At 37.7% G+C, this 72,089-nt stretch overlaps 2 protein-coding genes across 5 annotated transcripts; both read right to left on the reverse strand.

Annotated features, from left to right (window-relative positions):
- Nucleotides 1–38,541: 38,541 nt before the first annotated feature.
- LOC105061051 (triacylglycerol lipase 2-like) lies at nt 38,542–41,469 on the reverse strand. The gene is made up of 9 exons (XM_019845951.3): nt 40,912–41,469; nt 40,632–40,745; nt 40,394–40,534; nt 40,177–40,290; nt 39,896–40,039; nt 39,768–39,808; nt 39,273–39,352; nt 39,070–39,165; nt 38,542–38,948 (listed from the first exon to the last, which is right to left on the reverse strand). Exons 1-9 carry the CDS (start codon nt 41,137–41,139, stop codon nt 38,629–38,631), a joined length of 1,278 nt encoding a protein of 425 aa, XP_019701510.1. The 5' UTR covers nt 41,140–41,469; the 3' UTR covers nt 38,542–38,628.
- Nucleotides 41,470–43,433: 1,964 nt separating this feature from the next.
- On the reverse strand, nt 43,434–58,668 carry LOC109504843 (uncharacterized). Of its 4 annotated transcripts, XR_012134394.1 has the most exons (7): nt 58,357–58,668; nt 57,756–57,828; nt 45,146–45,210; nt 44,724–44,827; nt 44,250–44,372; nt 43,961–44,117; nt 43,434–43,800 (listed from the first exon to the last, which is right to left on the reverse strand). XR_012134394.1 is itself a non-coding variant. In XM_073243671.1 (6 exons), exons 1-6 carry the CDS (start codon nt 58,525–58,527, stop codon nt 43,746–43,748), a joined length of 591 nt encoding a protein of 196 aa, XP_073099772.1. In that variant the 5' UTR covers nt 58,528–58,668; the 3' UTR covers nt 43,434–43,745. The 4 variants fall into 4 exon arrangements, 3 of the variants coding, with proteins under 3 accessions (XP_073099772.1, XP_073099774.1, XP_019701506.1); XM_073243671.1 differs by lacking the exon at nt 43,961–44,117; XM_073243673.1 differs by lacking the exon at nt 43,434–43,800 and having other exon boundaries at nt 43,835–44,117.
- Nucleotides 58,669–72,089: the final 13,421 nt, after the last annotated feature.

Genomic DNA, 72,089 nt, shown 5'->3' on the forward strand with positions numbered 1-72,089 from the left:
TTTTTTTTGAAAAATAAGGTTATTGTTGTTATTACTTATTAGGAGTATTTGAGAAAGATAGCATTTAACTCATTTCCAATAATTTTTTTTATAAAAGAAGATATTAACTGAGTTATTAATAAATAACTTGGATTTTTTCAGAAAAAATTGCATCTCACGTAAAGCATGGGGTTATAAGCTAGTATGTATATTAAAATAGAAGCTTCCATGATGGTAGAACCTCCATTTGACATGTGTATTTATCTCGACCTCCTCTTTGATACAGACACTGTAGTGAATAGTAATCCTTGTCTCGCTCCCATACTCCCACCAAATCCATCTCAGAGCCACCTCTTGGTCGTGGAACACCTTTCTTTCCTCTCGTTTCCTCCCCCCCTCCACCACTACCTCCATCTCCCACCGCACCATCTCCTCTACCTCTTCCTGAAGGATTCCTCCCTTGCCCCACCATTTCTCTTCAACCCCACTGCCATCGCTTGGGCGCCGCTTCCCCCACTCCCCTACAGTCTCCATCTTTACGGCCTCTCTAACTTCATCCCCATTTTTCTCAGCCCCCACCTCTACATCCTTATTAGCTCCCACTTCAATACCCACTCCTTTCATCTTGGCATCCCCATCGCCTTGGCCACCGCCCACCACCTTGACCTTACCACCTCACCCTCTCTCCTTGCTTGGCACAACTTTCCTGACATGCTCTATCCCTGAGGTAGCTTTACGTACTCCCCCATCCTTGATGGCGATGACGACGGCGGCGACATCATCGTCGCCGATGGTGGATCCCTCCACTCCATGCTCCCCTCCAAGGGCAGTCGGATGAGCTTTGTTGAGTGGTACGATGTTGACTTCGATGAGTGAAAGATGGGGGAAGGGCTACCAAGGTATCGGGCCAAGTGCATAGGGTTCTTGCTATGGTGGGGGGATGAGGAGGAGTTTTAAGTGATTGGAGGATACCGAGATTATCGGGCGATGTCAGAGGTGGCTCCAATTGACATTTATTATAGGGACGTTGTGGTGCTTGGGATGAGGAGCGGGAAGTGGAGGGAGGTTGGGGAGATATAGGAGGAAGGGGAGAGAAGGAAGCTTAGGTCGATTGTGATCCTTGGTGGAGAGGATGAGCAAGCACCAGTGATTTTCATGCTCAATAAAAATGATATTTTGAGGAAATTTCTTTGTAAATAAAAAATAAAAATGGGACCTAGGTGCCTCAAGTTTTTTTGGGTATGTTTTCAAGAAATAGAAATCAAATTGTTTCTCTTTGCTTCAAAAGGATTTCTATTGTTTCTCTTTTTTTTGTTGAAGTGAAGATTGCATTTGACCTTTTGTTTCCGAAAAGTCTTTCAAAATAGTATATTTATTTATCAGAAAAGAGGCACATCTTAAATGCTAAAAAATAATTTTAACTAATATCAATTTAAATATTTTTGTATTAATGATAGCTTAAATATTATTTTATTAATGTCTATTCTGTTCATGCATTATTTGTTTGGTTAGCCCAACTATCTCTCCTAATCCTTGTTGGAATTCAAGGTTTGGGGCATGCATGTGTGTTTCAAAATTTTATTTTCTAAATATCACAGTAAAATATAAGATTAAAATATTTTTAATCTGAATCATGCATGCATAAAAATATAAAATCATAAGGATCAAGTTCATGTGCTGAAATTATCATATGCTGAAATTCAGATTGTGATTAATTCACATATCTGTTTCGCAATCTTTTTCTTCGAATCTGAATCTGAAAGAGAAGAGATTTTCTTCTAGCCGTACAAATATCCGACCTCTATAGGTATCCACTCAGGATCAGTCTAAAATAATCCTCTAGAATTTAATTTTTTTTTTCTAAAAAAATTCAGCCGACTGAATTTGAACGAAGCTTGGATTGCGATCAACAATTGATCTCTTTCCTTGATCTTCTTCTTCTCCTCTTCTCTAGCCTTTCTTCTTGTTTTTTGCTACTACCACACACCAGAAAACAGCAACAAGAGGATGCCCAACTAGTCTTTAGTGTGAGGAAGAAGGGACGCCCAAGATGGGGCGTGTGGACGCCCAAGGGAGAAGAAGAGAAAGGGAGAGGAAGAGAGGGCGTGGGGAATCCTTTTTGGCATGAGGGGATACTAGTTTGGATGCTCTAGAGTCTTTAGAGAAGGTTCCTTTAAATAGGCATGAGGATTGAATTCTATTCAATCTCATAATACAAGTCCTACTTGCATTAGGTTTTCTAATAACTTAAATTATTTAACTTACATTAGGAGTCCTATTAGGTGTCAATTCTTGGAGCCCTTACACCCAATTAAACACACACTCTTTTGCACCCAAAGAATGCCCCACATCAGATTAATAAGCCCTCTAATCATGAGACACGCCCAACTTGATCAAATCAAGGTGTCATCCCATAATAACTATCAAAAAAAATTAATTAGAAACTTGCACCCTAATTTAATTGATCCAAAATCTTAGACACCCAATAATTGGAGTCTCATAAATCTAATTCATGTAGGTTATTAGCAGGTAATTAAGTTAGAATTATCTTATCAAATAAGAGATTTTAACTGAAAGAGAAATTGGATCCAACCATGTGCTAGCAAGGTTACCATGAACCCAATCGGATTTCTCTAAACCCAATTGATACTTCATAAGCTCAATTGCTAATTTCAAGCTTAATCTCTTTATTGTGTGACCCCATAGATTTAATTCTATCTGGTAGTGAGATATACAATGATCTCTATCAAAGTATCATTGAAACTCTTTTCAATATGTCGGAATAATTTCACCAACTCATTAAGGATTGTCGATCCAGAACAATCTTAGTGAGCTCTCACAATCCACCAGTGACACCTAGCAGTATGTAATGGCAATCTAGTAGAACTGAAATGAACCTCTAGATGTAGTTAACATGTGATTTAGTCCCTCTATCATGAGTCTCGACTAGATGGCAGATCATAGATAAATCATCAAACATCAACATTAGTCATATAATAGATTCGATCAGCTCAAATTCAGTCATATTTTTCTCAAGATATCCATTCAAAAAAGCAGTTTTCATATCCATCTACTAGATTTTATAATCATAGTAAGCTGCAACTGCAAGCAGAGTGTGGATGGATTTTAGCATGGCTATGGACGAGAAGATTTTCTGATAGTCAATGCCCTCGTACTGATTATAACCTTTAGCCACAAGCCTAGCTTTATAGATCTCTATCTTATCATCGGCATCTATCTTTTTTTTGTAAATCTATTTACACCCAATGGATACGATACCCTCAGATGGATCCACTAAGGTCCAGACTTGAATCGAGTGCATCGAGTCAATTTCTGACTTCATCGTATCTAACTATTTTTTAGAATCGATGTCAGACATAGCCTCATCAAAGATATTAGAATCATCACCATAATCCTTATCTCTCATAAGAAATATTTCTTTTACTTCCTCCATAAGCATACCTATGTACCTTTTAGGAGGTCGGGAGACCTTGCTAGATCTACGAGGTGGTTGAGGAACATCTACTACTGGCTCATGGATAACGAATTTCTGAGGATCTATAGCTGTTGGCTATTCAAAGACCTTCTCTTCGAGCTTAACTAATCTCCCACTGTCACTATCCTGGATAAACTATTTTTCTAAAAATATGATGTTTCAACTCACAATCACATTATGATCTTATGAAAAGTAGTAGTATCCCATAAATTTTTTAAGATACCCTATAAAGCGAGCTATAATAGATCTATCCTCCAATTTATCTGCATCTATCTCTTGACATAGGCCAGACATCTCCAAATTTTAAGATAACCTAGACTCGGCTTCTTACCGAACCATATCTCATATGGTATGGTAAGAACAGACTTTGATGGAATCCTATTCAATAAGTGAATAGTGGTTAACAAGACATGTCCCCAAAGATAAAAGGATAGATCAGTGAAGCTCATCATGGTCTGACCATATTCAATAGCATCCTGTTCCTCCTTTCGGATACCTCATTGAGCTGAGGTGTTCCAGGAGACGTCTATTGAGAGACTATGCCGTTGTCTTTAAGATATCTCAAAAATTTTTGACTAAGGTATTCACCTTCTCAATCAGATCAAAGAACCTTAACGGGTTTGTCTGTTTATTTTTCTACTTCATGTCTGAATTCTTTGAACTTTTCAAAGACCTTAAATTTGTATTTCATCAGATATACATATCTATACCTAGATAGATCATCAATAAAGGTAATGAAGCAGGTATAACCACTCCTGACCTACACATCAAATAGCCCATACACATTGGTGTGTATCAGAATGAGTAACTCATGGCCCTCTCCCCATGTCCTACAAAAGGTAACTTAGCCATTTTTTCTCAAAGACAGGATTTTCAAGCTAGAGATGACTCTGGGTTAAGAGAAGCTGGAGTCGAGAGAGTCGCGGTCGCCGTCGGGACCTGCAAAAGAAGTCTAAACCAGAGGTGGGGTTGCTCCGGCAAGATCCTCCGACGCTCAAGTCAGTTCTCTGCCTCAACAAGAATGGAGTGCTTGAACGAAAATTTTAGCAGAGTTTTTAGGTAAAAACGAGAGCTTATAGAATAACGTATCTGGGGTTCCCCTTTTATAGATGGAGGGGGCAACAAATTGATAGCGATGCCTGTAACGGTCTGGTAGTGGACCGCCCAGAGTCAGGAGGAATTTATTCTGGAGGGTAGTGGAGTGGGATCGTGGCTATCGCCGTGGCTCGCCACGTGGAATCAGTTACGGGGAGTGGAGCGGTATCCTCTGTCGTGACTCGTCAGAGAGTGGTGGAATCGTACAGGATCCACCGCAGGGAGTGGAGCAGAATCGTGACCGTTAATACGGCCTGTCAGGGAGTGATGGAGCTGCGTAGGGTCCGCTGCAGGGAGTGGAGCAGTGTTGTCCGTTACTGTGGCCCGTCAGGGGGTCCAGACTTGTCGATCGAAGTTCGGTTGGAGTCGGTAGTGAGGTCTGGTACCCGTAGGAGTTTGGGCGAGGTCTTCCCGCAGTCGGAATAGAAGATGGAGTCTGACTTCCGTAGGAGTCCGGACGAAGTCTACTTGCAGTTGGGGTCGTGGGCGGAGTCCGGCTCCCGTAGGAGTCCGGACGAAGTCTGTCTGCAGCCGTTGGAGTCGAGGATGGAGCCCGGCTCTCGTAGGAATCCGGGCGGAGTCTTCCTGCAATTAAAATCAAAGACGAAGTCCGACTCCCGTAGGAGTCCGGACAAAGCTTACTAGCAGTTGAAGTGGAGGACGGAGCCCGGCTCCCGTAGGAGTCCGAGCGGAGTCTACTTGCGGTCGAAGTCGTGGGCGGAGTCTGGTTTCCGTAGGAGTCCGGACGAAGTCTGTCTGCAGCCGTTGAAGTCGAGGACGGAGCCCGGCTCCCGTAGGAATCCGGGCGGAGTCTTCCTGCAATTAAAATCAAATGCGAAGTCTGGCTCCCGTAGGAGTCCAGACAAGGCTTACTAGCAGTTGAAGTGGAGGACGGAGCCCGGCTCCCGTAGGAGTCCGGGCGGAGTCTACTTGCGGTCGAAGTCGTGGGCGGAGTCCGGCTCCCGTAGGAGTCCGGACGAAGTCTGTCTGTAGCCGTTGGAGTCGAGGACGGAGCCCGACTCCCGTAGGAATCCGGGTGGAGTCTTCCTGCAATTAAAATCAAAGGTGAAGTCCGGCTCCCGTAGGAGTCCGGACAAGGCTTACTAGCAGTTGATGTTGGGGACGGAGCCCGGCTCCCGTAGGAGTCCGGGCGGAGTGATGGGAGTTCACCAACGACAGTCGAAAGTCGGAAGAGACTTGCAAGGGTCAATCCTGCCAAGAACTTCGATCGAGGATATTTTATGCCCAACACCAGTCTCCCCACTTCCGAGTTTGAATTTCGAATGAAGGAAGTACAGAGAGGTTGTCGCAGCCGAAGTTTCCCCCCTGACGTCCCGACGCAACCACCCTCGGATATGTCGGCATTTAATGCGCGCATGCCAGAGCTCTTTTTCCGATAAGGGCGATCCGAAGAGTCTTTTCGGAACTCCCACCGAGATGTGATCCCAAGCGTCACGCCGTGAAAATTTGCGAACAGTCAATCCTCGATAGCGGCGAGTGGGACACGCGGGACACGTGGTAAGCACCGGTTGGTCTAGGGACACCCGCCACCATAATTGCGCTAAGATCCGCTGCCTATTTAAACCCCCTACCCTTCCTTCGGGGCTTTACTCTGCCTAAAAGACGGCACCTTTCTTTCGTCTGAGAGCCTAGCTACTCAGCCACTCCCTCAGTGCCCCTGCCAACTCTGAGCGTCCTCCGCGTTGGTCTTTGCCGTCTCTCTGCCATCCTCAGCCCCCCGATTCCTCTCTAAGGGGTTTCCCCGCCAGGTCCTCCACCCCAGAGGCCATCCACAAGAGGATGCCAAGGGCTTGGAGGAAGGCAAGGAGGAGAATAGCGGTCTGTGAGTTCTCCGGTCATCGAGCGGCCGCTGAAGGTCCCCGTCGCTTCAAAGGGGGTTTGAGAAAGAATTCCTTCAACAACAGGGGTTTAATAACGGAGATCGTCGGTAAAGGCGTTCTGCCTGAGAATTTTAGAGTAGCAAGACGGGGTGACACCGGTCAGGAGGGCAGAGCTGTCGTCGCAAGCTGTGGCGGGATCCTTGATGTCGTCGGGGCCGAGGGATCAGAAGCGGTCGGCGTCGACGGTGGGGCAATAAAACTTGTTGCGGGGACGGTGGAAGTAGCGCATGCCGACCTTGCCGGAACACTTTGGACGACGGTTGTCACGGAGCATTTGGTGATAGCGCATATCTCTGACGCCGCCACTGCCTCCGGGGTGACTCCGGTTCTTCTTGAAACAGGTTTTCGTCGCCGCTGCCGTTGCCCTGACTGCCCCCTGGAATCTATCCCATCCTTTTCTCCCTGGGGTTGGGATTTCGGAGGTGGAGCGAAACAAGGCGGGGCGAGAGCCGATAGGTCTGCCACACGCACTGGAAAACGTGGCTGGGAAGGACAGAAACGGGAAGAAAAGTTTGCAGCTTGAAGCGGCCTCCGGTGTATCCTTTCCAAGCCGTGTCTCGAGCCTTGTAATAATGTATTCTTTTCTGGCCCTTCGGGTCTTGTAACGTACATCTTGTTAGTTGAAAAATGAGAAGGAGATTTTGTTACCTTGTGAATTGTTGTCTGCCAAACTTTCTTTCTTTTCTCATCTTTTCTTCTTCTTTCTTCTCCCCTTTTCTTTTTTTTTTTTTGACGTTGTCCTTAGGTCACCGGTGGCTCTTTTATTCGTGTTGAATTATCGTTTGCCGAGCTCCTTTTCGATTTTTGCGTCGCTCGAAGATACTCGGTTGCCATCATATCGACCCATCCTTTCCGCCAGTGGCCGCAGACTCACCTGGGGGCCATTCGGACTTGGTGTCCCCCCTCAGGGCTTGAGCTCGGAGGTCTGAGCTTCTGTCACCCCGAGGAAGTTGTCCTACCTTGAATTTGCGTAGAAAGCTTTCTTGAAAGCTGGGATTCCTGATGAGGGCCCCAATCCTTGCTGTGACAGGGTTCTCCGCACCTTGGACGCTGTTTGTTTTCCAATCGTCGCTGATGTGGCCCATCGCCTTCCTTTTTCTTTTTTGTCTGAAATTTTTTCTCTACTCTCAGTGAGGCTACGGGAGTTCGGTTCCCGTAGGCGAAGTCGGGGCGAAGTTCGGCTCCCGTGGGAGTCCGGACGAAGATTACCAGCAGTTGAAGTTGGTGACGAAGTCCGGCTCCCGTAGGGGTCTGGGCGGAGCGGAGTCCTCCCTGTGATTGGAGTTGCGGACGGAGCCCGGCTCCCGTAGGAGTCTGGGCGGAGTCTTCCTGCAATTAAAGTAAGGTGCGAAGTCTGGCTCCCGTAGGAGTCCGGACGGGGTTTATCATCAGTCGAAGTTGGCGATGGAGCCCGGCTCCCGTAGGAGTCCGGGCGGAACTTACCATCGATTGAAGTTGGTGATGGAGCCCGGCTCCCGTAGGAGTTCGGGCGGAGTCCTCCTTACGGTAGAAGTCGCGGACGGAGCCCAGCTCCTGTAGGAGTCCGGGCCTTCGATTTTGCTCAAGCTAGGGTGAGGTTTTCCTCCTGTCCTTAGTAGGACTGTGGGGGCGCATATGGGCATTGCAGGGCCTCTCCCCCCATCCGGTCTAAATGGAACCGGGCCTTCGACTTTGCTCAAGTTAGGGTGAGATTTTCCTCCTGTCCTTAACAGGGCTGTGGGGGCGCATATGGGCGTTGCAGGGCCTCTCCCCCCATCCGGTCTAAATGAAATCGGGCCTTTGACTTTGCTCAAGTTAGGGCGAGGTTTTCCTCCTGTCCCTAACAGGACGGTGGGGGCGTATATGGGCGTTGCAGGGCCTCTCCCCCCATCCGGTCTAAATGGAACCAGACCTTTGACTTTGCTCAAGTTAGGGCGAGGTTTTCCTCCTGTCCCTAACAGGGCTGTGGGGGCACATATGGGCGTTGCAGGGCCTCTCCCTCCATCCGGTCTAAATGAAATCGGGCCTTCGATTTTGTCGAGACGAGGTTTCCCTTTCGTTTCTGATACAGTTTGTTTGAATTGTCCAAAGACATACGGTATGCAACTTTCAATTAAAATGAAGTTATTGGTAGTACATCCGTAAGTTTTTCGAGCTCCATGATCGCGGGAGGTCGGCTCCTCCGAGTTCCTTAAGATAATAAGCTCCGGACCGGACTACTTCTTTGACTTCATATGGTCCTTCCCAGTTTGGGGCGAGTTTCCCCCGATCCTGAGGTTGCGAGACAGCGGCTCGTCGAAGCACTAGATCTCTTGCTCTAAAGATTTTGTTCTTGACCCGGGTGTTGTAATATCGAGCGACTTTCTGTCTGTAGGCTGCCATCCGAACCTGAGCTATCTCCCGCCTTTCTTCCAGTAGGTCGAGATTGGCTCTAAGACTTTGCGAATTTTGATGTTCGTCGAATGCCACGACTCGTACCGACGGGAGTTTAAGCTCAATTGGGATGATGGCTTCCGTACCGAAGGCTAAAGCAAAGAGGGTCTCCCCCGTAGATAGCCTCTGAGTAGTTCGATACGCCCACAACACATGATAAAGTTCGTCCGTCCAAGTTTTCTTTGCTTTTTCGAGCCTTGTCTTAATCCCCTGCAAAAGGGTTCGATTAGTCACCTCAGCTTCGCCATTTGCCTGGGGATGGGCTGCTGATGTGAAGTTGTGGGAGATATTTAGATCTTCACAGAATTCGACGAATTTTGCTCCTGCGAATTGCCATCTATTATCAGTGATTAGGGTTCTAGGCAGACCGAACCTACACACGATCGACTTCCAGACGAAATCTTGCACTTTTGTTTCTGTGATTTTTGCTAGTGGTTCGGCTTCAACCCATTTGGTGAAGTAGTCGATCGCTACAAGGAGGAACTTCCTTTACCCAGACGCCATGGGAAAGGGACCGAGAATGTCCATCCCCCATTGTGCAAAAGGCCATGGGGCACTCAAGGGTGTGAGCTCGGTGGCGGGCTGTCTCTGGACGTTGGCGTATCTCTGGCATCGATCATACTTTTTGACATATTCAATCGAATCATGATGCATTGTTGGCCAGTAATATCCCTGGCGGAGCAACTTGTGGGATAAAGATTTAGCCCCCAAATGGTTTCCGAAAATTCTTTTATGTACTTCCCACAAGGCGTAGTCAGCTTCCGAGGGCCGGAGACATTTTAAGAGGGACAAGGAGTATGATCTCTTGTACAACTTGCCCTCATAAAGGATGTACCGAGATGCCTGATTTTGGAGCTTCCAATCTTCTTTCGCATCCTGGGGGAGAACTCCATCTCTGAGATAGATTATCAGTGGGTCGACCCAGCTGGGCTCGTGGTCAATCTCCATCACGGGCCGCGATTCTTCTGTACTCGGGTGCTTTAGAACTTCAAAGAGAACGCCTTTGGGCAATTCGGCCGGAGCCGACGTCGCCAGCTTGGAGAGAAGGTCAGCCCTGGTATTTTCCAACCTTGGAATCTGTATAATGTTGAAGCTGCTAAAGGCGGGAGTGAGCTCCTTTACCTTCTCAAGGTATTTGGCCATACTGTCCTCCCGCGCTTCGTAACTCCTGCTGACTTGTCCCACCACTAGTTGAGAGTCACTGTGCACCTGGAGCTGACCTATTCCCAGCTCTTTGGCGATCCTTAGTCCTGCGATCAGAGCTTCGTATTCTGCTCTATTGTTTGTTGTGGGAAACTCGAAACGCAGAGCATATTCCGTGATGACTCCCTCCGGACTGACCAAGATCAGGCCTGCACCTGCGCCCGACATGTTGGAAGATCCGTCCACATAGAGGACCCAAAAGCGATCAGAGGGATCGACCTCTTCTTCGGGGGAGTTCGGTTGGGACTTCAGGTCGTCAACTTTGCTTTGTTCAGGTTCAGCCTCCTCTGGGATGGTACACTCTACTATGAAATCTGCCAGTATTTGGGCCTTCACCGCTGGCCTGGGTCGATAGTTGATGTCGAATTTCGTGAGCTTGATCGCCCATTTTGCCATCCTCCCGGAGGTGTCCGTCTGGTGCAAAACCGTCTTGATCGGTTGATTGGTGAGTAGCGTCACGATGTGCCCTTAAAGTAGGGTCGGAGCCTTCGAGCTGCAATCAATAAGGCGTAAGTCAGTTTTTTTAATTTGGTGTACTTGGTCTCGCGTCCCTCAACGTGCGGCTAACGTAGTAGATTGGCCGTTGGACTTTCGCTTCTTCTTTGACAAGAACGGCCGCGAGGGCCATGGGAGAGACCGCCAGGTATAAAAATAGCTCCTCCCCAGGCTCAGGCTTTGCTAACAGCGGGGGTGAGCCAAGGTAGCTCCTCAATTCTTCGAATGCCTATTGGCACTCGGAGGTCCAACAAAAGTTCTTCGGCTGCTTGAGGGTTTGAAAGAAGGGCAAGCACCGTTCAGCCGACCTTGCGATGAAGCGATTAAGGGCCGCTATCCTCCCCGTGAGGTGCTGAACCTCTTTTATCGACTTTGGGGCGGCCATCTCCTGGATGGCACAAATTTTCTCTGGATTGGTCTCGATCCCGCGCCCTGATACCATGAAGCCCAGAAACTTTTCTGAGGTTACTCCGAAAGCGTATTTAGTTGGGTTCAGCTTCATTCTATATTTTCGGAGAGCGTCGAAGGTCTCCTCGAGGTCGGCGACATGATCTCTGGAAGACTTGCTTTTTACGAGCATATCGTCCACGTAGACCTCCATGTTACGGCCGATCTGCTCCTTGAAGATTTTGTTCACCAACCGTTGGTAGGTTGCGCTCGCATTCTTGAGGCCGAAAGGCATGACCCTGTAACAGTAAAAGCCACGATTAGTAATGAAGGCTGTCTTTTCTTCATCTTCCGATGCCATTCTAATTTGATTATAGCCGGAGAATGCATCCATGAAGGTGAGGAGCTCGTGGTCCGAGGTCGCATCCACCATTTGATCGATTCTGGGAAGAGGGTAGCTGTCCTTCGGACAGGCCTTATTCAGCTTTTTGAAGTCTATGCACATCCTCCACTTGCCATTTGCTTTTTTGACCAGGACAACGTTGGAAATCCAATCGGGATAATTGACTTCCTTAATGAATCCGGCTTTAAGGAGCTTATCCACTTCCTCAGCTATCGCCTTCTGCCTCTCCGGAGCGTGACTCCGAATTTTTTTTTCGTCGGTCGATGCTTTGGATCGACGGTGAGATGATGCTTCATGACCTCCGTGTCAATCCCCGGCATGTCTGCTGGAACCCAAGCGAAAACGTCCGCATTTCTTCGTAGAAAATCAATGAGATGCGTCCGCACCTCTTCTCCTAGGTTGGAGCCGATCATCGCTACATGCTCCGCGTTCCCATCATTCAAAGGGATTGGTACCAGATCTTCGATTGGGGTGCCCCTTTCTTCGGCAAGGTCATCGCGAGCATCCAGTCCATCGACGGGACAAGGGTCAGATTGATCGCTTCTTTGCAAGGTTATATTGTAGCAGTGTCTGGCCAGGGCTTGGTCTCTCCGGACCTCTCTGATCCCCTGGTTGGTGGGGAACTTCAACTTCAAATAGTAGGTCGATACGACGGCTCGGAGAGCGTTGAGGCTGGGTCGGCCGAGGATTGCATTGTAGGCTGATGGCGCCTTCACCACCAAGAAATTCACCAGGGCCCTGGATTGTCTTGGATATTGACCTGCGGCCACAGTCAAAGTTATTATTCCTTCCGTCGGAACGGCGTCGCCGGTAAACCCTACCAAAGGGGAGCAAATCGGCCTCAGATGGCTGTCAAGGGTGGACATTCTTGAAAAGGCGTCGTAGAACAAGATGTCGGCTGAACTTCCATTGTCGACAAGAACGCGACGGACGTCGTAATTTGCTACATTCAAGGAAACTACGACCACGCCGTTATGAGGGAATTGGACTCCCTGAGTGTCTTCTTCGGTAAAGGTTATGGGCTCTTCAGTCTTTTGCCGCTTAGGGGATACAGCCGGTATGTTGGTCGTTTTCTGTCGGGATCCTCCCGAGATGGTGTTGGCGGAATCCGTCGGAGGCCGATCGCCCGGCCACTCCATGCCGGCGACCATAGCCAGAGGATGCGAGGCCTGGGAAACCAGAGGCGAGATCGGGGTCCGAGATATGGCTGCGGAGGCCGTGGGTAGCTGCGCGGATGCTTCGCGAGAAGGCATCAGGCGAGGATCCAGTGGGGGAAGGAGGAGTGGGTGCCAGAGAAGATGACCGGAGGCGGCTCCGTTGAGCGCTCCTTTAAGAACAAGGATACTGCGAAGACACAGCCCCTTCCTCTAACGCCAATCCTGTTGGTGCAAAAATTCGCTTGCACCGGAGAAGCTGGAGTCGAGGGAGTCGCGGTCGCCGTCGGGACCTGCAAAAGAAGTCTAAACCGGAGGAGGGTCTTGCCGGAGCAACCCCACCTCCGGTTTAGACTTCTTTTGCAGGTCCCGACGGCGATCGCGACTCCCTCGACTCCAGCTTCTCCGGCGCAAGCAGATTTTTGCACCAATAGGTGTGTACCAGAATGAGTAACTCATTGCCCTCTCCCCATGTCCTACAAAAGGTAACTTAGCCATTTTTTTTCAAAGACGGGATTTTCAAGCTAGAGATGACTCTGGGTTAAGAGAGCCAAGAATCCCATCCTTTTTTAATTTATTTATCCTGTCCTCTCCAATATGGCTTAGTCTATGGTGCCACAAGTACTTCTGATTAATTTCATCTTTGGGCCTCTTTTGGCCTACGACACTCACTATTTGCTCGTTTAAGTTCACATTTGCATCAACATGTAAGTGATAAAAACTGTTAATCAAAAGATCTTGTGCACCAATTTATTTTGTAAATAAATGGAATAAACATCTTTATTAAAATTAATTTCAAAACCTTTCTGTGCTAGCACAGACACGAAAATCAAATTCTGACTAGCTACAGGGACATAATAACAATCTTTTAAATCTAATTTAATATCAGATGATAATCGAAGAGGATAAGTGCCAACGGCCTCTGTAGCAACCTTTGCTCTATTGCTGACCCGATGGATCATGTCATCTTCCCTCAACCTCTTATTTTCTATCAGATCCTGCATTGAGGTACATATATAAGCACTTGAGTCAGAGTCTAATATCCAACTAGAAGTAGAAGAAACTGCAAGGTTAGATTCAATTATGAGTATACCTTCGAAAGGTTTATCATCTTTTTTGATCTTTAGGTTCTCTAGATATTTTGGACAGTTTCTCCTCCAGTGGCCTTCAGCATGACAGTGAAAATATTTTTTCTTTGCTTCGATCTTGCTAGAAACTTTCTTCTTTGGCCTATTCTTCTTTTTCTGCTTCTTAGCAGATTTTGCCTTTTTCTTTCCAGTAGACTTTCTCTTGGAAGAAGTCCACTCCACAGCGAGAATGGCATCCCTTGAACTCTCCAAGATTTCCTCCGTAGTGACCAACATGTTGACCAATTAGAGTATAATGCAATCGAGCTTGTTCATATGAAAATTTATAATAAATTGACTATATGAACTTATAAGAAATTGAAGGATCAGATCCATCTGTAATTTTTTTATATTTCTAGTCCGAGCTTCCCAAGCTTCTCAATGTCCTTGATCACTATCATATAGTGCTCATGGACTGACTGTCCTTCGTGCATCTTCAAATTGAAAAGTCTTTTGGACACCTCGAAGCGTGCTATGCGGCTCTGCTCACCATACAACTCTTGTAGGTGAGTGATCATAGCCCTAGCAATAGACATATACTCATACTGTCTTTGTAACTCGTTTGACATAGACGCCAGCATATAACACTTAACCCGACTGTCTTAATCCGTCCACTTCTCAAAAGTAATCCTTTGCTTAGCAGTAGGATGATTTGGTAGTACTATGGGTTCCTGATCGAGTACATGACCTAATTTTTTAGATGTCAGGACAATCCTGAGATTTTTGAGCTAATCTTTGTAATTGGTACCGGTCAAATGATTGGTTTCAAGGATGCGGACTTAAGGGTTCGAGGTTGATATTGTTTAACTGCGAGAGTAGAGATTCAAGTTAGACTTTTGTACTTAATAGTTATATTTGCTTTTAGGAACTTTAAGATACAAATAATAACTCCCACTAATTTATCAGATCCCTCCACTCTTCGAGAAGAAAATAGAAATCCTAATGCAATAAAAGATTCCTAGTGGGTGCTACAATTCCACCGAGGACATGCACCTCACCTAATAGTTATTGGTAACATGCACACCGATGCATAGGCAACTCTTTATCCAGATGCTTCTCTAAGCATGTTGCAGTGACTTGGTCTCTAAGTCATGTAGACTCACCTAACAGTTATTGCCCATACTTCTTATTTAAGCTCGACCCACCATTCACAAGCAGGTGCAAGGCTGTCATTGGATCTCTCATCTAATAGTTATTGGGCCCAACCCCATCCTTATCCTGGAGCAACTTTTTGCTAATAGAGTGATTGCGTGTTCCCGATACAACAGAACTATTGTGACCAGCCGAGAACAATCAACATCGGTAGCACGCCCGCACATCTATAATGGTGGAAGACCTATGGACTTAATATTTGTGGGGAGGTTTAGGTTTAAATCTCATCTAATCAGTCATCATATGACCGATCTAATTGGCATGGGCTAAATCAAACTGCTAAGAAACCCAATTTAAGACCCAATCTTTCAAATTGGTTAGATAAGTGGAGATCAGTGGGGATCCCCCAGTTGCTTTTCTTAGACACCAATAAAGTGATCAGATAAGCAAACGGAACCAATTAAATAACTACATCTCATTCATTTACCTTAAACACTAATAGGTCAATTGGTCCAAACAGGTTAACTCTTGCGAATCAAATTCAAATCATCAAGCCAAATTAGGTTCTTAGGTTAATCGATTCTATATATGAGACTCAATCAATTTGATCAACAACAATTGCATGATCATGAAACTTAATTGACCTGATCTTAATCAACACTTGATTTGGTACGATCAATTATTTAATCAAATTAGACCCATATAACTCAAATCAAAAATCTTAAATGCAATCCTATTATATGACCTAATTTATGATTTTTTCATGACCAAAATCCTCATGCACAAACACAAATTTTGGATTCTAAAATCAAAATTTTAGATCTAAATTTTTTACATGAAAGTAAATTTTAAATCATTAAAATAATTTTCAAATTTAACATACAAACATATATCATATATATGTATATAAAATTTAGATCTAAATCAAATTCAGATCTACTATACGATATCATATATCTTATATACTAATCATAGATCATATCAAAAGTAAATTTATGATCTAAATATGCAATCATATATCATATATATAAATTAAAATTCAGATCATATAATATTTCAGATTTTATATATGCATCTATAATATTACAATAAAATAGATTATTAGTGATGAAATTTTTCATCGTTAATAATCTATTTTCATCATTAATAGTTATTAGCGATGAAATTTTTGTCGCTAATATTTTGTGCAAATCATCGCATCGTTAATAATATTTTATAATAAAAAAAAAATTATAACAAATAATCGATTATTTACGATAAAAAAAATTTACTAATAGTTATTAATGATAAAATTTTTATTGTTAATATTTTATCATAAATAATCATATTATTGATAATATTTTATAATAAAAAAAATTTCATCACGAATAATCAATTTTTTATGATGAAAAATTTTCATCGTTAAAAAAATTTATTTTTTTGAAAACTATTTACGATGAAAAATTTTAGTCATAAAAAAAAATATTTATGATAAAATTTAACATCATTGATAAATAATAGATTAATAGTGATAAAAATATTTTTTTTATTATTAATTTAATTAAAAATTTTTACAAGAATCAAAATTTTAAAACTTTTAGCCATGAAAAATTTTCATCACAAATATGATTTTTTGTAATGAAAATATTTCATTGCTAATTTACAAAAATATTAGCAATGCAAATTTTTCATCACAAATATAATTATTAGCAACAAAAAAATTTTATCACTATTAATTTAATAATATTTTTTTTTGAAAATTAAATTTAAATAATATTAGTGACGTAAAGCTTACGTCATACATACAGTAATTTTTGATGTAAATTTTTATCACTAATAAATATCAATTATTTTTGATGAAAATATTTTTATCTCTATTAATTTTATATAAAATTTTAATATTTTTAAATTTATTAAACATTTTATTTACCACCAATTTTTTATCATAGTAAAATATTTTTAGCGATCAATATTTCATCAGAAAAAATTTTATCGCTAATAATTTATACATATTTTTTTAAAAAATAATTTATGAATATATATTTTTAATTTATATTTATAATATTTTTTATAAATATAAAATATAAAATATAAAATATAAAATTTATATAATAAATTTATAAATAAATTTTATTATTTTATTATATTAAATTAAAATTATAAGAAATTTAAAATAAAAATAAAAAATTATATAAAAAGGCTGTCAAGTGTCTGCATCTATAGAAGCAGAATAAGCTGGGGAAGGAGAGCGCTCGAAAGAGATTGGACCGGCCTACTGCTGCCTCATCAGCTGTGTCGTTCACTCCATCTGTGCTATCCACTCCATCATCTGAATTTGGATCCGTCGATGCATGCAGCCAACTCATGAGCTCACTGTCGATCCTCAATAGTCTGCCTATGCACCTCCGTCAGCCGAGCATCACAGGTAGCATGGATGTCAATCCTAGACGAGCATGAGGATGAGGGAGTAGTGATCCGATACCCTAGACTCTTAACATAATAAAATCTCGTACCAAGCATCTGATCATAGATCTCATCATCTGTGGGTGCGGTCGAGCCCTCAGGGGTAGGTTGGGATCTCATATCTATCATACGGTTCTGAAAATTAAAGTTATAGCTATTTTAATTTTATAATAAAAATCAGACTGTAAATTAAAAAAATAATTAAAAAAATTTACAAAGAGCTCCTGGCTCCCCATCATCCACTCCTCTGACCGTCGCTGATGGGTCCGTTGGTAAATATCGATTCTACCAGGAAGCTCGTCACTCTTAGTATCTCTCTGTAATTTAAAAATAATTAATTAAAAAAAAAATTAAATAGTTAGAAAATTATATACTAATTAAAAATTACTTACCATTTGCTTCATATGACGAGCGAACGATCTTGAACCCTCACAATGCGGTACGATCTGTCTCGTCCGATTCATGATATTTTGGATACATCTTTTCTGTACAGTTACCAGTCAAATTAGTAGATAACAAATTTAATTTAAGAATAAATGATTCAATCATTAAACTCTAAAAAAAAGTTTGGATGTGTAATCTGATATACCGGATCCCAGCATATGACAATCCAATCATCCATAGTAATACTGTCATAGGATCGCTGCCACGCTATCTCCTCCCCATGATCCTGCATTATATGGTACCAATGCTGATGGATGTGGTGGCGATAATCCTTGAAACGTAAAGATAAATGAGCATCCACGGCTCGCCGCACATGATCCTCCTCAAAATCAATAATATAAAAAAAACTCTGTCAATAACAAATATTAGAAGAATATCATACTAATTAAATATTCATAGTATAATTTATTTTATCTATAAGTGGATGTAGAAAATCTCTCTCTGAGCCGGTACAACATGATGCCAATCAAAAAATATCACAGGGGCATAGCTGCGGTATATAATGCCCAGCTCGATCTGCCACGGCTCGTACTATCTCCTAATGGGCCTAGTATAGTCGGATGGTATCTCGATACGAAGATGCTATCCCGGATGCTCGCATCTCCAACGCTCTAGAGCGTGGTTCTTCGATGGACCTCATCTTCGCCTCACTATCGGTGGAGACTAACCTGAAAAAATAATAAATAAATCATTAATATGATAGCTATCCAAATAAAAAAAATAAATTTTATTATGTAAAAAAAATAATAATACCACTCGGATCCACTTCACTCGAACTTATCTCACTGGGATCTACCAGTGCAGGACCCTCTAATGACAGAACTGGTGCGGGAGTAGAAATCGGTGAAGGCACCTCGGCCTCTGAGGTAAACAGCAAATGCAAACGTCATCGTCTATTTTCTGATGCCATACCTACAATTCTTGACATATAAATGAATATAATATTAAATAATAATAATAAAAACTATAAGTAGTTGAGCATGCAATAAATATAAAATAAATTTATACAATAAATATAAAATAAACTGTAAGCAGTTAAGCATGCAAAATAATATTAATGCAAAATAATCACACGAAACCTAATCTCGAGGACTCGATGATTTTTTATTTTTTTTAAAATATTTTTATCTAAATTTTATTTTATAATTTTTTATTTTTTAAAATTTTTGTTACCTAAAAATATTTTTTTTCTAAATAATTTTTTTTCTAAATGAGCTTCGGACTCGGCCTCCCATGGCCCCTACTCCCACGATGCTGGCGTCGTCACACACCCCGTGCCGCCCGGACTCGGCCCTCGCGACCCCCGCTCCCATGGCACCGGTGCTGGTGCCGTCACACACCCCATACTGCTCAGAGTAGACCTCCCACAGCCCCCGCTCCCATGGTGCCGGCACTGTCATAGACTCTGCGCCGTCTGGATCAGATCCCGATCTGGATCCCAATCCGAATTGAGATCTCGATCCGGATCTCGATCTCGATCCAATTCGGATTGTGATTCAGATTTTATTTTTATTAATCAAATAATAAAATATTTGATTAATATTTTATTCTTTTATTTTTTTTTCTTTCTTTTTCCCCCTCCTCTTTCTCTTTCCTTCCTCCCCGTCGTCACCCACCCCTCCCCAGCCGACCCCCTCTCCGTTTCACCGTCGGCCATCGGTCGCCCCCTCCCTGGCACCGTCTCTCCCGACCGACCCCCTCCACGGCCCGATGGCGCCGACGGCCACCGACGGCCCCCTCCCCACCCCCGTCTCGCCCCCGGCCACCCATGGACCCCATCCCATCCCCATTTCGCTCCCGACTGCCGGCCGCCACCTCGCCAGCCCCCAACCCCCTCCTCAACCTCGTGGCACCGCCAGTCGGGTCTCTGCCCCCCAACCCTAGCCTCGTGGCACCACCGGCCGCCCCCTCCCCTCCCCGCCCTCGTCTCGCCCCCGGTCGCCCCCCAACCACCTCCCTGTTGGCCGACCCACTCCTCAGCCTCGTGGCATCACCGCCACCCCAACCCCCTCCGTCCTCCGGTGGCCCGATCAACACAAAAAGAAAGAGGTTCGAAGAGCCTTACCTCTGACAGACGGCGACGGCAACGACGATGGTGGTGCGGATGATGGACGGCGAAGGCGACTGGCTCGCCGGTGGGAAGAGAGGGGGGAGAGCACGGAGAGGGAGAGGGAAGAGGGAGAGAGGAGAGGGGAGATGGAAGAGTTCAGGGAGAGCATAGAGAGAGAGAGGGGAGAGGGGAAGAAGAGAGGAGAGAGGGGAGAGAGGAGGAGGGGAAGTGGGTTTAAAGTGATGGGACGTTGAGTTGATGGAAACTATTAGCAACAAAAATTTTTATCGCTAATATAATTATTAGCGATGAAATTTTTTTCATCGTCAATAATTCTCGTCAAAAAAAAAAATTTTGAAAAAAAAAAAATTTCTCCAAAAAAAATTATTTACGACGAAAATATGATTTTCGTCGCTAATAATTTCCACCAAAAAATAAAATCTTCACTAAAAATTTTTTTCTCTAAAAATTATTAGAGATGGAATTTTCATCGTTAATAACTTTATTAGCAATAAAAAAATTATATTTGTCACCAATATTTTTTTACCAAAAAAATACCCACAATAAAAATTAAAAAAAACTATTGACGATGAAAAGTATTTTCATCGTTAATAAATTTATTAACAACAAAAATTTTATTTTTATTGCTAATAATTCAAAAAAAAATTCACTAAAAAAATTTTCTCTCTTAAAAAAATTTATTAAAAAATTATTGACGATGAAAGATTTCATCGTTAATAATCTTATTAGCAACGTAAATTTAAATTTCATCAAAAATAATTTTTATAAAAAAAATATTTTTTTACTAAAGTATCTTCTTAGAAATATTCATGAATTCTAGCAGCCTTACGATATGTTCATACCAATCAGGATTTATGAAGATTGCAGATCTGTGCAAAAGAATGAGATGAATACAAGACAACAATGATATGGATCAATTTGATTCTCCTTGATCATAAAAATAAGGCAAGTCCTTTGATATTCTACTCCAATCAAATATAATTTATAATTAAAAAATTTAACTAATTAGATTTATTTTTTTGGTGACAATACTGTCACGAGTTGATCGAAAGATTTGAATGGACACTCGAACTCAAATTTAATCTACGAGCAGCTAAGACCCTTGAGATCCAATACAAAAAGAAGATCTTTAGATGATCTGTTGGCCTTAGTTTCTATATAGAGTCTCATCTTTTTGATGGAGGATCAACATCAATTGGTGGTTCCATGGATCAGACTGCTGTGATGCATCATTTGCCACAGATTGAGGACAGTATTCAAGAAGTTATATTTTTTTCTTAAAGATATTATAGGATTTTATTGTCACAAAGTATTATTGGCCAAATTTTTTTGAGATAGTTTAGAAGTAAATAACATAATTTAGTCCATCGAATAGTTCATAAAGTTTTACTCTTTATACAGTTGAAAGTTGATATTTTTTCTGAATCAAATTCTTTGTGTTTAATTTTCTGAGGCAGTTTGCTCTTGGATCTTAAAGATGGTTGATTCGGTTGTAGGTGAAAAATTTTGTTGCACCATCCAACAAAGTCTGGATACTGAGAAAATGATTCTTTTTCAGTATCAGAAGTCATTTTTTTAAAGTTTTGATTTTTAAATTATTAGCGATGAAATTATTTCATCATAAATAATGGAGTATTTACGATGAAAATTATTTTTTATCATAAATAGAATTATTTATGATAAAAAATTAATTTTTATCATAAATACTAAGTTATTTATGATGTAAAATTTTTATCATAAATAATCTATAATTTTTATATTTTTAATTTTTTTTTAAAATATTGATGATGAAAATATTTTCAACGTAAATAATAGACTATTTACGATAGAAATTTTTTTTTATCACTAATAATCTATAATTTTTAAATTTTTAAAATTTTTTATTTTTTTTAAATATTAGCGATAAAAATTTTTCATCATAAATAATAGAGTATTTATGAAGGAAAAATATTTTTACCACAAATAGCAAATTATTTATGATGTAATATATTTATTATAAATAATCTATAATTTTTTAATTTTTTTAAATATTAGGGATGAAAATTTTTTTATCATAAATAACTAGTATTTGCGATGAAAACCTCTTTTCATCGCAAATACTAAATTATTTATGATGAAATATTTTTATCACAAATACTTTATAATTTTTATAGTTTTCAAATTTTTTTTTTGAAAATATTGATGATAAAAAGATTTTTATCTCAAATAATTGAATATTTATGATGAAAAAAAAAATTTCATCATAAATAATCTATAATTTTTGAATTTTTAAATTTTTTTTATTTTTTTAAATATTAGCGATGAAAATTTTTCATCGTAAATAATTGAGTATTTATGATAGAAAAAAAATTTATCATAAATATCCAATTATTTTTGATAAAATATTTTCATCCCAAATAATCTGTAATTTTTAAATTTTTAAATTTTTTTTATTTTTTTCAAATATTAATGATAAAATTTTTTTATCATAAATAACTGATATTTATGATGAAAAATTATTTCATCATAAATACTAAATTATTTATAACATAATATTTTCATCATAAATAATTTGTAATTTTTAAATTTTTTAAATTTTTTATTTTTTTCAAATATTAGGGATAAAATTTTTCATCGTAACTGATAGAGTATTTATGATGAAAAGTTATTTTTATCATAAATAATCAATTATTTATGATGTAATATTTTTATCATAAATAATCTATAATTTTTAAATTTTTTTTAAATATTGGTGATGAAAATTTTTCATCGTAAACAACTTGTAGTTGTGATAAAAAAAATATTTCATCATAAATACTAAATTATTTATGATATAATATTTTTATAATAAATAATGAATATCTATGATAAAAAAATAACTTTTTATCGTAAATAATCTATAATTTTTGAATTTTTATAATTTTTTTATTTTTTTTAAATAATAGTGATGAAAATTTTTTATCATAAATAATTGAGTATTTATGATGGAAACATATTTTTATCATAAATATCCAATTATTTTTGATAAAATATTTTTATCATAAATCATCTATAATTTTTAAATTTTTAAATTTTTTTCAAATATTAGTGATAAAAATTTTTCATCGTAAATAACTGGTATTTATGATAAAAAAATTATTTCATCATAAATACTAAATTATTTATGACATAATATTTTTATCATAAATAATCTATAATTTTTAAATTTTTAAAATTTTTTATTTTTTTAAAATATTAGTGATAAAAAGTTTTCATCGTAACTAATATAGTATTTATGATAGATAGTTATTTTCATTATAAATAATCAATTATTTATGATATAATATTTTTATCATAAATAATCTATAATTTTTTAATTTTTAAGATTTTTTATTTTTTTTAAATGTTAGAGACAAAATTTTTTATCGTAAATAATTGATATTTGTGATGAAAAAATTATTTCATTATAAATATTAAATTATTTATAATATAATATTTTTATCATAAATAATCTATAAGTTTTGATTTTTTAATTTTTTTTATTTTTTTAAATATTAGCGATAAAAATTTTTCATCTTAAATAATTGAGTATTTGTAATGAAAAGAGCTTTCTATCATAAGTACTCAATTATTTATGATGAAAAATTTTCATCATAAATAATCTATAATTTTTTAATTTTTTTAAATATTTATGATAAAATATTTTATTAAAAATAATATTATTTCTGATGAAAAAATATTTTCTATCGTAAATGCTTAAATTATTTACAACAAAAATATTTTTATTGTTAATATTTGAAAATTTAAAATTAAAATAAATATTTTATTATTTATGATGAAAATTATCATTATAAATAATAATTATTTATGATGAAATTTCTTTTCTATCGCTAATATAAAAATATTGGTGATGAAAAATTATTTTAATCATAAATATTTTATTATTTATGATAAATTTTATTTTTTATCATAAATACTTATTATTTACGATGAAAATATTTTCATCGTAAATAATTTCATCATAAAAACTCTCTTTTCTTGTAGTGTATGTATCATATAAATCTGAACTAGAACTCTTTCTAGATCAAAATTCAGATTTATACATATTTTCACATATCAAATATATGTTCTAGAATCAAATTCAAAATTAAATTTTAGATTCTAAAATTTATCTATGCATCTCATGTATCAATAAAAGATCAGATTTTAAATTTTTTTTCAAAATATGTATGACAATTTCAGCAATATGAAACCCATGGCTCTGATACCACTGTTGGAATTTGAAATTTAGGGCATGCATGTATGTTTCAAAACTTTATTTTTTAAACATCACAGTAGAATATAAGATTAAAATATTTTTAATCTGAATTATACATGCATAAAAATATAAAATCACAAGAATCTAGTTCATGTGCTAAAATTGACATATGTTGAAATTTAAATTGTGATCAATTCATATACCTGTTTGGCAATCCTTTTCTTCGAATCTAAATCTGAAAGAGAAGAGGTTTTTTTCTAGCCACACAAGTATCCAATCTCTATGGGTATCCACTCAAAATCAGCTTGGAACAGTCCTCTAGAATTTGAATTTTCTTTTCTAAGAAAATTCAGCATGCTGAATCTGAATGAAGTCTGGATCGCGATCAATATTTGATCTTTTTTTTTTTTGATCTTCTTCTTCTCCTCTTCTCTAACCTTTTTTCTTGCTTTGTGCTGCCACCACACATCAGGAAACAGCAGCAAGAGGATGCCCAACTAGTCCTTGGCGTGAGGAAGAAGGGATGCCCACGATGGGGCATGTGGATTCCCAAGGAAGAAGAAGAGAAAAGGAGAGGAAGAGAGGGCATGGGGAATCTTTTTAGGTGTGAGGGACTGCTGATTTGGATGCTCTAGGAACTTTAGGGGAAGTCCCTTTAAATAGGCATGAGAATTGAATCCTATTCAATCTCATAATATAAGTCCTACTTGCATTAGGTTTCTGTTGCCCAACTATGCAACCCAAGAGGGGGGGTGAATTGGGTTTCTAAAAATTTTAAACTTAACTTATGTCTTTTGAAAAATGTTTAATAATAGCTAAATAAATAGGGAGAGTATAGTTGATTTAAGGCTAATGATTAAAAGCAAGAATGCAAGAGAATAAAGAAGTTCTAAAGAAGAGTAATTAGGCACAACACAAACAAAAGGATTTATAGTAGTTCGGTGCCAATCTTGCACCTACATCTACTCCCCAAGCTCTTACTTGAGAATTCCAATCCACTAATTTGTATTCAATCTGAATACACTCGTCGAAAACTCCGACTCTAGCTATCCCAAGCTAGTCCACTTATTTTTCGAGTACAAGCCAACTCAATACACTCCGATTCAAGGTTCGGATCAACCTTCCCTTGTTTTGAAACCCTTCCAAAATAAAAATAACTTAAATAGAGTATAACAATCAATAGCTCAGAAAATATAAAAGAAGCTCCTTTAATGAGCGAATGAGACTTTAAATACACTTTACTCAAAGAGAAGAAGGCTCTTTTTGATTTCCTCAAGGTGGTTGGAGATTTGAATGTGCACTTGAGGAGTTGGTGAGCTTGAATTAAAGGCTTCTTGAATGCTTTGAGTGAGCTCTTGCTTAGGGCTAAAAAGTTTGCTTGAAATCTTCTTTTAAAAAATCTCTCTTCTTGTTGAATCCCACCTTTTAGTCCCTTTTATATCTTTAAGGAATGGTGGAGAGCAATCTGGGCTGAAAAAGAGCCGTTAGACCACATTAAATGAGCATTAAAAATATTTAAAATGAGTTAAAAACTAGCCATTGTGGAACTTTTTCATCACAGGGGTCGACTCATGGGTCGACTCATGCTCATGGGTCGACTCATGGGTCGACCTCTGTGGAAAAATAACAGAAAACCAACAGAAAACCAAGGTTCTGTAAATTTAGCCTAAAAACAGCAGAGGTCGACTCATGGGTCGACTCATGCCTGAGGGTCGATCCATGGGGTCGACTCACAGGCTGTGCCAAGACTGTGCCAGCCAAAAATTCTGCGTGCCAATCAGCTCATTGTGCCATGAGTCGACTCATGGGTCGACTCAAATTTTCAAATATGGATATCTTTCAAAATACATGTCCAAAAATAATAAAATTTTCACCAATGGATCACAAATCTTTTGTTCTATCACTTGATGCTTTCAAATCAGAGTTTGATAAAATTACGATTTTGCTCATGATAAGCAATAAGTCTTTTTCAAGCGAAAATCATTAGTACCCCTTCAAATACTTTGTAATCATCAAAATCAATCCAAGGAGCAACAATCTCTCCCTTTTTGATGATGACAAAATACTTGAGCAAAAGTATATATATGAAACATTGAGCATGAATTTCAAAGGAATGAAATGCATCATAGGTAGTTTGAAGATAAATAAAAAATTTGCTACCAAATTGAAAATTACTTATAAGTGCATTTGCTTGAAAAGAAGATTAATTCTTTGACACGTGATACATGTGCCCATTTGCTTGTGTTGCTCATTTGCCTAACAATTTGCTTATTGCTTAATTAATTTAAAAATTTACTCATTTGATTATGTGATTTTGGTATCAGAGCAGAATTTTTGTTATCAGAGCAAAGCAAAATTTGCCTAAGAATTTGTAAATTTGCTCTTTGCTCATTTAAAAATTTAAATTTTGGTATCAGAGCATGCCTAAGAATTTAAAAATCTAAGAATTTGAAAATCTGCTCATTTGCTTAACATTTTGCTCAATTTGCTTTTGATTCTTTTATCAATTTGCTTTTGATTCGTTAATTTCTTCCCCTTTTTGACAGCATCAACAAAAATTGTTTACTCCCTCTTTTTGTGAATAAATTTTCTCTATTTCTTTCTTTTGATGGAATTAATTTTACTAATGTTACTTTTGTTTACTCTCCTTTTTACTAATGTTACTTCTTTAGCTTCTTTCTTTATTGCTTGTTTCTTAGTTGCGAATTGTTTTACTCCCCCTGAATACAGCAAACATAAAAGATATACCAGATATCATGGATAGCATATTGCAATTCATAGTATTTTAAGCATGCACATAATTGAAAGTAACTCAATTTGAAGGTCATTCATGGAAGGTCAAAGAGTATATATATATAATCAAAAAGTGACTGATACCACATAGTTGTTCTAATACAAATATCAAAATACAACGGTCAATCAGTCAACATCATTACATGGCCCAAAAGATAGATCCTAAAAAGAAACTAAAGACAAGACTAACTACAAGGATCTAGTAGAGCTCATGACTGGATGGATCAGAGTCAGATGAATCGGAGATGGGGTGAGGAGATGAAGGATCACGACCAAGGGCTCGACCTCTACCCCGTCTGCCTCTGCCACGAGTGGAGGTGCCGGCATGAGTGGGCGGGCGAGATGATCCTGAAGGCTGAGAAGCAACAGACTGAACTGCAAGAGAGAGAGTCTGATGGTGTCTAGAAGGTTCAGAGCTCTCGAAACAGACTGTAGCAGTACAGTGAACTGGATGGATGCATGCTCACTAGAGCCCCTGATCTCTTTCCTCAGAAAATCAAATCCACTCTCTAATACTCCTCTAAGTCTGGCTGCCTCCATAGATAGGTCTGAGACCTCAGTGGTGCACTCCTGTGGCTGTGGATGTGCCAGAGCTAACACTTACCCCTGCAAGTCAAGTACTCTCCCAGTCAGTCTCAATATATAACCCTCAAGCTGCTGAATGCGAACTGACTGATCTGAAATCATCTGGAAGACAGTGAAGATGTGAGGGATCAAGGTCTGATCAGATGCATCATGTGATGTGGATCCCTGTGCAAAAGCTGAAGTGCCCCACTGTCGAGAAAGTAAGGAAGCTACATGCTGAGAGATCATCTCAATCTGGTCATCAGCCAATCTGATCTCTGAGGGAAGTGCTCTGCTGTCTGACTGCTGGACTGGAGTGTCCCTCCTAGTAGACTCTGATGGTCCAGCCTCGGGATCAGAAACAAACTGAATGTCTGGAGATGCTGTCCTGATATCATGGAGAGGTGATGAAGGACCTTCTTCCTCAATTCTGTCCTCAGCTCTCTCTTCTACACCTTTAGTCCAACCACCATCAGTCCTAGTAAATCCCATACGGTGCAAAGTATGTTGGTTGATGGTGTCAGAGTGAGAAAGTCTAGCTGCTGCCTTCCCCTCAAAACTAACTCCAAACCTCCTGAATACCAAAGTGAGGGCCATACCGAAAGGCAGATGTGCCTTGGATCTATTCAGGGTTTCCCTCATAGCTTCTATCATTAATGCTGGGAGGTTTAGGGGGGTTTGGGTAATCACATGAAACATGATGCAGATGTCTCAGCCTGAAAGGAGGTCATGTCTACCACTTCTAGGGAAGAAAAGCTTTGTTACCAATTGATGTAGTATCCTCATCTCAATGGACAGGATCTTGGCTTCTAGTTTGTTTAGGCTTCCCGAGTAGGTTCCTCCTAAAATCACATTAATTCCTTCTTCCTTGACTGGGAGTTTCATGTTTGAGTATCCCTCACAGGGCAAATGAAGAATCTCTCCCAAAAGTACAGGATCTAAACAGATATCTATACCCTTAACAGTGGATGTTACTGTTCCATTGCCATAGCTCAAGTTCAGATAAAATTTCCTAACCAAATCCACATAGATAACTTCTTTAAGTGAGCAGTAAAATCTCCAATCTTGATCTTTGATTTTTGAACCAATGGAGAACTCCTCTTTTTTAAAAAATCTGAAATCTACATTTTTCCCAAGTTCTACCTTTCTAACAGATAAGGAAAATTTACTGGGCTTAATGGAGACCGAGAAGAACCTGGGGCAGATGTCGAAACAGAGATGGAAGCTGATGAGGTCTGTGAAGCCTGTCTCTTCCTGTGCATGCCCTCTTCCAACTCACGGACCGACTTCCTTCTTTATGGGAGCTTCATTTTTGGAGCCATTTCCACCACAAGAGCAAGCAAGGGTCTTAGGAGGTCAAATGAGTGAAGAGATAGAGGGATTTTAGGAGAAGATAGGAATCTTTGGAGGAGTGAAACCCCAATTTGGAAGAGAAGGGTGGAAGCTAGGGCACGCTCCAACCGCTCCAAATAAGGGATGAGATAGGGAAGAACTCGATTCCTAAGGGTCGATTTGAGGTGTAAGGGGTGATGGGAGAAGAGTCTAGAGGGAAGGCTTGGGTTTGGAGAAGAAGAGGAGGGAACCTATGGCTTGGAGGGAGGAAGAAGACGGTGGAATGGGTCGGCTCAAAGGATGGGTTTTCAACAAAAAGAAAGAGCCCGTGGGATTTTAGCCAAAACTGCAAGTTTGCCATTGGGTCAACCCTAGGGGGTCGACTCATGGTTCACAAAAATTCAGAAAAATTGATGAACAATTTTTGAAAAATTTGAAACTCTGGGAAAAGGATATTTGCTTGATGATCAATTATGAGAATGATAATTTTGAGCTTTTAAGTCCAAGAGAAATGATGAGAATTGAGTTCAAAGAGTTTTTGATATTGATTCTTTGGAATCAGAGAGATATTTAAGTAGATGGATCAAAGATTCCTAGTTCTCTCCTAATTTCACAAAATCTATCTTCACTTAGGGCCTTTGTAAAGATGTCGGCTAATTATTTTTCAGTACAAACATAGTCAAGAATTATGTCTTTATTTTGAACATGTTCTCTTATAAAATGATGCATGATTTCAATATGTTTAGACCTAAAATGCTGGATTGGATTTTTAGTAAGATTTATGGCACTAGTGTTATCACACCTTATGGGAGTTTCATTAAGTTTGATACCAAAATCTTTGAGTTGTTGCTTAATCCATAAGATTTGAGTACAACAACTTTCGGCTGCAATGTATTCGGCCTCGGTCGTAGACAGTGCTACCAAATTTTATTTCTTGCTAAACCAGGAGATTAGGTTAACTCCAAAAAATTGACAAGTTTCACTAGTGCTTTTTCTATCTAATCTACATCTAGCAAAATCAGCATCTGAATATCCTATTAAATCAATTAATGAGTCCTTAGAGTACCATAATCCTAGAGTTTGAGTACCATTCAAATATCTAAGGATTCTTTTAACAGCATTCAAGTGAGATTCTTTAGGATTAGATTGAAATCGAGCACAAAGACAGACACTAAACATGATATCAGGTCTATTTGCAGTTAAATATAGTAGAGAGCCAATCATACCTCTATAATATTTTAAGTCTACACTTTTACCTTCTTCATCCTTGTCAAGCTTACATGAAGGGCTCATGGGTGTGCCAATTGCTTTGGAGTTTTTCATTCCAAATCTTTTGAGTAATTCTCTTGTGTACTTGCTTTGGGTGATGGAGATTCCTTCCTTTGTTTGTTTGATTTGGAGTTTGAGGAAGAATGTAAGTTCTCCCATCATGCTCATCTCGAACTCCCCCTGCATGAGCTTTGCAAAATCTTGACAAAGAGATTCATTAGTAGACCCAAAAATAATGTCATCAACATATATTTGTATAACTAATATATCATTTTGATTTCTTTTAATGAAAAGGGTTGTGTCTACATTACCTCTTGAAAAATCATTATTTAGTAAGAATTTGTTTAGCCTTTCATACCAAGCCCTGGGTGCTTGTTTCAAACCACATAGAGCTTTATTTAATTTAAAAATATGATTAAGAAAAGCATGATTTTCAAAATCTGGGGGTTGTTCTACATAGACTTCTTCAACAATATATCCATTCAAAAAGGTACTTTTGACATCCATTTGAAATAATTTAAATTTTATAAAGCAAGCATATGCAAGTAGAAGTCTAATGGCCTCTAATCTAGCAACAGGTGCAAAGGTCTCATCAAAATCAATTCCTTCTTCTTGATTATAACCTTTAGCAACCAATCTTGCTTTATTTCTTATTACATTTCCATGTTCATCTAATTTATTCCTAAAAATCTATTTTATGCCAATTATTGAATAATTTTTAGGTCTCGATACTAAAGTCCATACATTATTTCTTTCAAATTGATTAAGTTCTTCTTGTATTGCATTAATCCAATTATAATCTTTTTCAGCTTCTTCAATAGTTTTAGGTTCAAGATGAGAGACAAAAGCAAAATGATTGAATACATCTTTAAGTGAAGAATGAGTTCTTACCCCATGCATAGGATCACCAATAATTAGCTCCTTAGGATGATTGTGAACATACCTCCATTCTTTGGGTAGGTCATTTGTACCTTGAGGTTGTTCTTCACCTCCCTCATCCTGTTTGTCTTCATATTTCTCATCATCTTGAATTGTTGAATCTTTCAGAGTGATCTCCTTCATTCCTTCTATAAGAGGATCTGCATCATCAACACCTTCATCTTTCCTTGAAGGAAGATCGTTAGTTTCATCAAAGATAACATGTATTGACTCCTCTACTACTAAGGTTCTTTTATTGAAAACTCTAAAAGCTTTACTAGTGGAGGAGTAACCAAGAAAGATTGCTTCATCTGATTTTGCATCAAATTTTTTAAGTCTTTCTTTACCATTATTTAATACAAAATATCAGCAACCAAAAATATAAAAATATGCAATATTAGGTTTTCTTCTTTTCCAAAGCTCATAGGGTTTTCTTTAAAATTTATCTAATCAAAGCATGATTTAAAATATAACATGCTGTGTTAATAGCTTCCGCCCAAAAGTATCTTGGAAGGTTGCTTTCACATAGCATGGTACGGGCCATTTCTTCTAGGGTTCTATTTTTTCTTTCTACTATCCCATTTTGTTGGGGTGTCCTAGGTGCTGAAAAATTATGACCTATTCCTTTTTCATCATAAAATTTTTCAAATTTTTGATTTTTAAATTCGGTTCTATGATCACTTCGAATATTTTGAATTGAAAATCCTTTCTCATTAGTGACTTTTTGATAAAATTTAGAGAAAACTTGAAAATTTTCATCTTTGTGTGCCAAAAAGAAAACCCATGTAAAACGAGAGAAATCATCAATAATTACAAAACCATATCATTTTTCTCCTAGACTAGTAGTTCTAGTAGGTCTAAATAAATCCATGTGCAATAGCTCTAAAGGTCTAGAGGTTGAAACAATATTTTTAGATTTAAATAAAACTCTTGTTTGTTTACCTAGTTGACATGCATCACAGATTCTATCCTTTTCAAAATTTAATTTTGGCAAACCCAGAATCAATTCCTTCTTAATTAATTTTGAAAGTGAATGCATGCTAATATGTGCAAGTCTACGATGCCAAAGCCAACTAGTCTCATTAATCTTGGCATTCAAAGATACTAGGAATTGCATGTTTATCTTGGATAGATCATTCAAATCTATCATATAAACATTACCATGTCTATATCCAATAAATTTAATGCCATCATTAATAGGACTAGTTACAATGCAAACAGAAGATTCAAAAATAACTTTATATCCTTTATCACAAAATTGACTAATGCTTAGTAAATTATGCTTTAAACCATCTACTAACAAAATATTTTCAATGTATTTGGAGGGAGTGATACCAATGTTACCTATACCGATGATCTTTTCTTTACCATTATCTCCAAAGGTGACCATCCCTCCATTCTTAGCATCAAGAGTGATGAATTGAGATTCATCACCAGTCATGTGTCTCGAGCATCTGCTATCAAGATACCATTTTCTGTTTTCTCCTTGGGATGCTAGACACACCTGTAGGCAAAAGTCAAGTTTTTATTTTAGGTACCCAAGTTTTCTTGGATCCTTTTTGGTTAGTCATAATGGTTCCTTTTGGAATCCATATTTTTTTTACATTTGAGTTTACAGATTTGTTAGAGAAGCAAGTATATGACTTGTGTCCTACTCTACCACATTTGAAGCAAGTAATATTAGAAAACTTGTTACTTGAAGAGTTTACATAGATATTTTTCAGATACTTTTGTTTCTTCAAGGATTTATAGCCAAGTCCAGCCTTATCATACACGACCTTTTGATTTTCAAGAATCATATTAAGTTTATTAGAACTCAAGGTGAATTTTTCAACTATTAATTTTAGCTTGACGATTTTATTCTTTAAATTTTGATTTTCTTGAACCAGGGTAGACTTTTCAATTGAAATGCTCTCATTTTGTTTCAGTAAAGATTGATTTTTTGATTTTAGATCCTTGTTCTTTATCCCTACTTTCTTTAGTTCATCAATTAAATCATAAAAAGTTTCATGCAGTTCTTCAAATGTAAAGTCACTAGGAGTTTCAGAATTTACCTCATTCTCATGTGCCATAAGGCACAAGCTGGCTTGTTCAATTGAGTCTTCCTCTTCGGAGCTTGAGTCATCACTCCCACTCCAAGTGGCCATCACGGCCTTCTTCTTGTACTTCTTGGGACCCTTCTTCAGTTGTGGGCATTCAGACTTGGAGTGTCTCGGTTTCTTGCATTCATAGCAGATAAGGGGTTGGTCTTTATCTTTTTTTTTACTCTGTTTCCCTTTTGTGAATGGCCTCTTCCTCATTCCTTATTTCCTTTTTCTCAAGAACTTCTTGAACCTTCGGGTAATGAGTACCATCTCTTCATCCTGCTCTTCATTTTCGGTGTCATCAGTTTCTTCATCTGGTGGAGCTGTGGATTTGAGGGCGATTGTTCTCTTCTTTTTGACTTCTTCCTCTTGATGTTATTTCATGCTCAGCTCATGTGTCATCAATGATCCAAGAAGCTCTTCCAAGGGTAGAATGTTCAAATCCTTGGCTTCTTGGATGGCGGTCACTTTGGCTTCCCAAGTTCTTGGTAAGGACTTGAGAATCTTTCTTACAAGCTCACTGTTAGAATAGGACTTACCAAGACTCTTTAAACCATTTATAATATCAGTAAAGTGAGTAAATATTTCAGTTATAGACTCATCATGCTCCATTTTAAACAATTCATATTTATGCACTAGCATGTTAATTTTGGACTCCTTTACTTGATTGGTTCCTTCATGGGTTACTTCTAACCTATCCCATATTTCTTTAGCAGACAAGCAAGTTGAAATACGATTAAATTCGTTAGCATCAAGAGCACAATATAGAATATTCATAGCTTTAGCATTTAGTTGAGCCAATTTCTTATCAACCTCATCCCACTCTTTTTCGGATTTGGCTGATTCCACACCATCAATAATTTTAGTGGGTGTGTGAGGGCCATTCACTATGATACTCCACATATCATAGTCGAGTGCTTGAATAAAGATTTTCATCCGAGCTTTCCAATAGGTATAATTAGACCCATTGAAAAGTGGAGGTCGGTTAGTGGACTGCCCCTCGGCTAGAAAAGTACCAACTTGAGTTGCCATAGATCTTTAGCTCTTTGATTGGTTAGATCAAAGTAGGGCTAGAGCATCAGACTCTGATACCACTTGTTGCTCAGCTATGCAACCCAAGAGGGGGGGTGAATTGGGTTTCTAAAAATTTTAAACTTAACTTATGTCTTATGAAAAATATTTAACAATAGCTAAATAAATAGGGAGAGTATAGTTGATTCAAGGCTAATGATTAAAAGCAAGAATGCAAGAGAATAAAGAAGTTCTAAAGAAGAGCAATTAGACACAACACAAATAAAAAGATTTATAGTAGTTTGGTGCCAACCTTGCACCTACATCCACTCCCCAAGCTCCTACTTGAGAATTTCAATCCACTAATTTATATTCAACCTGAATACACTCGTCGGAAACTCCGACTCTAGCTATCCCAAGCTAGTCCACTTATTTTCTGGGTACAAGCCAACCTAATACACTCCGATTCAAGGTTCGGATTAACCTTTCCTTGTTTTGAAATCCTTCCAAAATAAAAACAACAACTTAAACAGAGTATAACAATCAATAGCTCAGAAAATACAAAAGAAGCTCCTTTAATGAGCGAATGAGACTTTAAATACACTTTACTCAATGAGAAGAAGGCTCTTTTTGATTTTCTCAAGGTGGTTGGAGATTTGAATGTGCACTTGAGGAGTTGGTAAGCTTGAATTAAAGGCTTCTTGAATGCTTTGAGTGAGCTCTTGCTTAGGGCTAAAAAGTTTGCTTGAAATCCTCTTTTCAAAAATCTCTCTTCTTGTTGAATCCCATCTTTTAGTCCCTTTTATATCTTTAAGAAATAGTGGAGAGCAATCTGGGCTGAAAAAGAGCCATTAGACCATATTAAATGAGCATTAAAAGCACTTAAAATGGGTTAAAAACTAACCGTTGTAGAACTTTTCCATCACAGGGGTCGACTCATGCTCATGGATCGACTCATGGGTCGATCTCTGTGGAAAAACAACAGAAAACCAACAGAAAATCAAGGTTCTGTAAATTTGGCCTAAAAACAGCAGAGGTCGACTCATGCCTAGGGGTCGACCTATGGGGTCGACTCACAGGCTGTGCCAAGACTGTGCCAGCCAAAAATTCTGCGTGTCAATCAGCTCATTGTGCCATGAGTCGACTCATGGGTCGACTCAAATTTTCAAACATGGATATCTTTCAAAATACATGTCCAAAAATAATAAAATTTTTACCAATGGATCACAAATCTTTTGTTCTATCACTTGATGCTTTCAAATCAGGATTTGATAAAATTATGATTTTGCCCCTGATAAGCAATAAGTCTTTTTCAAGTGAAAATCATTAGTACCCCTTCAAATACTTTGTAATCATCAAAATCAATCCAAGGAGCAACAGTTTCCTAATAACTTAAGTTATTTAACTTACATTAAGAATCCTATTAGGTGCCAACTCTTAGAGCCCTTGCACCCAATTAGACACATCCTCTTTTGTACCCAAGGGACACCCCATATCAGATTAATAAGCCCTCTAATCATAGAACACATCTAACTTGATCAAATCAAGGTGACGCCCCATAATAACTATTAAAAAAATTAATTAGGAACTTGCATCCTAATTTAATTGATCCAAAATCTTAGACATTCAATAATTGGAGTCTTATAAATCTAATTCATGTAGGTTATTAGCAGGTAATTAAGTTTGAATTATTTTATCAAATAAGAAATTCCAACTGAAAGAGGAATTGGGTCCAACCATGTGCTAGCAATGTTACCATGAACCCAATAGGATTTCTCTAAACCCAATTGTCACTTCATAAGCTCAATTGCTAATTTCAGACCTAATCCTTTTGTTGTGTGACTCCATAAGTTTAATTCTATCTGGTAGTGAGATATACAATGATCTCTATCAAAGTATCATTGAAACTCTTTTCAATAGATCAAAACAATTTCACTCTAACTCATCAAGGATTGTCAATCCAAAACAACCCTAGTAAGCTCTCACAATCTACGAGTGACACCTAGCAGTATGTAGTGGCAACCCAGTAGAACTGAAATAAATCTCTAGATGTACTTAACGTATGATTCAGTCTCTCTATCGTGAGTCCCGACTAGATAGTAAGTCATAGATAAATCGTCAAACCTCAATATCAATCATATGATAGACTCGATCAGCTCAAGTCCAGTTGTGACTTCTATGAAAACTCTTTTCCATCAATCACACTACTGTGGCTATAAATTCTCAGACTTAGCCTCTCAAATCCCATAGGACTACTTTTTTCTACCAAGGTTGATAAATCCCATCTTGATGTACAATCCTTATATTTTCAGGCCTTTTATTAATTATTGATCATTAAAATTTTAATTAAGTCAATTATTGATAAATTGAGAGCATTAATTATCACTTTCTTTTAAGGTTATTGTGCTTAGATTATGAGACCATCCTTCTTAACGATCGTGTTTAGCACTCTAATATAGACTTAACCTTAATCCATGTACGCACAGAATTAATTTTTATTTCCAAAGTTCAAAAAGCTTGAAATCACAAATCTGCCCATTTTTCATTATAAAAATATTTATTTTAAGAACATGGGACAAATATGATATTATATATATATATATATTAAAATAAAGGTTTTGTGTTGGTAAGCTCTTCTTTTGCCATCTATATAGACTATCTTTCATCAGTACATATAATTATTTTAAAAAGAAAATACTTATATTCATTATAGTTTTTCATAAAATTATTGTGGCAGTTCGACAGTTGTTTTTTTAATTCCTAATATAGTATGCCCCTCATTTATTAGCTTTGTACAGAGAAATATAGAATAAAAAGAAAAATAATATCAACTTAAATATTATTCTATTAATGTTAAAGTCATAAATAGTATAAATGCCACCATTAGAGCTTTTGGGAAGGACAATGGGCCAAGTCTCTCTATCTAACACATATATATCATTAATTGTATATAGAAATTTTTTTGGATGGAGAAAAGTTCAAGGGAGCATATACACACACACATACCTTTGATAAAGCATTAGCATTTGCTACTACTTATTAGCATCAAATATCATTATTTTTTTTAAACCAACATTAATAAGTTAGGCATTAGAATCGAAAAATGCAAACATTAAAGTATAAAAAATTTTTAACTTATCAAATTTGGTAGGGCTATGAATAAACATATTATGATATTTTATAATAATAATTAAGATTAATATATTAATATGGTGAATATCATGTTGCATTACTAGTTTCATTTTCATGTTCATGAAATATCAGCAATAAAATTTTTTAAAAATTTATACTAATTTCACATAAAAAAAATTGTGCACATGTGATGACTAAGCAAATAAATCAACCATCATGGATCTACTTTTTAAAAAAATAATAATAATAAACAAAAGAAAAACAAAAATAGATAGATGTGAATCTTAATAAGTCCAACATAAATCAATTGAGTTTGAGTATTTCTCCAACTTTCCAACAATAATATATAAAAATATTAAAAAAAAATAAATTAAAAATAATACCTATCTTCTACAAACAAAAATGAAGGTCTAGAAAAGAAACAAGGCTGAAGAGCCCCAAATTTAGAAAAAAAAATAAAACAACTTATAAATAATTTATAATCCGTACTATGTATAAAATATATTTTTTCATTATTTGAATTATTTTTGAAATACATATAAAATAGATATTAATAAATTAATAAAATAAAATATTTTTTCAAAAAAATTGCATCCTGTGCATTGCATGGGTTACAGGCTTGTGAGAATGGTAGAGATGCTATTGGTCATTCCTATATTGACACGTGATTAAACCTTAATTTCCAATGCTTCTATTTCCGTCTTTATTTTCATCAGTTAGCCTTTATCCAAGCAAAATTGATGACTTACACCGGCTCCTTCACAAGCACCGCATAATCAAGAAATCTGTTCCATTCCCCATGATATTAAACCGGTTCCTGGTATGACGATATAGTAAATTGCTCCATTATTTGTCCCAAATGACATGGCAGTCCACCCTGATTAGAGCTGAACATGAGCCGGGCCTTGGTTCTAAATGATATTCATTTTTAATCGATCTTTGGGTTGGGTCTATTTAAAATTTGACATTTTCTATGCCCTAACTGGATCCATGATCAACTCTAATCTTGATGTTTTCCATGCAATTATGAAATATTCGGCATGTTGTAATATGCAGGGCAGCTCATTATCACAAAAAAATGGAATAGATGTTAAGTGAGTCATATTATCATCATGAAGCAAGTATCTGAGCCAACTTAACTCCATGCAGCTACACGGTGAATTGCATCTTTGTCTTCTGAAGGAGAGTGTTGGAACTAAAAATGATGCAATACGGCGTCTGCCAGCAGTAGGCATCCTGAGGAAGTCACATGTCTCACATGAACCTCTACCTCCACGCCTCCACCTTCTAAACATGACTGCTAAAGATCCCTTGAGACTTGGGCAAAACATTTTCATGTGAACAGAGAGATGCATGTACGCTTTTCTGTGCTATATGCTGTTGTATGCTTTTAAAGATTGAGATCCAATTAGTTGAAGCTTTGGTCTCTACATTATGATTTTTTTTTTTTTTCAAGAAATATATGCCAAACAATTGTAACAATGATATTTATGCCTAACAACATCATCTTGGTGAAATCTACAAATGGTTCCTATGAATTGATTGTGTTTTACCTATCCTAAATAACCAATTGGAGTTAAGACAAAACAATTAAATGAGCTAGCAAGCTCAATGAAGCTTGAAGAAGGCAATAAGTGGATCGTAGACAAGTTGACTTGCATTGACGGCCATCACAAAGTCTGCATGGGCATAGTTTGGGAGGTACTCAACCTTCAACTTGGTTTTGTCATGCAATTTCAGCCTTTGCAGCAAGTGCTTGACATCTCCAACAACTGATAGATAGTCTCGGCCCCCATAGGTGAGGAACAGAGGAAGATCATTGGGGACGGAGGACAAGTTGTACGCTGGGGGAACGACTTGGCCATAGTGCTTCTTGTTCTCATAGGAATTACCATAATCGTATTTTGTTATGGTACCTCTTCTAATCACTATGTCCCAAGTAGAAACAACCATATCATTAGCTTAAAAGGCTCCTGAGATTGTTAAGAAACAAGGAGCTCAAATATGGACTGATTGCAGCTTACTCTAAGATCTTCTTGGATAACTTACTCTGCGACAAGTGGATGATGTTCTTTGTTGCAGTTGGCTGTGGTTCATGCCTAAGAAAAATCTCGATGGAGGAAGTGTCGAGGCAGCAGTTTTCTCCTTGCGTTGGAGGATTCAGAACAAGCAAGATCAGAGGGTTTAAACGAGAGCTCGTCATTTTTCTCCGAGCAATCAAAATAAGAGGATTCGAGGTTAAGAAAAGAAACCTGTGAAGGATGTTATAATATCATAGCAATTGACATCAGGTATCCTGCAGATTTCCGATAGAAGCTTGCGTGCAGCTTCTCTGTCATGCAGTATTAAAACTCACGCTTCAGTAAGTTGAAAAATAATAGGTATCAGGTGTTTTGAGTTGGTTCTAATCTATATAGAAATGCTTTATAATTTTTAATTGGAAACGCAGAAAAGTTATGATTCATTTTTAATTCACATTGATGTTTCAATTTATGGTCTTTAGTTTTCAAACATCATGAAGGAGCTGATCTTTCAGAAATTAAGTCTGTTCCCAGAGGATGAAACCATCCCCTTCAAATGTCTAGAAGGTCAAGCTACTTCATGTTGATTACTAGATAACTTAATTAATATTAGAAAAAAAAAAAAGGTGGTACATGGTGTAAATGCCTCTATTATGTGAAGTGCTTCTCAAAATCAACATTATCTTTATTTCTGATTGAAATTGAAATGGTTATTTGGTCACTCACCCAAGTGGATTGAACTCATAAATACCCAGCCGGTAATAGATCTGCAAAACAACCAAGACACATGGTTATGAACAACATTGATATGAAGGCTTGAATCGAACATAAAATACCATTCAACTCCGTTTTACTTCTGCGGTAAAGGCTTCGGCTACACCTCGCGCAATGGGGGATCTCACCTGGTTCATATAGGCTATTGGGCTGATCAAGGCAGCTGACCTTACCATGTGCAGCAAGTGATGCTCACAGAAGGATGCAAGGGCCATCAAAGTTCCCTAATAAAGAAATCTCAATGTTTTAGTCTTCCTTTTTCCTCCAAGCACCAAACAACAACAACAACAACAACACACACACAAGAAAAAGATCTAACCAACCCTACTCTTCTCATTTGACTGAAACCAAAAACACTCACTAGAGAATGCCCAACATAGTGAAGTTTCTGATGGCCTGTATGGCGATACACATACTCAAAAGTGGCAGGAAGATCAAATGCCACAAGTTCATCCCATGACCATTCCCAGTATGCCTGCAATCAACATCACAGTTCCAATGAAAAGAATTTAAAGAGACTCATACTTCAGTCAGAAAGCAAGAAGCATTCAATCATGCAAGAGAACAAGACGACTAACTGGGTCCTCGGGAGAAAGTGTGGCATGTTGGAGGCTGTATTTTGTTCCACGACTATTGGAGATCCAAACATCATATCCTTTGTCTGCCAAGATGTATCCCAGCGATTCATGCGGCGAATTCAACAGCCATGTGATCCCATCCTGCCAGCCATGACAAGTTAACTTCTCATTACAAGGAGGCATTGGCCATTCCATTATTCCCTCCGAACTCATTTCCTTTGGTGGAATTCGGACATACCATGAAGACCCCATGTTGTAGCAAGACTGGTTTCTTCCTTGCTCTCTGGGTTGTAGCAGAACGGCCATTTGGAATCCTCTGTATACTGAGAATGTAACCATCTTTTGTTGCCACCTGCAGCATATTAAGTCCTAAGTTTGGTCATCATTTAGCATGAGTATGAAAAAAGATGCTTCTAGAAGAAAGGTGACCTAGTAGATGAGTTGGACTAGATTTGTGTATAACCCTGTACTTAAGTAACCAAATAATTTAGTGAGGACATGAGATTCGAGACAAGTACATGGTGTTCTTCACACTCGTAGCCATAAATCTCCACCCGAGATTTGCATGTACCCTTGTCAGTTGAGGTTGGAGCTTGAGCCAAGGCCAGGGAACCTGAACCGCTAGGGCCATCACAGGAACTTGAGTCCTTCCTTACCCCTAGAGCAGCATCAATCATGAACACAAAGAAAAGTACCCATGGAAGCGAGGAGCACAGATTGTTAGCCATGATGTGGATTTCCGCCATGTGCACAACTTCTGGTAGAACTCTTCCCCATTTTCAAGCACTGACTGCGGGAAGAGCCACTGCAGAAAATAAAGCTTTAGACGCGAGTTAGACTTTGAGATATGCTGAATTGATGCCTGGAACCGCCTGGGCGTTGCTTCAGACCCATCCCAATAGCCAAGACGATGGCTTCAACAGCTGGCCAACGTATAAACTTCAATTATTATTATCTATAAACCAGTGGCAGAGCCTGTGACAAGAAAATTGTAAGTTGCTGAAGGCATTCTGCTGGCTCTCCACTCAATGACAACAGCTTAGTTGTGAGAGATAGATGCATCAAAATCTAGGAACCGTTTGGTCCTTCTCAATAAGTTTTAATGCATATTAGAGAACAAGGCACAGAATAATCTGCTAAGGATTCCGTAGGAAACTGAGAAAATGAAGTGAAAAGACGGACAGGATTTGAATGATCGGCAACCACGGTGTCTTTTTCTTCAGAAATTAGTTCACACTGATGAGATGACTTGAAAGTTTGTTACGAATGAAACTGTACCGGGCTTCCCTAAAGAGTCTTCTGGAAGAAACGTATTGGAAGGCAAATGTCAAACCCAAAAATCCGTGAAGTATGTCCATATGCCATGGTCCTGCCCGAGGAGGACATCAACCCCAAGGACAGATGGTTAGGTAAAATAGCAAGGCTGCCCAGTTTCTAGATATTCTCGAGAAAGAATCACAGCATCATTAAAGGAAAATAATGCTGCAATAATATTAAAAAAAAAATCAATAAACAACCTGACATTGCATTCAAAATAATCTGAGAACTGTACTTTTCTTTTCTTTCTTTTTTTTTTTTTGGGAATGTATTTTAGTTTAACGATATGGAACTACTCGTTGATCTTATGCCACCAAAAAGCCCACATGCTTTGATTAATTACTTCAAATTTTCAACTATTTGCTTACAAGGAGAAAACTGGATTACCCTTCCACCTGAAATTGGTTCCCAATTGGAGACGAGGTTAAGTATTGCATTCTTATGGTTGCCGTGGTGAATTTTTGGTTAGCGTATTTAAGAGATTTCCTCCTCCAAAAATAAAACAAACAAACACACACACACACACAGGACAAGAAACTCTTTCAAGGTGCATGTCTGAGGTGTTTCCCACTCAAAAGGTTAATACCAATATTCTCTCTCATTCGAATTACAGGACAGGAAAGAGATGTAAATTGGTCATGTTGTCCTTGGATTTGTGAGCGATTCTTCCTCTGTCAAACACATTAACCCCCTCCTAAGGTACCTTGAGATTATCGAAATTATCCTCCATGTCAGTGCTAATAGAGCGATCAACAAATTTTCCTTCTACTATGAATTATAGTCTTCAGCTCCGGCAATTGAAATAATTCAGCTAGGGAAACTCAAAATATGGAGAATACATCAAAATCTAGAAAGAATTGCGATAGATCATGAGACAAGCAAATAGAATACAAAAAAATTGTAATATGTTTCCTCCATGCCAAAGCATTTATTGAAGGTGTCACCTGACAGTAGCTTTCCACCACAAACAATATATGGCATCATTACTTTGTACTTCATGAGATTATCCCGCATCACTCATGAATAATAAATTATAAAACTTTTAGACAGTGCTTGATTAACTTTTTGATATTTTTAAAATAAAAATATAATTTTTTTTAAAATAATTATCCTCCACATCTATTTTAAATTTTTATTTAGTTAAAAATTTACGAAACTCATCAAAAATAAGATGCAATTAATACAATATTATTCTCTAATCTAAAATAAAATATAATTACATTTTATGATAGACTTAGAATAAAGTATTTCATAATTCAATTTGGAAGAACTTATACTGCATACATGAGAATAAGATGCAATTAATACATCTCGACCGAAATTGCTAAATCCTTGGACCCACCACCATTTTATAGTGTATTTAAAGAAATAAAATGAAATAAGCTCTTATTTCAAATTCTATCTAGAACAAGGACAACCAAAAATAAGAACAACCAAAGACTACCTTAATGATCGAATAACCCACAAGTCGTTCGGTTGTTCTTGTACAGTTCAAAGAATATATTTAACAATAAAAATTCGTGGATAATTCAAGCATCTTTAACAATTTAAAAGTCATGGCCAACTATATTAAGAATTCTAAGATGGCAACACAAGTTGACAGTTCCTGCTAACAGAACCACATTACCACTAAGGCAATCCACATTAAGAATGACGGGCCACATAAATAGCCAGCCAGCTTGCATTCATCAGAGGATTCTAAATCAACACTGGGAACTTCTCGAGTCAAGTAACCGTGTAAAAGAAATTAAATATTCTCGGTGAATTCAAAGCCCCCCAAGTACATGTAAAAAGGTAAAAATAGTAAAAAAATGCACAAATGGATGCTAGAGCACTTGATAGGAGGATACAAGGCTATCCCATGCAGCTCACGGGGCATCAAACAAGCAGTTAAATCTTAGAATTGTGCTTCATATTTTTTTGGGGACACTGCACAAACCATGGCGTGATGCACAACTGAGTTTTACCGTGGTGAATAATTGCTCCTGAGCAGAGCCCTTTATTCTTGGCAAATGCTTTTCTTTCCCTCTTTTCCTCAGACCTTTTTTTTCTTGAACATAAGCAACCTGAAGCAAAAATCTCCTATAATCCTAAAATCAGAGATGACAATGCTGTTAGAACAGATTATATTTAAAAACTTTCTGATAAGGGGTAGATAAATTTCATGACTTGAGCCCTAAAAGCACACTTCTCAGTAGGTGCTCAAGGGCCAAGAAACAGAGCTGGAAGAAGAAACAAGCAAAGAATGACCTAAATCTCCTTAATACCAGCATCATGCACTCGGCATTCCTCGAAGGTGGCAGCACCGTGCATGCCATATGATCCAAAATTAAAACCTCTCAAATTTGGAGCAAACTACATGGTTAACCATGTCTGAGTAATTGTCAGCCTTCTCTTTGAGAAATATCTACAGTACACCAAAATTACAGCTGCTGTTACAGGTTACTAAGATTTGTGTAACTGCTGAGCAGTAAGTGAGCCAGCATCAGCCGCTGGAGGGGACTCTTGAATTCTATGGACAGGTTGAGAATTCCTGAACCTTACAAATGGTCTTCTCAGAAATTGCCATCTCTGTGGCTTCATTTGAAGCATCAATTTGAGCTGCTCCCTTCGGAATTTTCTATTGGTGTACCATGCTCCACCCCGCCAGCCCAGACCATAACTGCATCAGAATGGTAACAGGACATAAGAAAACCGTTCTATGTAAATAAATAAATTAGCATGCCACCTCTCCTCTGCTTGGGCCAGAACATGCAGACACTGATTTGCTCTTCACAACCATTATGAGTTTACAAAAAATAGGAGCTTCCCTTTTTCTTACAATTGCTGACATAAAATTGTTCATATTGAAGAAAAAAAAACATGATAATAGATAACTAATTCATTAATAAGAATGATTTTCATTTTATATTGCATACCTTGCCTATTCCCAACATCATATCATAAAATAGATAAATCCACATTTCAGCAGTAATAATAGATTAAAAAGAAATAGATAGGATTAGGAACAAACCCAATAACCAGAGAAGTCCAAGCTGTAGCAATACAAGCTGCGGTGCCGACATTTCCAGAAGTAGCAATTTTTTTAATCTCTTGATGTTCAGAGTTATTTTTCAACTGCAACCAAAACCATAAAAGATATAATTTAGATCACGAAATATTAATTCTAGATGGAGTTTAAAACAATAACCAAAAAATTAAGGGCCTGGCAGGCTGTCCAAATGCATTGTCAGCAAATATGATACATACTGGGTGGGAACAACTTGTAGGAATACAATAAATTATCATAGAATTCTAAATTTTATAAGACTAACAAACAAACCTGATGATTAACACTCATGCAAAACTGATGATTATCATAGAATTGTAAATTTTATAAGAATAACAAACAAAACTGATGATTAACACTCAAGCAACTATCAAATAAACACTTACAGCTTCTTCAATTGATCCAAGCCTTTTCTCAATTTGTGATTGATGATGCTGACGTAAAGAATAACCTGTTCATTATCTCACAATTAGAAACAAAAATCTAAGGATTAGAATATTAAATGTTGTCAATAGGCATATTCAGCCTACAAGCCTCACAACATAATGCAAAATATAATCTAAAGAAGAAAGATGGGTACAAACTTCTTCATAAAGAACTAAAGGAGCAGAAGAATGAGGGGGACACTATCAGATGGTGTGTACAATATGAGTTTGGGAAGTTAGATAACTTGCACTGTAAAGAAGGCCCCCTTGCATTGTGGTAAAACCGAGTATCAACCTCTAACATAAGAGTCATAAGTTAAAATAAGATGTTTCTTGTGTTCTACATATTCTTCACAAAAAGATTAACAAAAGTCATTCACGTGCGATTAGCTTCAATGACCGAAGTAAGATTTATCAAACTTTGGGATCCTAATCAAAGCTAAACAACCTAAACCCAAAACTACAGATTTAAGGTTGTGGCTAGCATTTATACAGAAATCCTAGGTGCAACAGCAAGGTCTTTTGACTGGGTCAATCATTCCCAGCCTCTCAATGAAGTAAAGGCTGAATGTATTCAACCAAAAGCAGAGGACCATGTGAACCCTAACCCTCTGTTTGGTACGGATGATGAGTTGAAGGAAGGATGGATGGAAGAGGAAAGATGGACGGAGGAAAGAATGGATGGATTTTCCATCCATCCTCTCTTATGTTTGGTGAAACATGGAAGGATTGGTGGAAATGATTCCCTCCTCTGTTTGGTATAGGAGGAATGAGAGGATGGATGATATTTATATAACATTTTACTAAACTATACTTTGATAAAAATATTATTATTATCAATTTATAATACTTATATATATTAAAAAATAAACAATATATAAACTTACAATCTTTATAATCTATAATTATATAAAAAATTTATATAAATATTTAATTTAATACATGATTTTATAAATTAATTACATAAATAACTAATTAATTTATAATTTAGTTTAAATAGTTAATTAATATTATATAAATGATTAATTAAAAATAGTAAATATAAATAGAGAAATAGAAGATAATCTAATTATTTAATTATAATTATGAAAATTATATATTAAAATTAAAATAATAACAAATAAAATTTAATAGTATATAATTAATAGTATACATAAAAACATATATAAATAATATAAATGAAAAAGTGAAGAAGTATTATATTTTTATCAAAAAAAATTAATAAGAAATAATTTTGTCAATACAAGCGTTCCCCCTTCAATGCTCCATCCATCCTTCCTTCATCCTCCCAATTTGGGAAGATGCAAAACGGTGGGCCAAGATGGATGGATATTTTTTTCTTTTTCATCCATCCTCCCTGCAACTTTTTGAACCAAACATGGATGGAGGCCATCCATCCTTCTAATCCTATCCATTCATCCTTTCATGATCCCAACCAAACACAGGGTTAGTCTTGTTTAAAGAAGAATTTTAGCTTATACAAGTGTCTAAAAGAGTTAATTGATGATTGTGTGCTTATAATACAAATATTAATATAATTACATAAGGCACGAAATAATGCTCATCTATAGCTAAACTTTAGTATAAATCTACTAGGAGTACTTATACCTTAACATTATTCATCCCTCTTAAATATCATGAGATAAGCATTGGCTAGGACCTACCATAAGAAAGCCTGGTATACAAGTTCAATTTTGACATACATTTGGGCAATACATTTTATGAAGGAATAGATTCAAATGAACTAATTGAAATTAAATTTGAAATATTAAAATGTTTAAAAAAATGAGGAAAAATAAATATATGCAAGGCACAAATAGAAAAAATGCCAACCCATGCCAATTGTGAGGGCTAACACTGATCTTTTTGATCCGAGATATCTTTTTTTACGATCTGTGAGCACTTCCTTTTAAGTGTCAATCTACTCCATCATGCATGTACCATGCCGGGACAAAACCACTATGCTACCTTGGTCAATATTGCCAGAAGCAACCTATTCCACAGCACATGGTTTTCTGGCACAGCATTGCCATTCCAGCAACCAGCCAGGACACCCCATGTCAGCATCACTTGAATCATTTGAAAATGTTCTACTATGGCTGTCTTCATTTGAACTCCAATCAACCATGCAACCAAAAATAGGATTGAAGGAAAAGGGGATTTCGGCATTTTTTTGATCGTGAATGAAGTATCAGGACCAATATCAGTCACCAAGATGCATTTCAGAACTACACAAATTGCTGAGAGGTGATTAGGACTGATGTATAATCATGATGCACTACAAAACACATGAAGTCATGGTGAAAACCAATTATTGAAAAGTTTTGCAAAGCATCTTTGAGGTGGAAGGGCAACCTTCCACTATCAAGGAACTTCTTGTCTGACTAGGAGAGTGATGCAATCATTTGGTAGCATCTTTATCACATCAAAGTTTGAGTCATATTACCTAATTGATATTATTTGAATTTTTAAACTCAACTTTCTGAGCTTGTGGTTTCATCACAAAATTTGACTTGCAAACTTCGTAAGATTTTCTTTATCAAAAGTTTTTGCTAGATAGTTGAAGTAATTTGAGTATTGTACATGTGGCCCAAGAGTTCTATCATAACTATAAAGCAAGCCTTGTATAAAGAAAAACCCACAAAGCATAATTAAAACTGCCAGAAAAAGATGTTATGATTGGTACAATCATTCCAACACAGAATCAGAGTGATACAAGTGTCAGGACACTGAAACCATCCATACTGGTATGTCTCAGCCATACAAGTCCATGGTGATGGTAATATTTGTTCGATACTGATAGTTTTTCACTCTTTTTAATATTCTCAGTTTCAGTACACTTTCAGTACCCCATCAGTACTGATATTGTACCAACACCATGCATTTCTGATGGGAAAAAAGTACGGGATTCAGTATTGGTATTTAAAACCCTGAATTAAAATATTAAAGAAATAGCATATATGTTAAAAGATACATCTACATGGTTGCACACTTTCACAAGTCCATGTATGCTATGAAATGAAGATATGGCATAGCACCATAACATATTGAGCCCAAAAGATATGGACATGAACTGCAACATCTTAAACCTTGAGTAGAGGTATATTGGAGGTTAATTACAAGAGTAGCATATCATTATTATGTTTAAAGGTGCTTGTGTTCCCAAATATGAATTATTGTTTCTCATTTTCTGTGCATATGGAATTATTGTTTATCATTATTGGTGTATGAATGATAAGCATGTTTTGGTTGAAGACACATTAAAGAATTGAAATTTTTGACCATGTAGTTTCAATGATTTACATTAAGTGGGGGGGACTGGATATCTCACTAGAAGCATGATGGTTTAGGAAGACATGGAAAGAGTTCATGCTAAGGAATTAGAAAAAATCATGCACCCCAGCTATTTGTCTTAGGATCGCCATTATATGGTTTTCCACTTCACTCTCTTCCCTCTCAACTTGCAGTAAGGTGGATAACGTGAAGAACATATTCTCCACACCAAAGAACATCATTGGTAGAATGGAAACACTATTTCTATCACCTCCACTTTATCCAATCTTTCAGCCTGCAATATATTCTACTTTCTGGTGCCTCTTAATCTTCTCTCTTGTACATATTTAAAAATGGGTAGCGGATAAAAGGGGGGAGATTCATGTGATGACCCCTTCCGCTCATCACCATTCATGTGATGGCTTGCTGATACGAGAAGCACATGGCGAATCCACAATGGAGTTGGCTTGCTGAGATGAAGTATTGTTGATCCAACTCAAACCAAAACTAGGCCAAGACAAACTGAATTCAAACCAAGTCAGGTTTTTAAGCTGCAACAAGGCAAGTCAAGCCAATGCACATCATGGTTGGGCCTAATTGAACACATAGGGTCCCACAAAAAGAGCCACTCCAGTATGTAAATTGGCAGCAGGCATCTTGGGCGTCAATATCCAAAAACCATGACCTTGAGTACAATAAGAATGATTAAGCACTCAACCAACTCAGTGAAACATAGACAACTTGTAATAGCCTGGTCCAATTGGACCAGCCCATTACAAGTCCGCCCATGTCCCACCCAAAATCCCCCCAAAAAAAAAAGAACGAAGACTCATGATGGGAGTCTTCTTCCCCACTGAATCCGGCATGAAATCGAACTCCTAAGGCTGCCAAAAATCCTAGGAAATCCCTCATAAATTCCCCTTCTCCCCCTCCAAAGCACTCCACAACGAGCACCAGCCCTCCTCTCTTTTTCCTCCTTCCTTCACTATTTTGCCAATTTCCCCAAACCCATGCCTACTAGAAATTGGAGCTGGAGACGCCGCCGGAGCCAATGTAAAGCCTCAATCCTCCTTCCTCTCTCTCTCTCTCTTCCCCTTCTTCTCTTGGCCTTATGCGCCGCCAGCCACCGACTTAGCTGGAAATCTACCATAAAGAAATCCACAATTTTTTATGCCTTTCTTTTGCTTTTTCTGGCCACTCGACACCACCGCCACTTGATGCCAAACCCTCGATCGGGTTGTCCGGCCTCCCTATAGCTTGCCCCATTAAGACCATGGCCACCAATGAGTGGCCAATGACTGAAAATCCAAAAAAGAGGATTAGATCCCCTATTTTTCAAGTTTTTCAATGATTTCTTTGTCGACCACTCATTGCAGCCGACCGTCCACCACTGCCTACCGCCATGGCTACTACACCTAGCCGAACCCTGACCACCCTCCCAACCTTCCTTTGTTCGGCTAAAGAAAAAGAAAGAGAAGAAAAGAAAAGAAAAAAAAGAAAAAGAGAGAGAATAATTCTCTCTCTCTGCTGTCCCTCTCTTTACTCTCTCTCTAGATGATGATTGAACCTTGATCCACTATTTTCTCTCGAAAAAAAGAAATAGGAAGAAGACTTATTCTCTCTCCACTTTCTCTATCTTCATCCACTTTCTATCTCTAAGAAGACCTATGAACCCGTATCGCGTTATGCCTTCCTCTTCTAAAGACCCGAGTTAACCTTGAGCAAGAAGACCCTAAATTGCCTCAGTGCCCAGGCAGCCCGTCGGACCAACCACTCGATCAACTAGGGCTGAAATGGACCGGGCCACACTCCTACTCGAGCCCAGTCCAAAAATTTTTTTGGGCTTCGGGCCAGGCTTAGGCCTGAAATTTTTCAAAAATTCAGGCCCGAGCCCGGATCGAACCCAATCAGGCCGTACCGAACATACAAAATTGATGGCCTAGGAAGCATAGATATCGATATGTGGTACGGATACTTTATGGTACGGATACGTTGATACGATAAAAATTTAAAAAACCACGATACGGATACCGCTAGATATTTTATATTTTTATTAATATTTGAATATATATATTTTTTCAATATTAATAAAAATATATGAAAAAAATCGAATCATATATATAATATTCGAATATTAATAAAATTAAATTTTAAATCTGAACTAAATTTATAAGTATCACCATAAAAAACAAACAAACACTTGCAATTAACGAAAAAAACTAGCAATTTAAATAAGTAAAAAAAAATTAAAATAGTAAGTCTTGATAATAAAGCGATAATAGTTTCAGCTACTTCATTCTCTACATCATCAGCAAAAAACATCTTCTCCACATCTGGTTCATCAAAGGACAAACTTGTAATCTTAAGAATGTAGAGATAAAAGTACCAGTGTCGTATCGAAAACGTACCCGCATCGAAAATGACCCGATGCTGGTACATGCCAGAAATAGTACCCATGCTTCCTAGTTGATGGCATGGCCTGATTGGAGCTCTAATTCCCAATTTTTGATTATGAGATGCCTTGAATGCCACCGCCCCATCTCTAGCACCACTCACCCCCCGCCATCCTGCGGTGACGACTGTGATTTGCTGGTGTTGCACCAGAGGACCATCCTCGCCGAAGATGAGTCTAGATCAATGACACCCGCTGGAGGCCCTCGACAATTCATGGCCGACGATGGACCCACCTAGCCCACCATCGAGGCTACAATGACGAATTGACGTGGCCGTGCTCTAGTTAACAACGACGAATATTTTGAAGTTAGGGATGGAGAAGGGAGAGGCGCTGAATAGAATAAGGAGAAGAGATGTAGCAGCTACTGTGGTTGCGATGGGAGAAGAATAGGGGAGGGATGGCTGTCGGTGACAATCGAAGAAGAAAGAATTGGAGGACGATCTTCTCGAAGAGGCAGGACCAGAAGAAGAGAGTCGTGTGGCTGCTTAGACCTCCTTAGATGCAAAGCTCCTTACTCCGATGCCTCTCCTGATCTTTGGATGATCCTGATTTGTCTACCGTTGACTCCTCTCCTGATCTCCGTCTCCGGACGATCCGTCTCCTGATCTCCTCCTCTAGGGTCCCCTCCGCCAACGTCTTCGTCTCCATCTCTATCTCCATTTTTGGACGATCCAATGGCAATAGCATCAAGGGGGTGGGAGAGGAAGAGGGAGAGGAGAACCAAGCGGGCATGTAATCGCAAGGGGTTTCTAATTGCCTTTTTATTCAGATGGACGAACAAATGGGATTCGAAAAGAGTGAAGGAGAATTTTATCAGGCTCTTCATGAATTGGCTAATTGACTCGGGCCAACTCATAAATGGCTAAAGATATACCCGAGCCCGGGCCGAAAGATAAGCGGGTCTTATAATTAGGTCCAAGCCCAGTGAACTATTTCAGGCCGACCCGAGCCCAGTTCCAGCCCTACGGTTAATAGTCTGCTTTCCTTATGATTTAATTCTATTAAATTCATCGAATAGAAATTGATCATATTTTTGATATTTTAAATATGATTAATAAATTTGCCTAATAAAGCCTGAAGATCTAGGATGAATGAGATAAATGGATTTCACACATTTATTTTCAAATTATCATATTTCTATGCATGTGATCTGCTATTGATAGAATCATATTTTTCATAAAATAAAAGGATCAACATATGTGTTTTATGAAGACCATACTTTATTATGAAAAGTGGTTTCATGAATATTTTTAATGAAAATAGCATGCTCATGAAATATGAATTAATTATGCTATTTAGTAGTCTTTCACTTGCATATATGTATGTTTTAAGAAAAAGATATAAAGATTTTAAAAGCTCTCAAATAGCTATGAACAAATTCCTAGAATTAGAAAGATCGACATCTGGAGCTAGCATCCATACGAACATAAGTTCTGCCAGTGGGTATAAAGTTGACATACGAAATAAGAACTCTATCGATTAAGAATACTGACTCTGTCACGAATATAAAGTGATCGTAGCATAAATATCTAAGACCAATGCTTTAAATTATGACATCAATACATGACAAGAGTGACTTACGAATTATATTTACAAAATGTTCATGATTTATGCATGCATGACTAGTTTATGACTTCTTTTATTATATATTCTATGAAATGCTTTATTTTGTATAATTTATTATTTTTTTTAATATTGCATTATCATAGAAGAGCTTATATATATCCGATAAGGAAGTGTAGATTTTACTTATTGAGATGTATGACTCATTATCTCCTTTTTCTTTTTCTTTTATAGAGGAATTAGGTTAAAAATGATGGATGATCCAAGCTTGGGGGTTTGCGCTAGCAAGCTTGAAAATTATTGGATGATTGTCGATTTGTAGCCAATTATTTTATGAATTTTAATATGAATTTTAATATTTAAACTTTGGATTTAGATGCTCTGAACCAGTATTGCTTTAATTACTTAAAGAAAAATTGAAAACGAACCTCTTTATTATATTTTATTTTCGATGAATCTTTTGTTCTATTCAAGATTATGAATGTTGGCTTCCTGTTATCATGGGCAGTAACCTATGGTAGCATAGCTATGTTATGTCCCAAATTTGAGATGTGATATTTTATAGTATCAGAGCAATAGGTTTGATCATCGGTAGAACTAAAAGTCTAGCAATGGATAACTAAGTCTGGTTTAGTTAGATCATATTTAGTTGAATAAAAGTAGATAAGTTTTCTTAGCTTTTTTATTGCTCATTCGAGGGAACTGATTCAAGTTAGTATTTTTGGTAGGTGACAATGAGCAATAGAGAGGAGAAAGTTTTAGCAAATTTTGCTACTAGGAAGAAAGGAATGAGAGTGACAGCGAGATGAGATGCTAACCAATCGGATGAGCAGGCTCCTAATCAAGGTTTCTTGTACCGGTACCGGTGGCCGGATCGACCGGCCGACGGTACGATACGGCACGCCTCCGTTCCGTTCCGAACCGAAGCGAACCGACGAAGGAAATCGGAAAAGAAAAAGAGAGAAAGAGAGAGAAATAGAGAGAAAGAGAGGGAAGGAGAAAGAAAGAGAGGGAGGGAATCCGTCGGAGGCCCTCCGATGGACAGCCGTGGCCGTCGGGCGACGAAACGGCCTCCTGCGGCTCCGCGCGGGGAATAGGGGCGATCCACCCTGTTTCTCGATTTTTTTTAAAAAGCTTTTTCAAAATGAAGTCGGCAAGTGGTTTGCCGACTTAATTAAGTGAAATCGGCAAACCACTTGCCGACTTCATTTTGAAAAAGCTTTTTAAAAAAAAAATCCGAGGAACAGGGGCGATCCGCCCCTGTTCCCCGCACGGAGCCGCGGAGGCCGTTCCGCCACCCGACGGCCACGGCTGCCGTCGAAGGGCCTCCGGCGGATCCCCTTCCTTCTTGTTCTTCCTTCCTCCCTCTCTCTCTCTATTTCTCTCTCTTCCTCTCTTTTTCTTCCCGGCAACGGTGTGTACCGTTTTGCATGTCGGAACCGTCTCGGTTCCCCGCGGGACTGCTCGGCACGCCCCATACGGGCGGTTCGGCCCGGTATGGCAAACCCTGCTCCTAATACAACCTACTCGGGTAGACATTGCTGGAGCATGCCAAATGGTGGCTCAATTTATTTGACAACAACAATAGATACAAGCCGCTACTCGATCTACACCATATTTAAAGTCATATTATCAGAGATTTAGGAAGCTCAATCCACCATGTTTGAGAATGGACCTAACTCTCTGATCATGGAGACTGGATTTGAAAAATAGAGATGTTCGATATTCTACAGTATCCCGAGGATATGAAGGTCAAGTTAGCCATACCTATGCTGAAAAAAATACTAAGTTTTGGTGGACTACAATAAATGCTACATATAGGAATATTGATGACTAGCTGACATGGGAGAAATTTAAGAAAATATCCTATGATCAATATTTTCCTGAGTTAATTAGACTAGTAAAGAAGAATTAGTTCTTAGCTTTGAGGTAGAAAGATGACTGGACAATATTGGAGTATGCAAACAAATTCAACAAGTTAGGCCTCTTTTGCCCCCAGCACATGGAATCTGGATGAAACAAAGCTAACAATTTGAGCAAAGTTTAAGACATGGGATGCGGTCTTATTTATCTTTTCATCTTTTTAATGATTATAAAGATGTACTGGAACGAGCTTTGAAAGTAGAATCTGAAATAAAAAGTCAGAACAGGAGAGGAATAACAAAAAGAGACCAAGACCAATAGAAAATCTAAATGACCGACAAAAAAATTCAACAAATAACTCATATAAGAGTAAAGAAGCAGTGACTTGCAAAAATTGTGGCAAAATTATTATGGACATTGTCTTAAAAACCTGAGAGCATGCTTTTCATGCGGCAGAGTAGGATATATGGCACAAGATTGTCCATTAAGAAAAAGGATAGTTCAAAATCTACCAAATTAGCAAATTAAAAATAGCAAGGAAATGCACGGATTTTGATCTAGCAAGATGCTAGTGCAAGCGATCAAGTAGTTACAGATCCATTCTAGTCAACTTATAGATGCTCATATTCTATTTGATTATGAATTTTTCTCATTCATTCGTGTCTTCCAAGTTTAACTATATATTTGTAGAATTGAATAAGTCATTATATGTTATCTCTTCTAAGAAAGTAATTCCCATTGACGTTTTGTTTAAGAATTGTATCATTTTAGATAAGAAAGCTAGGGCTAATGAAAATAGGTCTAAAGTATAATAAAGATAATATGAAGATTAGACATCCTCACTTGTTAAAGAATGAAGGTACAACAAGTTTCCAGGACGAATTTTTTTTTAAAGGAAATAGAATGTGCTAGCCTGGTCCAATTGGATCAACCCATTACAAGTCAACCCCATCCCACCCAAAAACAAAAAAAAAGGAACGAAGACTCCTAATGGGAGTCTTCTTTCCCATTGAATCCAACATGAAATCGAACTCCTAGGGCTGCCAAAACCCCTAGGAAATCCCTCATAAATTCCCCCCTTCCCCTCCAAAGCACTCCATGACGAGCACTAGCCCTCCTTTTTTCTTCCTCCACTATTTTGCCGATTTCACTAGACCCGTGCCCACCGAAAATTGGAGCTAGAGACGCCAGTGGAGTCAAGGTAAAGCCCTGATCCTCCTTACTCCCTCTCTCTCTTCCCTTTCTTCTCTTAGGCTTAGGCGCTGCCACCGGCCACCGGCTTCGTCGAAAATCTACCATGACGAAATCTCTTATTTTTCTAGCCTTTCTTTCGCTTGTTTCGGTCACCAATGCTAATACCACTTGATGCTGGACTCTCTGTCGGGTTGTCCAACCTCCCTACAGTTTGTCCCAATGAGGCCATGGCCATCGGTGAGTGGCCAAAGACTGAAAATCCAAGAAAGGGGGTCGGATCCCCTATTTTTCAAACTTTTTCCATGATTTCTTTGTTGGTCGCTCACTACCACCGGCCATCCATTGTTGCCTATCGTTGACCATATCTCCCATGGCTGCTGCCCAGCCAGACCCTAACCACCCTCCCAACCTTCTTCCCCTGTTCGACCAAAGAAAGGAAGAAGACAAAAAAGAAGAGAAGAAAAGAAAAGAAAAAAAAACAAAAAGAAAAAAGTTATCTCTCTGGTGTCCTTCTCTCTATTCTCTCTCTAGATGATGACTAGATCTTGGTCCACTATTTTCTTTCTCTTGAAAAAAGAAAAGAAATAAGAAGAAAAAGACTCATTCTATCTCCACTTTCTCTCTTTAAGAAGATCTATGGACCCCCTATCGAGTCATGCCTTCCTCTTCTAGGGACTCAAGTTGACCCTCAGCAAGAAAACTCCTAAACTGCCTTGGTGCTCAATCAGCCTATTGAATCGACCACTCGATCAATAGTCTTTTTTACTTATGATTTAATTCTATTGAATTCATGAAATAGAAATTGATCATATTTTTGATATTTTAAATAGGATTAACAAATTCGCCTAACAAAGTTCGAAGATCTAAGATGAATGAGATAAGTGAATTTTATACTTCTTATTTATTTTAAATTATCATATTTTCTATGCATATGATTTGCTATTGATGAAATCATGTTTTTCATAAAATAAAAGGATTAGTATATGTGTATTATGAAGACCATGCTTTATTATAAAAAGTGGTATGAATATTTTTAATGAAATAGCATGCTTATGAAATATGAATATGATTATGCTATTTAGCAGTCTTTCACTTATATATATATATATATATATATATATATATATATATATATATAAAGATATAAAAAATTCAAAGACTCTCAGATAGCTATGAACGAATCCCTAGAATTGAGAAGATCGATATTCGGAGCTAGCATTCATATGAATATAGGTCCTGCCAGTGGGTCTAAAATTAGCATACAAAACAAAAACTCTGTCAATTAAGAATAGTAGTCCTGTCATGGATATAAGGTGACCATAACATGAATATCTGAGACCAACGATTTAAACTATGACATGAACATGTGACAAGAATGACTTATGAATCATGTTTATGAAATGTTCATAATTTATGTATGCATAACTAATTTATGACTTGTTTTATTATATGTCTTATGAAATGCTTTATTTTGTATCATTTGTTATTTTTTTATGTTGCATTACCACAGAAAAATTTATGCCTAATCTGATAAGAAAGCGTATGTTTTACTTACTGAGCCATGTAGCTCATTACCTCATTTTTTTTTTCTTTTATAGTGAAATAAGGTTAAAAATGATGGATGATCTAAACTTAGGGTTTGCACTAGCAAGCTTGAAAATTATTGAATGATTATGGATTTGTAGTCAATTATTTTACGAATTTTGAGACATGAGTTTTGATATTTAAACTTTGGATTTAGATGTTCTGAACTAGTATTAGTTTAATTATTTAATGTAAAATTGGAATTGAACCTCTTTATTATATTTTATTTTTGATGGATCTATTGTTCTATTCAAAATTATGAATGTTAGCTTCATGTTATCATGGGTGGTACCCTATGGTAGCATGACCATGTTACATCCCGGATTTGAGGTGTGACACAACTTCTCAAAACAGATAAACAAAAAGAAAAAGGTAAATTGCATATTCAAATGTTCAATTATGTTGTTTCGTGGATGACATAGCACCAAAGAGGAGTTTGATTTCAACCAGTAAAGCTAAAGAAAAAACTATTTGATTACAGTGACTTGCTTCAGGCAGAATTATACTCTAAAGCAAATAATGCTGAAGAAGAAACTTCTTTATATTTCATGTAATGTTGCTTCAATGAAATGCTGACAATTTCATTAATTATAAGAAAACACCAAAAGTAAGCAATGTATGAGAAGCTCGATAACTAACCTGCCCATGCAGTCAGAATAGATGCTATAGATGTCCCAATTGTGAAAACCACCCGATGACTCTCAAAGACTTGCTACAACATTCAACAGGGAAAAAATAGAAGTTTTCAAATCAGACATGCACAGAAATTACTACATGGTCAATCTGAAACGAATTCCATTTCTAGCAATAGAGATCAATCAGTGAAACTCCAATAGACACCAATCTGCATCACATTTAAATGTCAGAACAAGAAGTACAATCAAACTCCATCCAATTAAACATTAGAAAAAGCCCGACGATTTGAGAAATTATGGGAATAAATGCATTTTGAGCAAATCATTCAGTACACAGGACCCTGAAGCAGACGGCACCCACCTACCAAACGATCCAAAGCTACAAGGACCCCACGATCATCACAAAAAACAAGAAAGTATCATGAAAAGTTCAACAACCACCGCATACGCCGAACCGATCCATTATGAAATATAAATATATGATAAAAATAATTGCAGTTGAAGACAGCACACAAGAGCACGCATCGTGACAAATGAACAAACTATAATAAATTAAGCCCTAGAAGGGGGGAAGAAAAAGGCAGCGGGCTGAAGTTAGGAGGAACCTTGGTAGAGAGGAAGGTCTCTTGGACTGCCGACCGAGTGTTCGACGCTTTCCTCTTGAGGTTGGGGAGCGCTATGCTCCGAAAAATAGAGCTCCCTCCACCGCCCCAAGACCTCGGGCTCACGGTACGAAATATCGCGCGGCCTGAGCTCCTGAGCAGCTGGGCCAACATCTCGTTATCGACCGAAATCGACCACCGATCGGCCGGATATTCGGAGGCTAAAATTAAAGAAGCAAAAATTAAGAAGGGAGGCAGAGAGAGAGGAGATCAGAGGGAGGAGGAGGCGGTCCCCCTTTCCCACCCCTTTCTTTCCCTCCGAGATGGCTCCGAAATCCCACAGATGCCATCTTTTGAATCAGAGTTAGTTCACGGGCCGTGGAAACTGGCCCATGAGCCGGCCCACTAGCAGCCCTTGTTGGTGGGTTTTGCCCTCATAAACCCAGAGATATTCCAGGGTTAAATTTTCTGACAATAGTAGGGGAGTTTTCCATGGAGATGAGTAGCTATCAGGACATGTGGATTTCAACTCTTTAGCATGTGATGTAAATATAAAAGTTTGGTATGGCGAATTTTAGTTGACAATTAACTTTTCATGTTAAGATTAAATATTAATTGGAATTCGGTGGTTAAGGGTTTGTCTTGGTCAGTTTTGATGAAATGGGATGAAGAGTTTGACAAGCAAGCTCGTTATTAATATGATACTTTTATTCCTTCCTTACTATATACTTTTATTTCTTCCTATACTATACTACAAAAAAGAAAAAAAAATAATGGAAATAAAGAGGAAATCCTAATAACTTGGTAGAGTAAAAGACATTGGGTTTGGGACCCACCCAGAGCCTAAAAACTTGACCCATATATAGTAGGCTGACCCAAATATTTTATTCGGCTTGATTATAAAATTTGAATCTCAATTTAGATTTGGGTGGGGCAGCAATTTGGAGGTAATCTACCAAACGTCCTCCTCTTTTTTTTTTTTTGATTGAATAAGATTTCCCTCCAACGTGCTTAAACATAGAGCTTCTAATTCCCAAAAATAAATCCATAAACCAGCCGAGACGTCCTATATTGAATCAATGCTTGCCCAGGCTGGCCAGATCAAACCCGCCGCAACCCATATTATTGACGCCCCTGGTTTTTTAAGTGCATCGTATACGAGATGGTGGGAATCAGGTGATTTTTTCTTCCTCCCTCCACTCCATTCAAAATGTCACCGTCTTCCATTGCGATGTTGCCCAAGGTCAGGCTCAAGTGCGACGTACAACAACTCAACTCCGTGCCAGATACATTGGTTACAAAGCCCTAGTTGCTTCTATATTTTAGACTGCTACGCCTCCCTACAAAAGCCCCCTTTTTTTTTCTTTTTTTTTTTGGTCTCATGACCCACTCCAGTTTCAGAGTTTATATTACGGATTAGGCAGCGTTTTTAGGACGCCAATAAAGGAATAGTTGAGCCCAAAGGAAAGAGAGAGAGAGAGAGAGAGAGAAACCGGTGTTGATTGATTGATTAAGAAGTGAGTGTTTGGAATTTGGAAAGCCACTTTTGTTTCTCTTTTGCTTCTCTACCTTCCCCCTCATAAGTTCTTTCCCACACCCGGAGAAGGTTATGAAAGATCCAGAACCACGTAATTCCTACTTTATTAGGCTCGCTGGCATTCCTTCCAGCCAAACATAGCTTGACAAAGTGATTCACGTTATTGTTTGTTATTTGGGTTAGGTCGGCAAGCTGGAAGCGCAGAGATGCCACTAGTGATCGGTTTACTTGCTATAGCTCGTGGGCCTCACGCAGCACCCAGTTTTCTTTTCTATGTACCGGAAGGGAGAGAATCCCACCCAAGGAGTTGGAGTCGTATATATGACTACCGACATAATTACTTTGGATGAAATGTAGCCCATATCACCACAAAAACGCCACTTCAAGACTCAAATTTACTTTATAGTCAAAGGGACGTGACCACTAAGATGATATCCAGTTGTTTATAATCAAAGAGACGTGACCACTCAAGAAAAAGAAAAAAAAGAAGTAAATTATGAAATATTGCACATATCACCGCTCAAACTCATGGTCACAACTCATAACATGCATGAGTTGTCCAAATTGCAAAAAATGATACCATCTAAGTAAGTATAAAACAGACATTAATTTAATTATTCAGAATTATATTTTTTCGCCAAGCTTTTTGCTCAGGTCCGTATTTAGATTGTAGAGGGTTTATTTGTCAATCAGGACAAGCGGCATCTGGTGCAATGGTCGTGATTAAGAGGGCTAAATAACATGTTTTATAATTTATGTGTTGCAATCATGCTCGATCACAACCGTTACGTCACATCTGAATGCCTGTCCCTGTAGAATATATAGGTAAGTGCAGATATCATCTAATTTTGATTGAGAATAAATACTTACAAGGTCGAGCTATGATTTTTTTTTTTTTTTTCTTTGGCAAATTGGAGGTGCCTTATAAATTATCCGATTGGGTCTTTGAGATTCATATTTAACAACATAATTTGAGCTTGCTAACGTGTTTATTTATACTATTTATTGAGCACAAATGTCAAAATCCGTTGTGGTCCAAACATGGATCATAAGGGCTCAGAACTAATGGCAGACTGCAAACACGGTAAAAGGCGGATAGAAATCACGAGCAAAGATTACCATGTTGCCGGACACAATTGGCCCGCTGTTCTTTCGACGGTTCATAATCCAGTTTCAGACCATGAGCAAAAATTATCATGAGAAAAGATTACCATGTGCCGGACATAATTCGCCCCGTCGTTCTTTCGAGTAGGTCATTCATAATTCAGTTTCAGAGCAAAAATCGATTCGAATCGAATTCAAAAATCGAATCAAAATTATTTTTCATTTCAAAAATTTTGATTTTCGATTTGATTTTCGATTAAAAATCGAAAAATTTAAAAATCAAATAAAAATTTAAATCATAATTTAAATTTATGTGGTTTATTGTATTGAAAACTTATTGATTATATGGATGGATGGTTGGATATTTAGATTTAATTTATTATTATAATTTGTTATGATGTTGATTGCTTGCTTGTACTGTAAATGATGTAATTTTTGATATGTTACATTTTATTTATTATCAATTTATTTTTATCAAATATCAATATATTATTATTTTATAATTATTAATTTTTAATATAAAAAATTATCAATCAACAGATTCAATAGATTTTAAATTTAATTAAATGTAACGTAACAAATTAACAATAAATTTATAATAATTATTTATATATATTGTATCAAAATAGATAATTAAAAATAAAAAAAAATTATTAAAAAATTGAAAAATCTAATTGAATCGAATCAAAATTTTTAGTTTGATTTTGATTCTATCCTCTCTTATTTAAATCAATTTCTAATTTTTATTTTTTATTATTTAATTATTAAATTAAATTAATTTGAATCAAATTGAATTGATCAAAGAATGAACAGTCCTACCTTCGAAGGCAACGGACCGAGCATCGGCCCTTCAGGATCTTAAAAACGGCGTGTCCAACCGGTGGGTCCCGGCGTTGGGGTGCAACTGGCTCCGCACGAAGCAACGCGGCGCACGCGGCGGTCCTCCCACGCCTCTGCCGGACGGAACGGCGTGGGGGACAGCGAGGCCGGTCAAATAAACACATCTAAAACAAGCGATGCGAGGCGATGACGCGACGGCACGTGTCGGGCGGCGGTTGGTGGGAGATGGACGTCAATGGCGGGATAGCTGTCGGCAAGTCACACGGTACGAGACTTGAGGGAAAGACCGGTCAGAGACCGCCGCCCCTTCCCTCCAACGCAACTGCTTTCCAGCCCTGCCCCTCAAATGTGCTTTTTTTTTTTTTTTACTTCAGAAAAAAAAAAACAAGAGTAATTATATTGAAGTAACAGTAATCTTAAGCAATTTAACATTATATAAAGTTAATTATTTTAATGATGAGGTTTCAAAATTTTAAAAACTTTTAATACTGATATTTCCAACCCATGAAGTTTTTTCAAATCTATTATTATTGTTGATAGAATTGAGTGGAGCTGTGCACATGATCTGTATGAGAGAAAGAAGAATCTGATAGATGATGGTGATCTCAGACTCTTTTTTAGAATGGATTTGACAAAAAAAAAATCATTTATTGAATGTGCTTTGGTTTTTTCCCATGACTCCAATCATTTTACGGGGAAGATAGAGGCGTTCTCTTGCAAAGGAAAAGAAAGATAATGCCAAAATGCATCTCGCACTCCCCAACATGGTCACCGTGGAGGAAAAGCAATAGATTCTTGGAAAATAAAGTAACCACGATAAAAGATTTGTTGTTAGTTTAAGAAAAAATAACCCCAGACTAACCAAACAGTTTTATTATCAGTGGTCGGGACATTAATGGTCATGATACTATAACAGCTTGACAGCTTTACAGCAACCACTTTATATAATCACATCAACCATTATCCAACTCTTCTCTCAACACTTTGTAACTTATCGATACAGTAACTACATAATATATAACTTAGGTGCTATAAATAAATATAACCAATAGTATTTATTACTTTTATTATTCAACGAACTATTTTTTAGACAATCAAGTGTTGACATCACTATACTTTTTGGTTGAATACGGTTACAACCAGATGGTACATTCTTTTTTTTTCCACTACTTGCCATTATTTCTGTTCTGACAATAATTAACAATTTGTGACAAAATCCATCACTGGGACACAGTAGCTAATATCAATTGAAGCCTGGAATAGTCTCAGTATTATCCTTTCATATTAAAACATTAAACAACTTATATATGAAGTATATTACCGGGTGATACTGTGCCGGTTCTTATCTTCGGATCTCATTCTCGAATACAATCATCGAACAGCATCCAAGGTATCTTGATGGACTTCGATGACAAATATCATCTATATATCTTGCTCTTTTTGCAAGAGGACCTTGTCGCTGCAATCCCAACTCGAATTCTTTGAGGTCGAAAGGAAGCGAACGATACCACCTAACCTAATTTTCGGATAAGATCTTCGAATAACTATCGATGGCTATATTGTACTATACTCGAGCACTCGATTGCACATGGACCAAAGACTTTAGAAAGACCTCTAAATATCCAGTAGTTACAAGAAGAATGTAGGATAGCCCATGTCCCTAAATGCAGATGATTTTGATAAAATCTTCGACGGTTAATGATGAAATGTGGCGCATCATTTAATACCATTAATTGCCCATTATTCATGACATATTGTGGGTCATGATTCTCCGCAGCGATTATCGATAATAAAGATAACATACATCTTCTCCCCTATGTAAAAGAGGATAAAAAAGGATCTTTTGATAAGCTTTTTTAAGCTTGGAGACATTACTTTCTTGCTAAATTTTTTACTGTTTTCAAAGCTCCAGCTGATTTTAAGTATTGAAGGTCCTCCATCGGAGAAATCAATTTTTTTTCAGATCCTAAAAACTAGTCATCATCCTTGCATCCTAACCGACCATTGAATCTCTTCTTCGGATTGTCACCGATCTAACTACTCCATCTTGATTCGAAGCATTACGACAACCAAGTATCCTTTAGGATAAGTTATGTTCCTGGTCCTTAAACTAAGTTAGATTTTTTTAAATGATTTTCAAACTTTAAAATTTAAATTTTCAGTCCCCCAACTTTTCGAACCGATTTAATATTGCCCTTTGGTACCTTTTTAGTGACTTTCTCTCATCGAAAGTCATGTGTGGCACTCATCGGTGATTGCATGGTATTTTTTTTTATCTAAGTGGCTATCGGATACAACCTGGACAAAAAAAAAAGTTAAAATTTGCTTACCTATACCATAGCTGTCCACATGGCTTCCTAAAAGCCTTCGAATAGGCTTCCTTTTTCTTTCCCTTCTTGTGATTGAAACCCTACTTCCTCAAATCCCCTTGGCCATTTTTTGTAATCCATCATCTCGAAACCCGAGTTTTCAAAATCTTCTTCATTTTTTTCGGACGTGCTACGTAGCCATCCGTCAGCTGTGTTCTCCATGGATAAAAGCTCATCAACAATTGGATCTAATGGCTCCTTTCGATATAGAACTTCCAATAATGATGGCAAAAGATTTTACTTTTATGGGCATCATGCTCAAATAAAAGCCTCTTGAACAAAGAGACATCTAGATCGAAGATTCTTTGGTTATTTACGATTTGGGCTATGAGTTGTCTTTTTCTAACTCCAGCTAATTTTTTTTCTCTTTTTGACTATTTCTTTATTTTTGATAGGGGAGAGCCGTTTGATATGATTATTTTGAATGGTATAATGCTGAAATCTACCCACACAGGAAGGTGGTGATAAATCGATTTAAGGAGGAAATCGATGAGATGGTGAAGCAAGTCGGAAGCTAGCACGTCAAAAAGAAGATGTATCTGAGAATTATTTTGATATTTGATTGGTTATTGGTCTGCTGTTGTTGAAGAACCAAGGTTAGCTCGGAGATGCATTGTTTTGTATTCTATTTGCATTTTGTAATGCTTAATGATGGTGGTTGATGGGTGTTAAAATGGGATGTTTGTTAATAAAATGAAATTTTTTTATGTTTGTCTATTTATTAATTTCTTATATTTTTTGAATAATGATGTAAAGGTTTTGATTTACAGTATATCAAAACTAATTGCAGAACTATCAGAAAATAGGGGAGAAGAGTCTTCTTCGATAAGGAAGAGGATGTAATGTTTGAAGAAATTAGGGCATAGATGGGAAAAGCCCTCAACTGATGAAAAAATCTATTTGGACGGTTTTAAGATATTCACATGAACAGTTCTTGCACAGATAGATAGATTTTAAACTTTTTTGGATCCACATCATCATCGATGGCCATCTAGACAAAAAAAGATGCCACACAATCATCGATGAGTGCTACGCATGACTTTCGGTGAGAGAAAGTCATCAAAAAATAATATTAAATTGATTCAAAAAATTGAAGAATTAAAAATTTAAATTTTAAAATTCAAAGATCATTTAAAAAAATTGATTTAATTTAGGAATTAGTAACATAATTTATCCAACCCTTTATTTTGTTTTCAGACATCCCCGTTATCTCCGTTATAACGGTTTGCATCATTTGTCAATCCTGGTGCAATGCAATCGATGTATTCGGCGGATACGACGCGTGGACTAAAAGTCAGAAGTCTGCCCTCGTCCTGTCGCCGGCCGCGCAGTCTGCGAACTGGCAGACTGGGAACCGGCTGCAGCCGGTCTGTCCCACCTCGGGTCGCGAGAAGGCCAGGCCTGAGCAGTACGTGTCGGGCCAAGGCTACAGTGCTGGTCATTGCAATGGTGGTCCCGTGATCCAGGTCCAACAATAATTTTTTAATGAAATTAATTTATTATAATTATATTAATGGGTATCAAAAAAATAAAAATTAAAATATAACGCAGAAAGATAACTGTCGACGGGCTGTCACTCTGGGCACTCCATGGCCATTCTCGGGGCAGATGTCATTTAATGGATTAGTTGGAGGCAAATATATTTATTCGGCATTGCACTGGATCGGCTCCCCAGGAGCATTTGCGTACTTTAAGGAATTGGTGGGAGGTGAGTGTCAGCCCGGAGTGGGGCCCGCAGTAGGGTCTTTGGCGGGCCCACATCCATACGTGGTCCAAAGTCTCAGACCCCACCGAAACGCTGATTTGTATTCCTATAGTTCTCCATATTTATTCATAATCATGATTTGTCATATTGCCTGGTTTCACTTGAACCCTTCAGGGGTTTGATAGCACCCCCACAGCCATGCGTGAGAACTGGCATGGACAACTGTGATCTCTCATCAAGAGGGTTTACTTCGACCTCATATATACTCTTCCTAATGGTGGATAAATTCTCATATCCCCTGTTTTAAAGAAAGAGCTGAGCTGCTGAGCTTTGCATTAAGATAGATATGCTTCTTTTGCATCTAGATCTGTTTAGAATATGCAAGTTCTTGGATGCTTGTCTCGCCTTACATCTAGATCTATTTATTAGGTGATATTTTGTAATTTGGTGGAAATATTAGCATGTGCATTTATCCAACCTTTTAGATTTTAAAATAATAATAATTGTAAGGATAATACTAAATATTTATAGAAGATCAGTATTCCACAACGTATGATTAATATTTTTGTTATATAAATTATTAGAATAGATCTTCATCGCATAACCAACTAACAACTATTTTCATCTCTCCATCGACTAAGTGTACAACATTATGAATTAAGTCAATTTAGATTGACAAAAGAAGATCAAAGTCGGTATTTAATTGATTAAGTTTGACATACCGTCGGCATCTGATCAACAATTTCCTCAGTGCTACACCGACTATCTTAATCTACAAATTTAGAAATCAAATGATGGTTAGTTGGTATGAATATTAACTACCCACAGTCGTGCGGCATAATAGCCACCCACGAATGGTCCATTAATGACTTAATGATGTTAACAAGTAACATCCAGTAAATATTATAATCCCCATGTCTTGTATTTTAGGGATGGAAGTTACACAGTAACGATATTCTTCACTCTATATATATAGCGATAAACAGGAGGACTAGATAAATTTTTCTGATTACAAATTTTTGGCTCTCACTTTTTGGCTTTCTCTACTATTTTTCTCTACTGTTCTTTTCTCTGACTAACTTAAACATCAAAAGATCTTTCATCGGACAACTTCCGACAAGTGAACTTCATCTTATAGATTTTCTGCCACATAATATTCAGGTGCTACCATTCGGTTCACCACCAACCAACTCATCGACGATCGACAGCTACATAAATAAATAACTATGTTATTACAATTATATAAAATTTTAATTATTAAATCACCATAGGAATAAAGGTTAAGTAAAAAATGCCAAACAATGCCAATAAGCCAACTTCTTTGTCTAATCCATATATAGAATTGATGACTTCAAGATTACAGCTGCCCATTGATTCAAATATTTAATATTTTTTCTTCTCCCATGTTTATCGTGTTGCATACACAGAAAGCTACTGCATAACATAAGCAAGGGCTGCTAATAATTGATATATTTCAAATCAATAAAATCATGGCACTGGTGAACAAAAATCCTCTAATGCGCATATTAAATAAGATTGTATGGAGTGATCTTCTTTTTTTTGCACGTTTCATATGCTATCTACCTTTAAGTGGAAATCCAAGGGCTAAAGCAAGACAGAACTCTTGCTAATAAAGTTCGATCGTGTTTCGACCAGGTCTCGAATCTACCATTATCCCCATCAGATTTGATCTTCCTAATTACTTAAAAAATAAATAAAAAAAATACACGTGAAGAAAGATTGTGAGGCTGTCTATCCATCCACATCCCTCTCTTCTTACTCATTAAGTCATCTCTCCATCCATCTAAGAGATTTTGCACCTCCTCCTTTTCTCCTCTAAAACTTTTCATTTTTTGAGATTTTTGTACCAAAGAATTTGTGAAATATAAAGAATGATATGTATATTACTTCTTATGTTGGATTATTTTTTTCATCTATTTTTATAAATTATACTAAAAAAATTAGAAATTCAAGAATAAATTTAATCTAAATAAAATCCTTTAAAAAAAAAATCTTTCATGTAGCTTTTGCAAAAATTATGTATCAGCTGATTTATTTATATTTTTATCTTTTTTACATTCTAAATTACATCGTGTTCATATACTATCTATAATTTATATTAGTATATGTTGGGATAGGTCTTCATCACTAAGCCAACTAACTTTTTTTCTTGCTTTCCTACTGACTAGATGCACAATAATTAACCCTTTCTTGCCTCTACACCGAATGAGTTACTATGATTCAACTTGACTTGAATCAATAAGCCTGAACCTAATCGATGTTCGACTGATTAAGATCAACGAGATTTGAATCAATGAGCCTGAACCTAATCGATGTTCGACCGACTAAGATCAACGAGACTTGACCATTGACTATAGGTGATGGATCTAATCAAGTCGGCATCTAATCGACTTGATTCGATATGCAATCTATGATTAACTGGTGATACTCGGTATATAGCCAACTACTTCCTCGATGCCATATCGACTACTTGAATTCTGTACATTCGAAAATCCACAACGGTTATTCAGTATGGCATTAACTATATATAAATGTGGAGCACAATAATCGCTCACGAGTGGCCCATTACTCGATCTTAATGGCAGTTTATGAGGTAACCGTTCATTAAATATCATAATTTTCACATCTCGAGCATTCAGAAATGAGAGTTATACAGTAATGGCATCACCTATCCTATAAATATTGGTAAGCAATGAGAGATCTAGTAAGCTTAATTATTAGAAACTTTTACTCATGCTTTTGGCTCTCTTTGGGTTGTTTACTTTTTTTTGACTAATTTTAAACATCGAAGGGCCTCTCGTTAGACAACTTTCAACAAATGAACTTATTTGTAAGTTTTCTGCCGTTCTACATCAAGACATAACAATTCGGCTCTCGGTCGACTATCTTGTCGGAGACAGACTACAACAGTATATATTATATGTTCAACTAATATATATTTATAATAAGTTAAAATAATATAATTAGGATGGATGCATAATTTTTTCAATATAGATCTTTTATATAATTTTTTATTGATTATATTTTTTCGATATAAATTTTTTTATTTTTTTAGTGAACCTGACCTTCCTGAGATACCCAGCCGCTTCTCCACTTCTATCGATCTATTCATGTGCTTTTTCCTTTCGCTGTGGCGGTGCGAGTGTCACCGCACCTTGGGAAGTCGATGCGGTAGAGATGGCTTCCCGGATTCAAACTCGAGAGCCCTCCCGTCCCGTCGTATTCTTTTATTCCCCTTCCCTTTTATTTCATCAGTGGTGGGGCATCCGATCGTTCCTCCATCCTTTCCCACGAAGACACGCACGGAGCACGTGATAGGGTCTTCGTCACATTCACTCACTGGGAGCGGACGGATTCGGTGGAGGGATGGTTGGGTGCGGTCCATCCAAAGCTCACTCCGAGACGTGGACGCCTAACGAGCCACTGGTCTCATCCCCTTTCGCTTTTTCCCCCTTTCTGGAAAGAAGAAATTTCGTTTTTTAATTATTGGCATGCTGGACCGCTGTCGCCCTTCAGAGCCTCTCGTTCCGATTCAAAGGAAAGACGTGGGTGGCAGTAGGCGAATTATTTCCCACCCTTAAATGAATCTTTGGAAAAATAAACAAGGACAATCAGTATTTTTTAATAAAATATTAAAAAAATATTATGGATATAACCCACTGTTTGAACAATTCTTCTTCCCATTTATAATTGATCAATCGACTATATATCAGCAGTTGAGATGGATTATCAAAGCGAGATTACTGAACGAGTTTCGACTCGACTACAACACCTACGACTCATCATCCAATAGGCACATACCATCAACTATCAATCGTAAGTCGATTGACTATCGGCAACTCCCAATCATTTTTTTGATGACGATGGTCATTCGATATTTCAAAATTACCGACATACAATCGGATAATCAGATCACCAATATACAGTCGGTATATCAGAACTACCCGTGCAAAATGTGCGTAACAACTATATACACGATCATTAATAGACGCTAATCGTGCACCCCATGATCACATAGTACCGGAATAAATAGAATCCACGTGCTTAACTGTTACAGATGGTTACCAATAGTTTATCTATAAAAGGGAGGTAAAGGAATAACGATGGTAAGATATTTCTGGGCTAGATTCTGTCATTCTAAATTATCTGCTGTTTAACTACTCTCTACTGACTTAAGTATTGGAAGGTCTTCGTTGGATACAACTTCGACCATTAGACTTATTTTGCAAGTAGCTCACACCGGCGATAGGAGTAACAGAAGATTGGCACGCCAAATAAGAGGCAAACAAACCCTGAAAAAACAATGAGAAAAGGAAAAGCCCAGAATACATCCATCAACAATGGCAGGCGATCTTCCTACGAGGGAGGCCGTTTGAACCAGAACATGGAGCCCCATGCTCCACAGCAAGTGATGGTGGCGGATCAGCAGCAGCTTACCACCCTGATCACAGCTGCGGTATATGGTCTCTAACAATCAGCGGCAGTCCAACATCATTCAGAAGCACTCTTAAGCCCACAAACTATATTCCTCTTACAAGACAGCGGTCTCTAGACATCTAATCCGACGTCAAAATCAGGCTAAGATAAACCTCAAGGCTGAGGTGAAGACACTCACCGAAGCTATTCACAGTCTTCAATAGACTGTAGAACAACAACAACAGTAATCAAAGGAGCTAGCACCACAGGCTGTACCTCTAAGGCACAGCCATTGTACCCCACTCTACATTAACAATACTCTTGATACTCGCAGCGTGCCGACTTCCAACCCCCCAGCATTCATGATATGCTAGTCCTCAACATATTCGACATTCACAACATGCCGACTCCGATCAATCAAATTTACTTGCCGACTTTTGTCGGTCAAATCTACAAACCGACTCTGATCGATCGACTCTACATGCTGACTTAGATCGATCGAATCTACATGTCACTTTGGTCGGTTGACTCTACATGCCGACTTCGGTTGGTTGAATCACATGTTGACTTCTATCGGTTGAATTGACAAACCGACTCCGATCGGTCGACTCTACATGCCGACTCGACTACGATCGGACGAAGCAACATACCTACTCCGCTACGGTCGGACGGAATAATATATCAACTTGGCTACGGTTGGATGGAACAATATACCGACTCGACTACTGTCGGATGGAATAATATACCGACTCGACTACGGTCGGACGGAATGATATGCCAACTTGACTCAAAGATTATTCGATTGCTATTCAACTAAATTAGTAACAGTCATCTACGATGAATGATGATCATATTTGAAAGGACTCTGGCCACTTACTAGAAGGACGACGCCCGACCTTCCATATCGATTAGTTAGTTGATATTTGTCCGTTGATAATTGGCCTTCACACAACAGAACTACAAAAAACTATTTGGCTACTCCACAAACCAAGTTCAGGAGAAACATTATTGTCTGTAATCGAAATAATCGTAGAATCGGAGCTCGAAATCATAGCAGAGGATATGCTAACTCCTATCGTCCAACGTGTCAAATCACCTTGGATTTGGGAGTGGGGGGCAACTGTTAGGATAATCGAACATGCTTCCTCCAATTCACAGTCGGTTAACAGACTATATGTCGACGACTGACGATGGACCATCAAAGTGGGATTGCTAAATGAGTTCTGATTCGACTACAATACCTACGATCTTTCACCTGACTTTCAATCGACCTAATGGATACGGACTACTGACTATCAATCTGTACGCCGATTGACTGTCGGCAACTCCCAATCGACTTTCTTAACGATGATGGTCACTCAGCATGTCAAAATTATCGACATACGTCGACACATTTAGATCACCGACATACAGTCGATATATCAGAAACTACCAATGCAAAAGACACGTAACGGCTACATACATGATCATTAATAGGCGCTGACCGTCCACTCCATAATCACATGGTGCCGGAATAAACGGGACCACATGCTTAACCATTACAGATGGTTATCAATAATTTGTCTATAAAAGAAAGATAAAAAAATAATGATGGTAAGATACTTCTGGGCTAGATTCTACCATTCTAAATTATCTACTGTTCGACTACTCTCCACTGACTTAAGCATCGGAGGATCTCCATCGGGTACAACTCCGATCACTGGACTTATTTTGCAAGTAGCTTACATCGATGATAGGTGCAACA

Source organism: Elaeis guineensis, chromosome 1 (assembly GCF_000442705.2).
Source record: "Elaeis guineensis isolate ETL-2024a chromosome 1, EG11, whole genome shotgun sequence".
Taxonomy (NCBI): domain Eukaryota; kingdom Viridiplantae; phylum Streptophyta; class Magnoliopsida; order Arecales; family Arecaceae; genus Elaeis; species Elaeis guineensis.

What these genes read in the sequence shown, in the direction of transcription:
- LOC105061051 (XM_019845951.3), bottom strand. Translation starts at nt 41,139, where the DNA reads ATGGCGGAAATCCACATCATGGCTAACAATCTGTGCTCCTCGCTTCCA. An exon ending in CACTTTCTCCCGAGGACCCA is followed by an intron (nt 40,291 to 40,393) that starts GTTAGTCGTCTT and finishes TGTTGATTGCAG; the next exon opens with GCATACTGGGAATGGTCATG. An exon ending in TATTATAACATCCTTCACAG is followed by an intron (nt 39,166 to 39,272) that starts GTTTCTTTTCTT and finishes CTCCAACGCAAG; the next exon opens with GAGAAAACTGCTGCCTCGAC.
- LOC109504843 (XM_019845947.3), bottom strand. Translation starts at nt 58,527, where the DNA reads ATGTTGGCCCAGCTGCTCAGGAGCTCAGGCCGCGCGATATTTCGTACC. An exon ending in AGACCTTCCTCTCTACCAAG is followed by an intron (nt 57,829 to 58,356) that starts GTTCCTCCTAAC and finishes TGAATGTTGTAG; the next exon opens with CAAGTCTTTGAGAGTCATCG. An exon ending in TTGGATCAATTGAAGAAGCT is followed by an intron (nt 44,828 to 45,145) that starts GTAAGTGTTTAT and finishes TTTTGGTTGCAG; the next exon opens with TTGAAAAATAACTCTGAACA.